At 36.9% G+C, this 72089-nt stretch overlaps 2 protein-coding genes across 2 annotated transcripts; one reads left to right on the top strand and one right to left on the bottom strand.

Moving 5' to 3' along the window:
- The first annotated feature begins 17337 nt into the window (after positions 1-17337).
- Positions 17338-52090, top strand: LOC110173077 (cyclin-dependent kinase-like 5). The gene is given in 20 exon segments (XM_055154765.1): positions 17338-17448; positions 19735-19855; positions 21120-21179; positions 22876-22966; positions 27582-27684; positions 28872-28958; positions 30873-30953; positions 32502-32677; positions 34982-35455; positions 36428-36801; positions 37335-37672; positions 38493-38594; positions 39644-39746; positions 44725-44787; positions 44864-44951; positions 46501-46606; positions 48049-48210; positions 49294-49545; positions 51687-51864; positions 51867-52090. Coding segments are annotated over 20 exon segments (3279 nt in total). The 5' UTR covers positions 17338-17352.
- Positions 52091-58450: 6360 nt separating this feature from the next.
- rs1a (retinoschisin 1a) lies at positions 58451-67592 on the bottom strand. Its single transcript, XM_055154850.1, has 6 exons — positions 67497-67592; positions 67340-67362; positions 66573-66690; positions 60704-60845; positions 59393-59588; positions 58451-58603 (listed from the first exon to the last, which is right to left on the bottom strand). The coding sequence occupies exons 1-6, from the start codon at positions 67546-67548 to the stop codon at positions 58451-58453; spliced, it is 684 nt and encodes a 227-aa protein (XP_055010825.1). The 5' UTR covers positions 67549-67592.
- Between the last annotated feature and the right edge of the window lie 4497 nt (positions 67593-72089).

Genomic DNA, 72089 nt, shown 5'->3' on the forward strand with positions numbered 1-72089 from the left:
AACTCTTTAAGCAGCAAGTGGGCCAAAACAAAATATCGGCCTGTGCTGGAAATTCAGTCAACTGATATATTAGTATATCTCTAATTTTAACCATTCATATTGTGATTTTAATTAGATTGGATTTTTAATTTAAATATTATTCCATAATTTGTTGTTGATAGAAATTGTCTAATTACCTAAAGTCCTTTTTCAATAGTTTCTCTTTCATGCATTCTGGCAGACGACCTTGCCTATAAAACTCTACCTTTTCCTCGCTTTTCTAAACCTACACACCACATTTTTACATATTAAGACCTGGGAGCATACGGCTATTTTCACTTTTCACAGCTTGAATGGAGATAAAAAGAAAGTGATGGCTGAAAAAATACCACGGAGGCTGTGTGTGTAGGGGAGAAGAATAGAGCAGGTCTTGAATGTGGGGACTATGCACTGTTAAATGGGTCACCTCAATAAAAGGAGCAGACAGGAGCTTATCTAGTGCAGGGCCACAACAGACACCAAGGAAAACCAACCACGGGAACGGGCAAGGCTGTACAATGGAGCTATATATAATTCACAATACTGACCCAAAGGCTTGCAAATGTAAGAGTTTTCAAGAACAAACACAATTCTACCTATGTTCAGTACTGAAATATACCAATCTGTTTAAGAAAATAAGATGTAGTAAGCATTGGAATAGACTTTCTACATAGATACCAGACTCATTCTAAATCTCCTTCCAAGGCTGCACAATGTTGCAATCAGATCAGAATTGGATTGGTGCAAAATAGCTAATATGTAAGTAAAAATATTATTATATCATATTAACTTTAATTCACAATTCTATAAGACATTACAGCACAATACAGGCTATTGTATTTTAAGGTGCAGTATTTAACTTTTCTCCATGGTAGTGTTATTCTTGTCTGAAAGAATTCAGCCTATGGCATTAAACTTGTCTAATTGACTGTATTTACTGTATGTATTAGTCGAAGTCACTTCGAAGTGTTGCACCAGCCAAAATATGCGTAATGAAATAACATATATAAGTCGCATCAGACTATATGTTGCACTTTTTGGTGGAGATTTATTTTTATAAAATCAGAGACCAGGAACCGACATCCTGAAATGCAAGTTATAGTAATAACAATCACTGTTGGGCAAGTTACTTTGAAACTGTAATGTGTTATTTATTACCTATTACTGTCATTTCAAAGTAATTTGTTACAATATTACTGCATTTAAAATGTAAGGCATTACATTACTATTGCATTACTTTAAGTTACTCTCACCAAAATAACTTTTGCACTGTATATGGACTGAACCTGGACTAAACCAGGTCTAAACCAGGACTAAACCAGAGCTGAACCAGGACTAAACCAGAAGTGAACTAGGACTAAACCAGAACTGAACTAGGACTAAAACATGACTCACTGTGGGGACGGGCTCGAAGGTGACCGCAGGAGAAAGGAGCGGCTCTGCTCCGCACCTCATGGAGGTAAGAGCGGCTGTCACCCGATCGCTCTTTATAGACACCCTGCTGCTCGGGCTCGCGGCCCTGATTTCAGCAACTATTTGCAGGTACCCGAGCCGGTGCAAGAGTCTGTTACAGCGCGTAACTTCTACCTTCCTTCAGCGTGTCCAGAAGTCCAACTTTTTGGTTTGCATCTTCCTCTGCCTTTTGGGTGCGAGTGCAGGAGCCTTTGTTGGTGCAGAACGTTTCGTCGATGTTGTGGGTTTCGTAGGGGAGAAAACTTGCAGACATACAGCACTTCAGAATCACACTGCTAGAGATTGAACATGTATTTAAATTTGGCAGCTGAACACATTCTGTACTGTACAGGAGACAGGAGTCCCTTGGCCAGTCAGGACGCAGCGGGAGGAACGCAATACGTGTTCATACAATGTAAAAAAAAAGGGCATGCAAAATTGCACAAAAAAAAAAATCTGCGAAACTGCGAAAAGTGAACTGCGATAGAGGGAGGGACGAGTGTAAACCAGGTCTAAACCAGAACTGACCCAGGTCTAAACCAGGTCTAAACAGCGTGGAGTTCTTTGTCAGTCCTTTCGCCCGCGGTCACCTGAAGGTCTACGAGGGCGCATCTCCAGCGTTTCACCGCTGCTGATATCGAGGTGATTTTAGCGAATTTGTATGAAGAAAAACCCACCACTTCAATCCAGGTTAAAAAAACATTGTAACACGCGTTACTCACATTTGTACCGAGTAAAATATTACTATTTTTTCCCCTGTAATACCTTACATTACTGCGTTACAGCAAAAAGTAATGCATTACTGTAATTCGTTACTTTTATAACGCGTTACTCCCAACACTGATAACAATAGAATAAATAACAACAGGTTGTTATCGTAACAAATTACCAAACTCTCCATCTCACTCCAAATAAGTGAATACATTGAAATCTTCATCTTCGGTGTCACTTCTGAGCAACTCCATGACCTCTGGAGGTAAACAGAGCGCCACTTCCTCTTCTGTGTAGCTGTCGTCAGACTCGGCATCAGTTCCAGTTAGAATTATTCCGGCCTTTCTGAATCCTGAGAGGATGGTTGCAGTTGTCACTGAAGTCCATGCTTTGTCAGTTCATCCAATGACTTCCAGGAAAGTTGCATGGCTTTTGGCATTTGAGTTCAGTTTTCTCAGTTGTCTCAGTTGTTTAAATTTTCAATTTTCAATGGTACAAAGTAATGGTAAGATCAACAGCAGCTCTTTCTGCAGGAGACATGCGCAGTAGAGCCAAATGACAGTGGTAACGGAGTAACATTAGTAGCAGATACTGACACACAAGCCTAGAGCCTCTTGTGGCTGTCATTGTGAAATTTTTAATATATAAGTCACACTGGAGTATAAATTGCAGGACCACCCAAACCATGAAGAAGTGCAACTTATAGTCTGAAAAATAGGGCACTTCTTGTTTTGAATGGGCTCACCTCTTCACATATCTGATATGTAACTCCCCTTCTTTTCTCCATGGAGATATGTTTAATATTAATAATAATAATATAATATTTAATATGTTTAATGCCGTAATGATTTTAGGCAAAGCAACATCATCTCCAGTTGCACAGAGCAGCTGCCCAGAATCCTGTTTGTTTGGAATAATCTTCAAAAATCCAGATAATAACTATTGATTTATCTTGAAATTCCAAAAACTTGCTAATCAGGACTAGATTCAGATCAGTAGGTTTGGTCATACTGATAAATATTTCACTATGCAAAACTTGATAGCACAAAATCTTCCTTTCCGTAATCCACATTTTGGTTCCCACTACTTGGCAACTGCTCACTACTCATATTCTCTCTAAACCAGTCTAAACAGAGCTACACTCTCCCATGTCTCCTGTGCTCTGGTTTTCCTTATGACTAGTCTGTGTCCCTATATGTCCCACACACTGCACAGCTCATGTCTTTGATGGTGAATTTAATTAGCCTAAAGCTGTGTGCCAGTGCGGTGCTGTGTTCTTGTTGTCTTTTTGTATGTGGGTGTGTGCACGGAGGCTTAAGTGTTAGCTTGTATTTTTGCACAGCGACAATAGCACAACCTACACGCTAGCCAGAGTCTCCCGGCGCTGTACTGTGCCTTTTCTTTACATGTAATTTGCCGCACTTAGAATACAATTAATCAGTGCAGATCTGCTTCCTGTAAAAGTTATGCTCACAGTTCTTTACAGTTGTAGTTTCAGTGCCAACTCACCGTGAGCAATGTAAACTATCTTTTTATCTGTGCTTTCTGTGTCTCTAACTTGTTGTGAAGTTGTTGAAATGTTAACAGCATAATTATTGGAATGTACCTTGAAAATTATCAATACAGTGAGTTCACTGAGAGTTTCTTGGAAAGCATTTTTCTTGAACTTGACTTTTTTTTTACTTTTTTCTATAACATTTTTTCATTTTCTGTTAAAATACCAAAGAGACCTCACTGTAGTCCTTATTGACTTGTATAGTTTTGTGATGAATGGTTTCAGAGAAAAGAGATTCTCTGTGTTTTGACATCATCCTCTTTTATTTTAAGTTATTTTGAAGGTTTTAACCTGGTTAAAAAAAAAAAAAAGTTCTGCTCTGGATGTAACATTTGATTTATAATTTGAAGTTAATTTAATTAGAAGAGCAAAACCTGAAGTGACACAATATGGTATGTTATTAGGTTCTTTTTTCAAGAGTTTGTTTTCATACCTGACAATTTCAACTGCTCACACTTATACAGGTTTTGGCGCTGTCTACCTACCAGTGGAGGGCCATCTGCAGTCCGACTTCCTCAAGACAGTATCCCAGGTGTGTGAGAATAAAAAAGACCCCTCTTCCCGGTTTATAGTCCTGTGGGCACATTTCCGTATTTCAATTGCCTCTTTAATCAAGCGACAGTGTTTATTTTCCTCTGTCCCGATGATGTTTGCTCCGTCCCAGTCCATAATGTGGTTTTCTCTTTCACAGTGGTCAGAGATGGCCGATTTGAGTTGTTCCTGTTTTGCTTTGTGTGTTGTTGCTCATGTGCACACCTTCAATGTTTCCTTCTCGCATTCTGTTCTGTGTTCCTTTTTTCGTCTATTGAACCCCTTCTTCCCTGTTTCCCGGATGTATGTTTTATAACATGACGTGCAGGGTATTTTGTATATGACATTACATTTATGCTCCGGTTTTATTTTGTCTTTTGGGTGACTTTGGGAAATGTGCCCACGGGACTTTAAACCGGGATGAGGGGGCTTTTTTACTCTTACACACCTGGGATACTGTCCTGAGAAAGTCGGACTGCAGATGGCGCTGTCATTCTGCCTCCACTGGTAGGAAGACGGCTCCAAAACCCGAATAAATGAGCTGACCGGACACATCACAGCAACATCACATGACCACTCTGAGGAAGAGCGCTAGTGAGCAGTCGAAACTGTCAGGTATGAAAACAAACTCTTGGTCTGAAAAAAGAACCTAAAAACATAAATTATCGAAAGACCAAATGAATCTGATAGGACTATGACACAATATGGTATTCTTATGATGTTGAGCATAAACATGAGAAAAATAAATCATAACGAAAGAAGCGGTACAAGAAACACACGTTAAAATCTTTCATTATTGTGAACATAAAGCTTTTGTCACTTGTAGACTTACTCAGATTGGAATGAGTAACAAAATGTTTACTCAAGTAAGAGGCCTGTTAGATTGTAAATACATTACTCAAGTAGGAGCAAAAACTGGCATCGACTCAGAAAAGTATAATTTTATGTGAGTAAACGTAACTGAGTACTGCCCTCCCCTGATTATAAGTGATCCTTGAAGTGCTTGAACTTGTTCTTGATTAGTGCCCGCTGCTCCCGTCTGCGCCCATAACAGTTGTAATATTCTATAATTAAACATAACAAGGCAAAATGTCAAGTTATATCTGCTCCTCTCTCTTTCATTAACAGAGCAGTGGCAAAACGACAGCTATTTATAGACTTGCTGACTTTGCACATGAATCAGAGGAGGTCAGACTCAAAGGAATTCTGGCAACATCATCACAGACCGAAACGAAAGTCAAAATCTGTCCTGGCTTTTAAGTTATTATTTGTCAGATACACAGTACAAGAAATGGCTCCGATTTATTGCATCTTTGCACAGGATTAAGTAGGCCTGTCACAATAACACAGTTTGAAGCACAGTGCATTGCCGAAGTAAATACAAACGATAAATGATAATATTGAAACAAATTTATGCTTTTGACACAAAACCCAAGAGCAGATTTAAACCACAAAAATATTCAAAATGTTTAATATTGTTTAAAAGCACATGCTGCAATAAATAAACAGCAGAATAAAATACTTTAGTACTTAGTTTGCATCTGTAATTAGTCATAGAGTTTACGAATTCAACATTTTACAGATAAAATTTTAACATATAGCTAAAATATTAAGGATGTAATGATATCCAAATGTCACGGTACGATATTATCACGATATGCATCACACAATGTGATATTTATTGCGATATTTTGAAGAGGCTTATATAATTGTAGATGGGACACTTTTTTGCTTTTAAAATACCTTGACAAGATTTTGGTGTGAATTATTTCTGTCATAATACCAAGAATTCAAGGAAAAAATGTTAACCTTTAAGTTGTCTGCACTGAAATTAATCATGGGATATGTAGTCTCTGATGTTTATAAGCTGTTGCAACTATAAAAGCATGCATTTAAGCAAAGGAACTTGTGGTTTGGTTTCAGTTTGTCCACATAAGGTTTCGGTTTGGTTATTGTTACATCCTTACATATATAATAAAAAAATTTCCAGCACTGCAAAGAAAAGAAAAAGTCTTCACGATAACCCCCCAAAATACTGTTCCAGCTTTCTTATATAGAATAAGTTGATAAAGTATTTATCATGACAGGCCGAGGATTAAGTGTGTCTAAAACTACAGACTTTAACTTACATCTTGTTTTTCTTGCTTGAAAATACCCCCCAAAACTTGCTTTCTTACTATAAATGGGCTCAGCACTCCACATATCTGACCTTCTTGTTTCTGTGGAGATAAATATGATTTAGATAGTGGCATACTGTAGAGCAAAGCAGAGCAAAGCAACATCATCTGCATGGTGACAAGGAGGTGGAAAACCCTTCTCCAAAAAAGTAACACAGGACACTTTTAAGAAGCCAGTTTGTTTGGAATATTTTTCAAAACTCCAGATAACAACTACTGATTTATCTTGAAAGCTCTGTTCAAACAGTGAGAGATACGGGACTAGATCCATACCATATACAACTACAACAACTCACCCTTATGTAACAGATAACCCTGTGTCCTGTCAATCATTATTTCATCTTTGCACTGCCTCTCCTCATGATCTTTTGTACACAGCTGAGATATATTTGTATTACTATATTACTACAGTTATATTTTTTCACTTTTACTTGAACATTTGTAAAGAAAAAAAAAAAGTAATATATTAATATTAATAATGTATATTTGTTACTGGACCAGCACTGATATGTAAATGAGCTGTGAATAGACGTGTGAATGATCCACATTTATGCATATAATTAATTACCGCGGTGCACACGTTTTTACGGCTAAAGGCTAATAGCGATAGTTTCTTTACTAGCTAGGAGTTATGGGTCGGTCACGATCAAAGCGGCTCTTAGAGCCGGCTCTTTGAAGCGAACAACAGGAGCCTGCTTCTTATTGGGAGCCGTGTTTTCTCTTTTTCTCACTTTTTCTCTTCATGCCACATGTAGACCCGTAGTTTGACAGCAGCAGCGGCTGAAAACGAAACTTTCAGAAATCTGCGTGTGCATAGGATAAAAAAAAGTGCATATTTGGCTGCAGTTCAGCATAAAATGAATAAACCAGGACTAATCTTGAGCTCGAGTGAAGGAGAGAGATAGAAACCGAGTCTCGACACTCAGTCCTGGTTCAGTTCTTGTTTAGTCCTGTTTTACACATGGTTTAAATCTGTTTTAGTCATTTTTCAGTCCTGGTTCAGTTCTGGTTTAGTCCTGCTTGCAACAAAACAATCTCATGAGTCACTTGGGAGCCGAAAGAGCCAGCTGCTTTAGTGAGCCGAGCCAAAAGAGCCAGTTCTCCAAAAAAAAAAAAAAAAAAGAACTGGAATACCCATCACTAGTAGCTAGAATGTGATGCAAAAATGCCATTAGGCCAATCTACTGTATGTAAATATGATGTAAAGAGTCAAAATAACAATAAATGTTGCCTAAATAAACCCAATTTAGAATCACTAGAGCCAAACCTAAGTTTTTTAATCAATTCAAGATTTACTGTGAATTTTTACATCACTAAATATATCGGCGTTTATATCGGCTATCGGCAGCTCCAACTCCCATTATATCGGTTTCATATCGGCCACAACAAAATCCATATCGGTCGGGCTCTAATACAAATAAAGTTGGATTAGATTGGATTTATATAATTATGCCTATTGACACCACTCTCTTGTTATTTTTTCCTTTGTTATTTTTCATGTACACATTTATATTTTTATTTCTTGTGATTTATTTTGGTGTGAGTTACCGTTTCCAAATAATTTCCCTTGTAGATCAATAAAGTTTGTCTTAAGTTTATTTCAGATCAATAGCTTTCACCTAGACGTACATAATATAAATAGTTCATTTTGCAAAACTTTATGTTACAAAATCTTCCTTTCAGAAATCTACATTTGTGTTCCCACTACTCGGCAACCTCTCATTTGTATTAGCCATAGACAGTGATGGGAAAAATACTTAATTTAGTTACAAAGTACTGAATACCTGCTTTAAAATGTAGTTTGTATAGTCCAATACATGTTCCAATCAGAGTACTGTATTCTGAATAGCTAGAATACTTTTACATCGAGTTGCATTAACATACTGTCAAATGCAACTTATGATTAAAAACAGCTTTATGTTTGTTTCACCATTTTATGCATTTATTTCTCACTAATTGGAGAAGGAAAGAGCAGCGTTTCATATTCTTCCCAATAATTACCTGCAGTTTGAAGTCTAAATTACATGATCAAAAACTGTCATGTGTTCCTTTGATTTTAGAACAATAACTGTATAATACTACCAAATGAGAGTATTCAGTTACTTCCCAACACTGGAATAGATTTTGTATCTGTATAGTGTATGTTAAATATAATGTCAAATATCTCTCCTGGCTTGTAAGTCTATTTGACAGATACACAGTGCAAGGAATCGCTCCTATTTCTTGTATCTTTACTCAGGATTAAGTGTGTCTAAAGCTGCAGACTTGTTTGATTTTATCGTGTCTCAGAAATCTCAGAACACCAAGTCGGTTTTGTCTCTAAGAAGCACTCACTCTGATTGGCTCACATTGTCTGCCATGTAAACAAATGGACAATGGACAATAGAGACATATGTGAGTGATGTAATGCTACGGGACAGTGGAGTCTGGAGTCAAATCTACTGATGTAAGATATTACTCACAACCTAAATCTTAATTAAAGAAAAGTTAATGTTCAATCTCTGTATCCACATATTTTTGAGGGTCGATTGTATAATATATATCGCAACATATTGGATAAAAACTTGAGTTGGTGCAATTTCTAAACCGAAAGCTGCAGTTCTTTTATGTCTTATGTAACTGTTTGCTTTTGTATACAAATTTTAACTTTCTATTCTGGTTTCTAAACCCCTTTAAAAGCCCCCTATGGACAGCTGTTGAAAATTTGCACTTGTGCCGATGCAATTACTATGTCCATATTAAATAAATAAAATGTAAATAATAGAAAGTCCTGTGCAAATAACAAAATATAACATCTTTTTAGACATTTTGTACCTGTAGTTGAGACTCTCTATAAACATGTTTTGAAATGCATGTGAGTCTTGTATTAGTTCAGATCATATTTTAGTGTTTTCTCAAATGTTAATGTTCTTTGACTTGTGAGCAATGTATATTCTTAACAGAATCCTACTTTATAAACACTGTTGGGCAAGTTACTTTGAAACTGTAATGCATTATTTATTACCTATTACTGTCATTTCAAAGTAATTCGTTACATTACAATATTACTGCATTTAAAATGTAAGGCATTACATTACTATTGCATTACTTTAAGTTACTTTAACCAAAATAACTTTTGCTCTGTATATGGACTGAACCAGGACTAAACCAGGTCTAAACCAGGACTAAACCAGAGCTGAACCAGGACTAAACCAGAGCTGAACCAGGACTAAACCAGAGCTGAACTAGGACTAAAACAGGACTCACTGTAGGGTCGGTCTCGGAGGTGACCGCAGGAGAAAGGAGCGGCTCTGCTCCGCACCTCATGAAGGTAAGAAGGTAAGAGCGGCTGTCACCCGATCGCTCTTTATGGACACCCTGCTGCTCGGGCTTGCGGCCCTGATTTCAACAACTATTTGCAGGTACCCGAGCTGGTGCAAGCGTCTGTTACAGCGCGTAACTTCTACCTTCCTTCAGCGTGTCCAGAAGCCCAACTTTTTGTGTGATGGTTACATCTTCCTCTGCCTTTTGGGTGTGAGCGCAGGAGCATTTGTCGGTGCAGAACGTTTTGTCGACGTTGTGGGTTTCGTCGGGGAGAAAACTTGCAGACATACAGCACTTCAGAATCACACTGCTAGAGATTAAACATGTATTTAAATTTGGCAGCTGAACACATTCTGTACTGTACAGGAGACAGGAGTCCCTTGGCCAGTCAGGACGCAGCGGGAGGAACGCAATACGTGTTCATACAATGTAAAAAAAAAAAAGGGCATGCAAAATTGCACAAAAAAATAAAAATCTGCGAAACAGCGAGACCGCGAAAAATGAACTGCGATAAAGGGAGGGACGAGTGTAAACCAGGTCTAAACCAGAACTGACCCAGGTCTAAACCAGGTCTAAACAGCGTGGAGTTCTTTGTCAGTCCTTTCGCCCGCGGTTACCCGAAGGTCTACGAGGGCGCATCTCCGGCGTTTCACCGCTGCTGATATCGAAGTGATTTTAGCGAATTTGTTTGAAGAAAAACCCACCACTTCAGTCCAGGTAAAAAAAAACATTGTAATGCGTGTTACTCACATTTGTACCGAGTAAAATATTACTATTTTTTCCCCTGTAATGCCTTACATTACTGCGTTACAGCAAAAAGTAATGCATTACTGCAATTCGTTACTTTTATAATGCGTTACTCCCAACACTGTTTATAAATATATTGCAAATCTAATTGCAATTGCAAAACTACAGCTCTGTTGTACAGTGGATATTTGATGCTGTAGTAAACGCAACAAAGTGTAATGTAAGATATTATTTTCAAACTAAATCTTGGACTTAATATCAACAGAAGCTAATATTTATTCAACATTGTCTGCACGTAATATTGTTGTTGACTATAAAGCCAGTAAAATGAATAAAAGACAAAAGGGCACTGACATGAAGTCACTGAAGTCTTGCCATCGTTCATTGAAAATCTGATCACAGACTGGGGTTGTATTGGTGCAGGACACAATAGGAGCATTACAATGTACGATGACGGACATCGGTGATTTCATTCTTATGTGGACAAAACCTCTACAGGACAACACATGTTACAAAAGAATTTGAGTCAGCACTTTTAGCAAATCAAAATGCAGAACTCATATAAAATGTCCTGTAAATAACAAAATATTCTTGCTTTTTTATGGATATAACTGGTTAACCTTGTAATTCAGACCTCTACAAGCATGTTCTAAAATGCTTAAATTTTTTCAGTTTTTGTTCTTGGATGTGTTGAAAATGTAGACTGTAAAGGGGATCCTAGTTTGAAAACAATAATTCAAAATGTAATCACTGTCAGAAGAATTTCCAATTTACCTCACCTTCCTCCGTCGTCATAGCAATAAGCTATTAAAATCTAAATATTATGTCTTTTGAATGGAGAAAGGTCCTCACCGGGTCCACAAAAAGTCATTCAAATCAGGAAGGAATTTTTTGTGTGTCATGGATGAACTACTTTTTGTTAGAGTTTTAAAGGTCCATGATGTAACTTTTCTGGGTCTAACACCTGGTTGTGTCCATGGAGATAAGCTAGGAAGATTGCTTTGGTTGGAATGTGCCACAGTATGGCATTAAACTTGCTTATTATTTAATCATAGGTGTTTTTGTTTGTTTGTTTGTTTTTTACTATAAAACGGTTCCTTGAAAAATGTGCATTCTACTGTAAATAGCCCGCCTTTCCACAAACCAGACCTGTAAATTGGCATGGCGCTTGTTTCCATGGAAATAGATAAGTTTAATATCGTACTGTGAAACATTCCAGGTAAAGCAACAACATCTCTGTCACAGGCCAAACAGAAAGGCAAAGACAAGGTATAAAAGTAAGTTAGTCAAAACAAAGATGTAATTTAACAAAAGCTCAAATTAGGTAAATCATTAACAAAAACCTGGACTCAACTGGGGTAACTTAAATCAAACGGAAAAGAACAAAACTAACCCAACCAGACAAAGAACAGGGGTGTATAAATATATGAGGACCAACTAAAATTGACCACAAGAGGGGAGAACTGCACAAAATAATTAACTAAAACTACTAACTTAATGAAAGTAACAAGAAGGCAAATAAGTATAATACAGAAAATAATAAGTGATAATAAAGTGACCTTAAACAAACTAAACAAAACAAACTTAGTAAAACAAACTAAATAGTATTCCCCCCCTTTGTTCGGTATGGATGATCTCTGCCAAGGTTTGTCCATCTGGTCTTTGTTAAACAACTTCTTGTGAAAAGTGAATATGAAACACAAACTTAATCATCAAAACAGTGAAAATGTCAAATTTGTTAATGAGTTTCCTTTTTCCAAAAAAGGAACAAAACTATAGCTCTGCTACAAAATAATTTAGTAAAATATACCAAAAAATACTCTTGGTGATATATCGATACAGCAGCCCACGATATCGATACTGTATCATCACATTAAATGATGCGATATATCGATATTTCAGTATTTTTGCACACCACTAAGTGTAAATGATAATTCAGACTTATATTAACTAAAATGTGTGCACACAAATTAGAATATAAGTCTAAATGAAGGAATTAAATTAAACTATGTGTGCTGTAATTAACTTAATGTAAATGAAATGAAATAATACTAACACTGGAGTGGTGGCAGAGGTGTCCACCACAATCTCCATGGCAACGGACCCACTCGTCACATTAACAAATTATAGGTGCATGAGCAATATTTTTGTGTTCAGTATTTATTTTACCTGTATTCTTACTATAAGGAACCTTTTCTTGTCCTTTGTAGTTTAAGTGAGTCGGATGATTAACATAATCATGACTCATACTTGGTCCCTTTCTTCTCTGATGTACGGAGTGTTTGATTGTGCTATATATTGTATCAGCGGCATAAAGTGGTCTTATTGTCATGGCACTGTTTTCTGCCACAATCAAACAGAAAACACACACCGATATCTTAACATAGGTGCAAAACAAAAATACAGACATGAAAAAAATATTACAAATGTCCGATGTCCAAAACATTTTTATTTTTAGATTATGTTTTGACAAAAAGCCTTCATCAGATAATTTCTTTCCTTTTTTTCTTGCGTTGGGCCACAGTATCTGAGTGAACTTTTCATTTTTGAAGGTAACAGGCCAAACAACAAAGTGGTTTTAAAAGGTTTTTAATAGATTCCGTTCACATGCCATGATTTCCAATGGAGGGTAGGGCCTGTGTAACTCTATGGGAGTTTTTGAAAGAAATATTGCATTTTATGATCAACAATATTAAAACGTACCATTATTTGTTAGGGAACTTGGTGTATTACTCGACATATGGCACATATACCGACAACTAATCATGTCTTTGGGATTGAATAATGGCACCACAAGAACTACAACAGTAAAACTTTGACGCTATGGAAAAACTTGACACTCAATACCAATTCGGAAAACATTATGACAATTTTTTCTGTAGACAACTGGTGATTTTCAGATTCTAAAATGGGGCGCAAGAGCCAGTTTTTCCTGTTGATTACATTGTACATGAAATATCAGAAAGGTAAATTCCCAAATATGGAACCTCATCATTTTTGACTCAACCCAAGACCATGTTATATTGCAACAAAAATCTGCAGTTGAACAATATTCATTTTAGCTGCCCCCCATTTGTATTAAATAATATTGGCCTATCGAACACTGTGATGTCATCTGAAACCCAGCAAGAGAATGTGATATTTAACATTAAATCATAGTAAAAATGTTTATACTACTACGTGGTTTTATATCTGTGTAATCCCTCAGTAGTCCAGATAGGCTCCATAGTGGTCTATGGGCAATGGGTGTAAACTAGTCTATGTGAATTTGTGTATCATTCATTCATTCGTTTTTCAAAATAAAACCAAAAATAAGAAAATTTTAAAAACAACTATTTTCTTCATTATTTGTCTCCAAAACCAAAATGAAAAAACATAAGGATTGGATTTTGATTTAGTGTTTAAATGAATTTGGAGACAAATAATGAACAAAATTGTAGTTTTTTAATTTCTTATTTTTTATTTTATTTTGAAAAACAAATTAACAAATGATACACGGATTTATGTGCTCTTATACATTTTAATACAGTTCAAGATCATTAATTTCTGTCTTGTAAATATGATTTTTTAGTACCAATACCTGGTCATTTTTGTATCAAGTTTCAGTACAAGTTTTAGTATTGATTAGTATTTGATTTTTTAACTGTTTGTTATTATTCAACTGACCTGGGTGAAAGAACAACTGTGGAAAATACTAAAATACTTGAAGGTGCACTATGTAACTTTTTTGGTTGGGGCTCTGTCACTTGCTCATATTGCTCTGCCTTGAATGTCCCACAGTGTGACATTAAACAGCTCTTCCTTACATTTATTCAGTTACAGGTGGTTTTATGTGGACTGTAACTTGGTCTGGTTTGGTCTCTGAGAAGATATGCTGCAAAAAACAAAATCTAGTCAAAGTTAAGATCACTTGAATTAAGAAAGTTTTATCGTGATTTCAGTCAATTTCACTTGACAAGTAAAATTGTCTGCCAGTGGAATAAGACTTTTTGTACTTAAAATATGAAAATACATCTTACTACATTTAAAATAAGAAAAACAACAACTTTTTGCACTTAAAATAAGAAACACAATTGAATGTTGCTTGAATTAAGAAAAGCACACTTATTCCACTGATAGATAATTTTACTTGTCAAGTTGAATCATACTCAAATGAAGTAAAATGATCTTAATTTAAGTCATTTTTACTTGCCTAGATATAGTTTTTTTCCAATCTAGAACGGTTTAATGCCATACTGTGAAACATTCCAGACAAGGCAATAACATCTCCATCTTTGACGGACACCAGAAAAATTACACAGTGCAGCTTCAAATTCAGTTGTTTATCTCCAAAACAGCGATCGTATGCCCAGAATGTACAAATACCTGGTGTCAAGTCTCAGATCTGATCTACTAGAAGATGCTGAGTATTAATAAACCAAATGAGGGCTGTTATGTTTTTGCTAAAATAACAAAAAACATTATTGGCCTCATTTGTCACACTGCTGTCAGCTGTGTGTTGAGATAAGTGCCTGTTGTGTTGGCTGCCTTCTCATATCTTCTCCTTGTCTCGTCTTCTCAGGAAACCAACGAGCTCGTGGCTATAAAGAAGTTTAAAGACAGTGAGGGTAAGTGAACGCATCACCAAAAGCACAGGTGGTGGAAGTACTTGAAGTGTGCAAGGACTAATACATGGTTAAAATGAATGGAGGGACAGTTACTTTGACTGGACTGGACTGGACCAGATCTAAACCAGGACTAGATTAGAACAGGTCTACATTAGGCTTAAACTGGGCTCAGAGCAGGACCGAACCAAATGTGAGCTCACCCTTCAACAATGATGTTATTTTGTGACTCAGCAAAAACAATTATATGTAAACAAGTTGAATCTTTTATACAGTTTTAAGACCAAAGTAAGAGTTTTAATGAGAGGAGATAAACAAAAATAAAGTAATGGGAGGAATCAAACTTTACAGAGGCTGTTGATTTAATGATATTTGCCATATTTCAAATTAGTTGGGGCCGTTTCCTTTCTTCTATCCATGGGGCTAATTATGGGACAGGTATTTCAAGTTATTATGAGTTTGAATCATTTGAAATATTCACACTACAATGCTTTATGTGGTAAATAAAGTTTTCTGCAAGTTCTGAGAGTTCATACTTCACTATGATTGGTTAATTCCAAGTGTAAAGGCCACCACACCTTACAGGATTTTTCAGTCTTAAATGATTTTTAAACATGCGACAAAAAGTGCACACCACAGACACAAAGAGAATCTTATGAAATTTTAAATCTCTGATCTCAAAGACTTCTGCGGGATATGTCTGCGTACCACTGGCTTTAACACTGTGAGCGCGGTCACATCAGCTCTTTCCTGTCTACAGTAAAACCATTTGCTCTGAGATAGAGGTCTGTGCGGGACAGAATTTTCAGTCCCACTCCCGCCCTCTCCCGCAAAGTATTGTAATTTTCAGTCTTGCTCCCGCCCGGATCTGTCACAGTCGGATGTGTCATCCATCCACGAATCCTGCAAGATGGGGATATTTGCTTTCTTAAGCTCTATCAAACACGGAGAAGAGGAAAGAAATTGTCTAAAATGTGCACGAGACTAGACCACATCCACAAATTTAGGCTCCTTAAAATGTTTTTCTTAATGCCAAATAAAATATTCAGCACAAATGATGTATGATAGACATACATGAATCATTTGTATATTTTACTTTACACTCATATTTAGTTTGCGGGACTGAAGTTTATCATCCCACCTGCACCGCACTGTTTGCGGCGGGTCCTGGGCCTCTCGCAGGAGTGCAGGGCTCTACTTTGACACTCTTAAGTGTGCAAAAAAATTTGAGCACTGCATTTCTAGTTTAGATACAAGACAAAACTGTGTTATTATTATTTGTGAAATGTGTTACAGTACTCCAGATATGTGATTTTTAAAGCATAAAAGATTGGAGATAAAGTCCACAGGAAGTAGAGTCACTATCACTAATCTGCAGCTTCACCTTGATCCGGTGCGGTGTGTGGATGTAAACAGATGTAAACAGACACACGTGAGGAACAACTCTATCCTTTACTTTCAAATAATGCCTCAAACTGGACTAATAGTTCTGTTTTGTGGACTGGATGTCATTATTTGAGGAGGACAATTTCTATGGATAATGTGGATGAGTTGCTGCACCTTAAATATGCCACTTTTTACAAGAGGTGAATGATAAAGTCTTCTCATTTTCACTATATCCTGAGTTTGTATCTTGCTCCTGTTTCCGTCACTCCTCTGCCCCTGACTCTTTGTTTTATTGGCTGTTGTCGTAGCATTGCTGAGGTTTGATGGTTATGATCTGACAGAGCAGATCAGAGTTACACTGACGCCACACATGAGGAGTGCAGCATCTAAAAATTGCACACGAACTCCGGGAGAAGAATTCACAGGCAGAATCAGGCAAATTCTCCTGTAGTGTGTGGGGGCCTTTAGGGAAACGATTCTGTGTTTCAGCGTAGAACTGATTTAAACAGATGAGCACTGGATTATATCACCATGGTATCACCAAAATAGCTAAATCATATCATGGATGAGATCACAACTGTATTTTTTATTACTGTTGCCCAGGCGTAGTTATAATTGTGTTATGTGTAATTATTACTATACAGTCTTACAGATGACACACATTTTATTGCTCTAGATTCCAAGAGTAAGAGAGTCAAAGCACTTCACATGACCCCCCAAAACAACTTAATGACCTGACTTTATCAAACTTCTCCTGTGGTAGAAGCAGATTTGGTGCAGTGGAGCGGTGCCATATTTATCCCTCTCTGTCTGATTAAATGTTACAGAGAATGAAGAGGTCAAGGAGACGACGCTGCGCGAACTCAAGATGCTTCGGACGCTCAGGCAGGAAAACATCGTGGAGCTCAAAGAGGCGTTCAGGAGGAGGGGCAAACTCTATCTGGTCTTTGAGTACGTCGAACGGGTCAGTGCTTTTTATTATTATCTATTTTATCTATAATATCTTATCTTAAAAGTGCACTATGCAACTTTTACGGTGGAAGATCTGCCACCTGCTTAAAGATACTATTATCTAGATTTTTCCACTGCATTAAACAGACTAATCTCCATGGAGACAAGCAGTAACAGGTCAGATCTGTGGAGAGGCTAACCCAGGGGTGGACAAACTTTTTGACTTGTGGGCCACAAAGGGTTTTAAAATTTGACAGAAGGGCCGGACCAGGAGTAGATGGATGGAGTTTTTTGGTAATCCACCTCATAAGAGAAAAAAAATTACATGGGATACGTAGAAAACATATTGAAATATCACATAATTGAAAATCATTACAAAACATTGTAACAAAATATCTGTCTTTCAAGTCCAATGGTATTTACTATTTATTGAAATTAATTTTTAAACACTGAAAATCATCATTATTATTATTCAAGTTCGGTGGGGCAGATTAAAAAGATTAAAGGGCCGCCTATGGCCCCCGGGCCATAGTTTGCCCACCCCTGGGCTAACCCCTTCCAAGTAAGAATGGATGTATTTTTAGCAATAAAAACACATGCTGCTTAGTGAAAAAAAGATTGCTAAGTTTAAAGGAGGGAGGGATTCAAAATTAGGACCACTGCCTAGTAATTAACAGTTCTAAACAAAATAGTATATATTTTAAATGGTGAAAAGTTCTCAAAATGTCACTGATATAAAAAAAGAAGCTGAAACTAAAGAAAGTCTTGAATGTCTATCTCTGTCTCAGTATACCTGCAAAGCATTTAAAATACTAACACTACAACTTATTTTCACCTCATTTTTTTATTTATTTATCTATCTTTTTTTTTATTAATCCATTGCTCTCCCCTGCACCTAAGCTCAGTGCTACAGTAAATGCCACTGCTGTGTGCTATATACAGACTTTCAGTACGACAACTCGGTTAAGCAAAAAACACGTCTCCATGGAAACGTATGAGCAGTGATGTAATGGTATTCCCCACTGTGTTGCCAGGGTTTCCAGCCAACACTTTATTTCTTTGCAACATCTTCTTCCTCCCGCTGCACTACTGTCATTTGGTGTCCTCAGCTTCCTCCCTCCCTACCTCCTTCCCTCTCTCTCATCTTCCCTGTTTCTCTCTATCTCTTATCTTTTTCTCTCTAGGTTATTAAACTACAGCCTGAAGTCAATATTTGTATTTATAGTTTGATGATATTAATATTTTTAACACAATTTATCAAAGATGTACTATGTATTTTTTTCTATGTATGTATGAATAATTATGTACTGTCCAATTTGGAGATTTTATGGTATGGAAATTATCCTGGAGAATTACAAATACAGGTGTTTTATTGCTAACAAAGTCATTGAAGTATATGTTTTGCATTTACCTCACCACAGCTCTGACCTGTAACTTGACCAGGTTGAATCACCTTCCTGTCTCCATAGACCTTTTTCACTATGGCCGGAAGTTCCGCGATGTAGGGTAAACATCACTTGCGTTAATGCTTTTCTATGGCAAAATATCTGTTGGAAATGTCTTGTGTATTTTCCACCAGCTTCATAAATTTGCCCCATCCCCAAATCTTCATCCAACAAGGTCGACATCAAGGTAAGAAAGACGAAAACGTAAAGGCGAATGACGACTAGCACTGGCGAACTACTCCTGAGCAAAACTAACATTATGGTCGTGAATAAAACATAAGTAACTTGTTCACTCAGACTGATTCTGGGATTAAAATTTAAAATCGATTTCATGATGTAGATGTAGATATTTGCATAAACAGAGAGATTTGTGCAGTTATCCAGTTGTGGATAAATTCAGAATATGTCCTTTGTCAATTGAAGATTTAATGTTGGATAGGCAGATTTATGAGGCTGGTGGAAAATACACGAGACATTTCCACAGATATTTTGCCATAGAAAAGCATTAACGTAAGTGACATTTACCCTACATCGCAGCGCTTCCAGCCATTGTGAAAAAGGTCTATGGAGAGATAGGTCATTTCAATGCAGGAACGTGAAACATTTCATGGAGACAAGCAGGTGCAGAGCCTCCAGAAAAATTACATAATTCCCCTTTAATGTATTTATTATGTTAATTCCCCCGCTCTTGTCTTTGGATGGAAAACAATTTTGACTCTTGGTTTTGGCAATTTATCTCTCATCTCTTTCTCACTCACTCACAAGATTATAAAAGAGTGCACATCAAGTATTCTCCAAAAAGTCTGATTACATTTACAAAATATTAAAACTGTCATTTTGTTTTTGTTTATCAGAATATGCTGGAGCTGTTGGAGGAGCTGCCCACCGGAGCCCCCCCTGACAAAGTCCGCAGTTACATTTACCAACTCATCAAAGCCATCAACTGGTGCCACAAGAACGAGATCGTGCACAGAGGTAAGAGCAGATTTTAAACAGCATGTTTTTTTGCTCAAGATTAAAATTGTAATGCATTTGTTTAATTAAGGACAACCTACTCTGCTAGTACATATTAATACCAATACTACATCAATTATTCGACTTGCGTGTCCTGAAATATTCTGCTTTCACCTAACACCTCTCCGCCTACTTCCCTAAACGAATCTGTGTGTGTTTTGTTTTTGTTTTTTTTTAATCTTCAATAAAAACACATAAATTAAAATCCACTTCTTGCTAGGGTGAAATGCAACTCTATTCTGCACCGTAAATAGGACGTTAATGATACCCATTTCAAAGCAATTTTTGACCAATTTTCCAGTTTACAATGACTTAGACTTAGACTTAGACAAACTGTATTGATCTACAAGAGAAATTATTTGGACATGGTAGCTTACTCATCACAATATAATTTAATAACAAAGAATAAAAACTATAAATGGTAATAATAAATTCTAAAAAAAGATAGCAAGAGACAGCTGTCAAATAAGGCATAATTATATAAATGTATATGTACAGGTCAAAATAACATAGAAAAATAAGTAATTAAATATAAAATCTTGTGGGAAGACAGGACATAAGGTTATTTGAGAGAATGTAAAGTGATCATCTATAGTTTTATACTCTTCAGTGTTGGTTAAAGGTCCTATATTACACAAAATTGACTCTTGTGAGCTTTAAGTCATGTTATAATGCTATTATCTCCTCAAAAACAAGAAGTTGTGTTTTGTTTCATGCACACACACTTGAGTAAACCTTTATATTATTATGTTTGCATCGCCAAAGCTCAAAATGCTCTGTTCCTTCTTGTGATTCGTGAAGCTGTAGTTTTCAAGTTACCAGCTACATTTTACTGTTTATTCAGTAAAGGTTGGCAATCCAGGGCTGTCATTATCTAAACGATTTTAGTGACGGTGTATGAAGTTTAAAAACACAGTGGAGCGCTTTCTGTACCACATGACATTAAACAGTGGAAGTGTTTTCCATTTGAGAGAAGAACTCAATTTAAATATGCATGCTAAATTGTGTGTAAAACATGTGTGAATGAAACAAAACACAACTCCGAGTATGTTTTGATGAGAAAACAACATTATAATCTAGATCAGAAAATAGTGTAATATGGGCCCTTTAAAGGTCATACATTAGCAACTTTATCTCCTGATTTTACTTTACAGCTGTTTCTATATTTAGATTATGTCAGCAGATGCTTTTCAATCTCTTAGTGACAAGTTTGTGCCTTCTGCAGATATTAAACCGGAGAATTTGTTGATCAGCTCTGAAGACGTCCTCAAACTCTGTGACTTTGGTGAGTCCTTGGTTCAGTTTTTGTGTGTGTGTGTGTGTTTGCGTGTGTATGTGTGTCTGTGGATGTGTGTGCTGCTGTCATCCTGGTTCGATCCATTGTGTCTTTGTCAAATAAATGTAATTGACTGTTAAATCAAGGTGTTGGTGAAAGAGGGAGGAGAAAGAAGAGAGGAGAGAGAGAAAGAAAGCGAGAGAGAAATGGAGATAGAGAGTTGTTTTGGCAGGGACCCATCAGTTATTACAGAGTGCTGTTTGGATCTATAATATTACATTGTTCTCTCCTTTTGTCTTTCCCCTCTGAGCAAAATAGTGTTACTGCAGTGACTTTGTTTTGTCTTTCCTGATACAACTCTCGCTCTTTCTCTCTCTCTATCCACTCTTCACCAGCTCAGAGATTACTTGTATAATGTATATTTTTCTGTATTTTTCTGCAATCAATAATTTGGATTGATTAGGGAGTGACTGAAAATAGCATTTGTTTTCTTAAAGCACAACAAAGCTGATCCAATTGTTTTAACTTTGCATAATATTTGTTTATCCTTCAGGTAACTATGAACATAACTGTGTAAATTAAGCTTTAGTCATCATTGCCAGTAATCTTACTGCAATTTTACTAACCCAGTTCATTTTTTTTAAATTGCCATATCAAACACTTGCACATTTTATTAAAAGTATAATATTCCTACAGCCTTGAAATTGCTGCGCTGAAGTGGTTATGCTTATAAAAACTGCTAGAATGCAATGAATTAACTTCTGTTCTAATGATATGTACCCCTCAAAACCTGGAGCTTTAAACCTATCATGGCAAAAGTGTCACAATTTATGACAAATATATGACAGTGGGGCGCCAGTGGCAAAAACTGTTGTTGTGTCCTTAGGCAAGACACTTCACCCACATTGCCTAGTATGAAAGTGGTGTGTGCATGAGTGATGGTGGTGGTTGGAGGGGCCGATGACGCCGATTGGCATGACAGCCGCGCTTCCGTCAGTATGCCCCAGGGCAGCTGTGTTTACAATAGTAGCTTATCATCACCGGGTATGAAGAAAAAGAATAATGAGTCTATAAAATGCTCTGTAAAGCGTCTTTGTGACATATGTCTGTGAAAAGCACTATATAAATAAAGACTTACTTACTTACTTACAGATTACATACTGTAAGTCTATACTTCCTCTGCAGGTACATACACAATAATAATGATTTCAATTATGAACCAAATATTCATAATTTTTACCCTAATCAAACAGTATTTTATTGGTTTATCCCTGTTCTTACCTCTTGTCAAATGCATCCACACTGTATTCTTTCTTCCATATTTCTCAGGCCATACAGTTGGATGGGTCCATGTTCAAAAATCACACTTTAATTAGGTTTGCATATTTGGCTGCTGTGTTGGAGCTTGTGACTCAGGCGGGGTGAGACTTGTTTGTTATTCACTGTTGGAGCTTTGGCTTTCTGTTTATTGTGATTTTTATGTTAAAAATGGACCGGGGCTGCACCAGTTACCCAGCCAGCCCCACTTAACTCATTACTGTGACCACGTTGTCATACGAGCTGTCCAAACAAGCCTACTGTTGGTTACACAGCCGCTCAGCTAATTAAAGACATGTTTTTTTACTGTGGAAAAGCTGCTAATTGGGCCGTATCAGATCAGTAGAAATTAATAAGCAAGTATTTATAATTGGTTATCATTTTGTAGGTTTTGCTCGTAATCTCTCAGAAGGAACTGATGCCAACTACACAGAGTACGTGGCTACAAGATGGTACCGCTCACCAGAACTGCTGCTGGGGTAAGTCTATATTTTATGAATGGGGGAATGTAAGCCTGGCCAAGAATGGAGAGTTCATTTCTTGTGGATGAATAAAAATGGGTGCACATCAGATCACATTACTACACATTGCAGAGCATATTTTTATTACTTTGTTTCTATATTTTATTTTTTCTTGTGCATATTACATTTATTATTATCATTTATAGTTTTTCTCTTTGTTATTATAATATATTATGATGTGTGAGCTACTATGACCAAATAATTTCCCTTGTGGACTAGTAACGTTCATCTAGTTTAGTTTATTTGTTTATTTATCATGTACAATGCACATAAAAACATTGATCTACACAAAGAAGTCATATGTTTGTGCTATATTGTGTTATAGCAAAATTGGTCATTTCCACCTTCAGTCCCTGGACAGGTTGATGTCATAAATAAAATATAATGTATATTGATGCAATCATTCATCCAGTCAATCAATAAGTAAAACTAGTCCCATTCAGTCTCAGTTACCACATCCATACACTATTTACAGTTCTTATTGCTGCATTGATACAGGGCAGATTAATGTGTACAGGTTTGTTTGGTTAAAAGCCATTGTTTCCAGGCGTGCAAACATTTCATAATTTGTACTTAAATTAAATTAATAAATTAAATTTGTACCTAAATAATTTCATGTGGGAGGGTGCTCCAGAGGCTTATGGTCCAGTAGGAGAATGATGATTGACCAAATAGGTTCTACATCTTGAAACACTACACTATACACTACCTGTCTAAATCTAAGTTCATCTAAGTCTAACCCTAGAATACTAATGTGTGAGTCTCCTTGAGTTCAGATGTGTCAGATTATACAGGTGGATTAGCCAATCAGGGACATGCATGGTCTGTCTGTACAGTGTTTCCTGCAGCACTTTGTAGTTAAAGTGGCCAACTTGACAACAAGTGGCCCCCGCCTTGACTACATCCCTCCAAACCACATCTCACATTCTCACAAAACTACAGTCTTTGCACGGAATCTCCGCACACCTCTCTCACACTTTTTTGGCAACACTGCCTTGCCTAACAAATTTTCTGTGGGAAACACTGCTGTACCAAAACAAATATGGCGCTTACTATAGACTATATATATAAATGGAAATAGCTAACCTGCTAGGCTACTAAATTCCAAATAGAAAGTGAGGACGGGTGCATTTCTGGCTCCATCGACTCCAATTTACTTTGCGTTGAAACAACATCCACCCTCTCTATGTAACTGCTACTGTCAGGTTTATCATTTTGATCTTAAAATGCTCGCTTTACATGATCCTACTGTTTTTATTTCACAGATTTGTTCATAAATAAATTCCTATTCCTAATAAGGATCTTTCCTCCAAATTCACCTCTATAACTGCTTGCCCCATGAGCTTAATTTGACTGTAGGTCAACGTTATGTTTGACGTCACACTCTCTTATTCCACTTCTTTAAACAGTTTATGCTTTTTACAAGAAAAAAATTAAGGGGAAAAATATCACAGATCACAAAAGACTGAAAAACATCACAAATTTCTGCAAAATCACTGAGCGAAGCACTAAACTGATAGGTGACCAACAAGCTCTATTGTTTCTCATGCGTCACTGAAATAAACAAATCTGAAACATGTTTGGTTTTGGCTGGAGATGCGACAAAGGGAGTGGGATTCAGACTGATATCCATTTATATAAAAAATACATTTGGGTTTGTGGTGTAAGTGCTGTTGTTCAGAAAAGTGCAGATTATAGCCATGAAAAAGAACACCAAGATATGATTACAAAAAAGTCTTCTCTTAAGTTTGATCTATTTTCAAAATACAAAGTCCTTTATTAGTGGCTTGGCCTTTATTAAATTATATATATGGCTGCTCCGATTTATAGGCAGTGTTGGGGAGTAACAGATTGTACCGGAGTTACGTAATCAGAGTACAAATTATGAGTAACTGTATTCAGTTACAGTTACTGTTTCAGTGAGAGGTAATTGGATTACAGTTACTTTGTTGAAATAAATGGATTATAGTGTGGTGTTTTCCTGTTTTCACATTTTGGGCTATATCCCACCTTTTTTTTTTTCCTTTTGTTTTTCCTTTTTTTTTTCGGTAATTCCACTCATTGCTGGAAACTAAACCAGGTCTAAACCAGGTCTAAACCAGGACTAAAACCAGGATTAAAACCAGGATTAAAACCAGGACTAAAACCAGGACTAAACTAGATCTAAACCCAGACTAAAACAGGTCTAAACCAGGACTTAAACCAGGATTAAACTAGATCTAAACCAGGTCTAAACTAGGTCTAAACCAAGACTAAAACAGGACTAAAACAGGACTAAACCTGGACTAAACCCGGACTAAACCAGGACTAAAACAGGATTTAACAGGACTAAATCATGCTGCGCGGACGTGTCTCCTCGTCTTCTATCAATAATATTTTTAATACGGTTGAGTAAAGTCTGGGCTTTTTATTTTCTTTTATCAGACAAAGCATCTTATATTATGATATCGTAGTCTTTGCTTCTCTACAGCAAATCAAGTAATCCAAAGTATTCAGATTACGTTACTCACTTTAAGTAATTTAATGGATTACATTACAAACTACATTTTGGTGCATGTAATCTGTAATCTGTAGGGGAATACATTTCAAAAGTAACCTTCCCAACACTGTTTATAGGGCATTTCAAATAATATTAATAAATGAATTAAGTAAAATGTATTTAAAATTAAAGGTACATTGTGTAACATTTCTACTAGGGTGGGGGTCTGTCATATGCTCTATGTGTGCATTTAGTTAATTTTGTGTGTTATCATTGCTCAAAAAGCCCTTGACAAAACATACGTACTATAATTTTCAGATTTAATTCATCTTGTCTCCATGGAGATACATAAGTTTAATGCCATTCTGTGGAACATTGCAGACAAAGTAATAACATCTCCAAGCAGTTTGTGTACTCTCCACCAGAGAAGTTATGCTGTGCCGTAACATTTTAATATGTGAGATTCTCAGTCTTGCATTTTATTTGTTCCACTTTTTGTCTGTATACTTAACTCTTACTGTAGCATACACTTACGTACTCGTGTTCTTGCCTTTCTTTTCCCCTCTGTTGCATGGAGTGTTTGTCCGTTGATTCTTGGCCGCAGGATCGGCACTAGCCTCTGCGCTGAAGCTGTAGCCTGATTTAGTAATGCCTTGGAACATTTATCGAGACGTTTGTTTGAATGCCGCCCACTCGCTCCTCTCCCTCTCTCCCTCTCTCTCTCTGCCATGATGGAGCCAGATCTTTCACACGTTCACCCCAGCTACACATTATAGACCAGTGACCGCAGCACTCACACAGCCTATACAGTGTGAACTAGTTACTGGGCTGATTCTTTTGTCGACTCAAGGTTCTGAGTCTTATATGGGCTAAAAATTTTGTATTTCCCAACCTTTTACACCACAGCAGGTATTAGCCATCTTTAACAGGAGTATTCCACATTTAAAAAGCCAGCATGTCACTTTTAGCCAAAAAATACACTAAAATAAAAGCATGGATTTTTCATTTTGGATGTTTTTATTGCACTGAAAAAAATACAAAAACCTTCTTACTGTGAGTGACTTTGCATCTCCATAAGGACGACTCTGACTTGGCCTGGTTGTCTCCATGGAAATGTCATTCCTTTGGCTATAATCTTCTACTGCAGGGGTCCCCAACGCCCGGCCTGAAGACCAGCACCGAGCTGTGGGCCGTTTAGTACCGGGCTGCGAAAGCTTGAACCCCCCCCCCTTCAATGCACCCATATGCCACGTCTCTAAACCACACTCTAAAACCAGGACTAAACCAGAATTAAAACCAGAACTTAACCAGAACTAAAACGAGGTCTAAACCAGGTATAAACCAGGTATAAACCAGGTCTAAAACCAGGTCTAAACCAGGTCCAAAACCAGGACTAAACTAGGACTAAAACAGGATTTAACCAGGACTAAATCAGGTCTTAACCAGGTCTAAACCAGGTCTAAACCAGGTCTAAACCAGGACTAAACCAGGTCTAACCTAGGACTAAACCAGGTCTAAACCAGGTCTAAACCAGGACTAAACCAGGACTAAACCAGGTCTAAAAAAGGTCTAAACCAGGTCTAAACCAGATCTAAACCAGGACTAATCCAGGTTTAAACCAGGTCTAAACCAGGACAAAACCAGGACAAAAACAGGATTTAACCAGGACAAAGCCATGCCGTGTGGACCACACACTGCTCCTCCTCACACTTTGCTTCTTCTATGCGCCCCCCACCCGGTCCGCAAAATATTGTCAGACATAAAACCGCAAAAAAGGTTGGGGACCACTGTTCAACTGTATGTAACTCTCTGTAACTCTCTTATCTCCATGGGGAATGTTCCAGAGTATGGCTTTAACTTTGTATTCATATGGAATCATACAGGTGAAGTGCCATCTCCAGAAAGTTACACAATGTTGGTTTGAATTAGGGTTTTATTATGTTATGGGCCCAGCTAATGTTTGCATCTGGTTTTGTGCATCAAACATTTTTACATTTGTGTGTTTAGAGAAAGTTAACTGCTGTGAGGTTGACATTTCACCATTGATTAAAATGACTGGTAAATTGGTAATTCCTGTCTTGTTGCTTGTCTCAGGGCTCCCTACGGAAAGGCCGTGGACATGTGGTCTGTGGGATGTATCCTGGGAGAACTGAGTGATGGCCAGCCTCTGTTCCCCGGAGAGAGCGAGATCGATCAGGTGTGTGCGACCAAATACTGGTACAATTAAACTAAAGACACACTGTTTAAAGTTCAATACTGTTTAAACTTCAATACTGCTTAAGCTAATTGTCAAGGGAAGTTGTTTTAGTTTGTTAAAGGAGACTCAGGTTAAGTACAAAAAATAAAAAACAATTCTACAACATCGGTTTCAGAGTAATGAGAATCTCGCAACAATTTAAAACTAAATATTATTTCTTCTGAATGGATTAAAAGTCCTCAAACTGAGCCTGAAATCCATGAGTACGTTTATCACAAAGTTTAAAGGCAAGATTATGTGAAAGGAAAGTCTGAACATTTAAAACAACTTCAATTGGTAAATGAAACAAGCACAAAAAAATAGAAAAAATATTGTACACATATCCATGGGTTTCAGAATTATGAAAAATTAGGACAGCTGCCAAAGAACATTAACAATTTAAACCTAAATATTATATCTTTCTTATGTGAAGTCTTCAAAATGTTGCATATAATGAGAAGCTATGAATGAAACCTATGAATACATTTAATTTTTCTGAGTACTAAAGTGAAACAACTGCACAGGTTTCAAACTGCATTACTTTATCCTGTATATATTTCCATCTGACATATTTAGTTTAGTTTATGTTAATTAATCGTATGAGTGACACATTGAATTTCAGGACAAAAACAATTTATTAACTTTTTACTTTACCCTACTTTACTTTTTACTTTACTTTATTATTTTTTTGTTTTCAAAGAATTTCTCAATCTCTATTAATGAACATTGAAACATTTAAAGATCCTATATTATACAAAATTGACTCTCGTGAGGTTTAAGTCATGATATAATGCTTCTACGTCAACAAAAACATACCTGGAGTTGTGTTTGAGTAATCTTTTTATTAGTCTGTCTACATCTTCAAAACTCAAAATAATGCCCTGCTTCACCTTATGATGTCGTCTTGTGGTAGTTTTCAGGTTAACAGCTCCTTTTACCTAGAAAGAGTAGAAAGTAGAGAATATAGGACGTTTAACATTTAAAAAAAAAAAAAAGTCCTTTCATTCCTTTATTTCTGCACATCGCTTATAGAAATCTTGTATCAAATGACTCTATTGAAGCTCGGTCTCTGGTCCATTTGATGTACCATTTTCTGTACATTTATGAGGTCTGCTTTGTGCACTAATTGCGTGTAATTTTGCCAACAGCTCTTCACCATTCAGAAGGTCCTGGGTCCACTTCCTGCAGAACAAATGAAGCTTTTCTACAACAACCCTCGATTCCACGGCATCAGGGTAATTTTATCTCCATTACCTCACTATGAAGGACTCATGATGTCATTGCATTTGAAAGCTCCTATAGAGAGAGGATGAGATGAAGGCCCGCTCTTATCTGCATGAAACAAATTAAAGGGCTCATTTTATGCTATTTTCTGATCTGTTATAATGTTGTTTCCTCATCAAAAACCTGGAATTGTGTTTTGTTTCATTCACTAACCCTACATATTTAGGCTGAGTTCTTCTCTCAAACAGAAAACACTTTGTTCCACCTTATGTCATGTGGTAATAAAGAAAGCAGAGGTCTGCGTGGGACAGAATTTTCAGTCCTGCTCCTGCCCGCACCCTTATTGTGCAGTCCCACTCCTGCCAGTGCCCGCAAAGAATTGTAATTTTCATTCCTGCTCCCGCCAGCATCTGCGATATTTTGCCACGCTCCCACCCATAAATCCCGCAGGATGGGGACGTTCGCTTTCTTAAGATCTATCAAACACGGAGAAGCGTTATGGAATTGTCTAAAATGTGCACAAGATTAGACCACGTCCGCAAATTCAGGTTGCATAAAATGTTTTTATTGATGCCAAATAAAATATCCAGCACAAATTGTGTAGAATAGTCATACATGAATCATTTGTATATTTTACTTTACACTCATGTTTTGCTCCTACATTGTCCAGTCCTGCTCCTGCACATGCCCGCAATGAGCTTTCAAAATGTGTCCCACGCCGCAATCTTTTACATCAAGTCTCTCGTTGGGGGACCCACAGGCCTCCTGCAGGGCTCTAACAGAAAGTGCTTTACTGTGTTTTTAAACTCCATACACCTTCAGTAGAATCATTTGGATGATTTCAACCCTGGAATGGCCAATCTCTACTGAACTAAAGGTAAAAAGTAGATGTTAACTTGAAAACTCTTCATGACATCACAAGGTGGAACAGAGCATTTTGAGCTTTGGAGAGGAACACAGTCTGTTAAAAGAGGATTAGTCAAACTTGTGTGAATGTAACAAAACGCAATCCCGGGTATGTTTTTGATGACAACATTCTAGGAGTCAATTTTGCCTAATACAGGACCTTTAAATGTATAATTTGTTTCCGTAGTTTTTTTTTTTTTTTGTTTTGTTTTTTTGGTTTTTTGACGCTCTCAGTCTCCTGTCCCTTTGCTCCACATGCTAAGTCACCCCCCCTACAGAGTGCTACCACAACAGCTTGACAAGACATAAAAATACTGTAATTAGCTGTAGACAGTGTGCAGCGGTTTATTTAGTCACAAAGTGTTTCTTTTACAATATACTCTCTGGGGAAAAACACAAAATGTTCTATTACTAATTACTAATCAGGTACCCCAGTATTTGTAAAAATAATTTATTGTGATTTCACTGACAAATGATTGCGATTCATGTTTTAATTATAGGATTCTGTTCAAAGTATTGACAAAAAGAGTGAAATATGACCTGGCACACTCATACATGAATCACATTTCAGAACATTTGTACAGATCTAAACTGACAGAATATTATACTGTTTATGGAGGAAATTATGGTTCTTCAAAAACTGCAACCTTTGTGATTTGCTCTTTGCGTTCATTTTAAATTGAGATTTTGATTCAGTAGTGATTAATCTTGCAGCCGTATGCCTCAGAATTGCAACATAGATGTAACATAATAAAATAATTACAGTGAAAATGGCCACTACTATCCATCCCCAGCACTTAGTCCTCCTCTTTCGTCTCCAGTGGCAGCTTTCCCAGTGCCAAATAGCCGGGTATGACTCATGAGAAAGATAGGTGGTTGGTGTTGGGTTTAGCAGCTACAGAAAATACCCAGAAGGCTTAGCGGCGTGGTGCGTGAAAGAATGTTTGAACCAATGAATCTGCTGTGAAATTATCCTAAATTTTTGTGTTTTTTTTTTCTGTTTCTGTATTTCATGCCAGTTTCCTTCAGTAACTCATCCACAGACTTTGGAGAGGAGGTACCAGGGAATCATGAGTGGTCTGATGTTGGATTTGATGAAGGTAAAAGCAACAGACATTACAAATATGCAGTTTATGTGAAATAAGCTTTATAAAATTATTTACAGCAGTGGTTGCAACCATTTTTTTCTCTTTATTTATGTATTTATTTATCTTAGTTTCCTCTTTTGTTGTTTTGCATTACATAATTTAGTCTTGAAGTCAACTGTCCATAATAATTATTAGATCTTTCATTTTAGATTAGTTATAATTACATATGTTTATGTTTATTTGTATGTGTATTTGTTTACAATGTTTTTTACTTCTATGTGCAAAATAAATATAATTTAATCTAAGGATATTTTCACTTTATCTCAGATACAACTGCTCTCTAGAAATTATATGCATCAGCTCATCATGCTAGATCTTATCATTTATGTTTTAAGCCGACTCTTTACCATTATGTGTTGACACCTTCAACATTACCAAATATCACCCAAGACAATATTTGGCTTTCTGGGTACAAACAGATCTAAACTCAGATTATAATCAGGTCTATGTTCAGTTGAAAATGAGTCTAGACCAGGACTAAAGTGAGACTAAATTATGAAGGAAGTATTTCTAAATAATATTATCCCAAAGGAGGACAAAATATAGATAGATTTGTCTCTTAAAAAAATATCCATAATTTCCAGAAGTACCACCAGATGCCGCTAGCTTGATTCCACTTCATGGAAACAATCTGACCTTGCAACATTAGGATTCATTCGCTCGACGTAGGCGGGTACTTTTTTCATTTAACCAACCACTGCTGTTTGGTCGTGACATATGTAATGCACCAAATCCCGTAGGAAGAAGGGCTATAATGTCTTTCCCCTTGATCAAATTCACCAAACATTCTCTATAAATCCTCGATCTCAGGAATTGTTGCCAACACAGAATGTACGGCTTTGTCTACATCCATCTCGACCGCTTTGTTTTGCTGTTGTGCTGAGTTTGACGTCATGGCTTCATAGCTCTTCGCTGATTGGCCGGTGCGCAGTCTACAATGTCCGGTGGGCAAACCGTCTAGTGTATTCTGATTTCTGACCTAGTCTCTGGAGAGAAATGAAATTGAGTGGAGACACGAAGTGGCGTCAGCCTGGCTAAGATGCAGCACCACAGATTGACAAACTCTGTTCTTAGATTTAGATTTATTGAAGATTAACTTGGTACAAAACAGCTTTACATGCTTATCTTGAAATGTGCCAATCATAACATCAGAAACAAGTTCAAACATTGCCAAACTAAGCTAACATTATAAATATACAAAATCTAAACAAGATTCAAGTAAACTGATCCATTCCACTTTATTTGTAGAGCACATTTCTTAAACAGACCGTTTCCAAAGTGCTGCACAAATTCAAAGTAACAACAATAATTATATGATATTAAAAAATAAATGCTCAGATTTAAATAAAACCATAAAATAACAATAAATAAATAAAGTCAATACAACAAGTTTTAAATAAATAAAAGACACAGAGGACTATACACAACTTAAAAAGCCAGAGAATAAAAGTGGGTCTTAAGACTTATTAAACCTCTTTGTGATTGTGTTCTGTCCCTCAGAACCTGCTGCTATTGAACCCAACCGAGCGTTACCTGACAGACCAGAGCCTGAACCACCCTGTGTTCCAGCCTCTGAGGCAGGTGGAGCGAGAGAGACCACCCCCCGCCTCCCCAAACCCCCCACGCTCCTCGAAGAGAAAAACCCACCACCACGGGGAGAACACTGTCCCAACCAGGTCGGACTATCCTCACATCATCTTTGCACTGTTTCCTTATGACCTCCTTTACCTGTACATATACATTTACATAATTATGCCTTATCTGACACCAGTCTCTTGCTATTTTTACTACTTAATTAGAATTCATTATTACCATTTATATTGTTGCACTTTGTTATTATAATATATTGTGATGTTTGAGCTACTATGTACAAGTAATTTCTCAGTAAATTCCCCTTTGGGGCAAGTTTTTCCTGTTAATTACATTGTACTTTGCCATGAAATAGTCAGAAATGTTGAACCTGATTATTTACTTTAGTGATTAGATCAAGAACTCACTTAAAACTACATAAGATACATAAACCTTTATTTGTTCAATAAGTGGGAAATTCTAACGCTACAAACACTATTATGTAAATTGTAGAATGAGTTCCTATGGATGTATTTACAGTGTTGATACTTTGCAGTAACATCGTGCAGAGGTGGGGGGGTCTGCATTTATACATATGCGAAATGTTTAGCAGTTACCATGGTGACACAATGCACACATTCACTTTAACACTGACAAAAAGTTTTTAGATAGTGTGAAAACGCAAGAAAAAATACAAAATGGATTTATACAATACATTTTCAAGAGCTGTGCTCATCAGTCTCTAGGCTGTGGGTATGGTGTGTTACAGAGAGATTTAATATAATGTATTTTCCTTCTGTCTTCCTTGCTAACATAGACCAACATGGCAGGACAGTGTTCAACTCGTCTTTATTCTGCAATTTGTTCACACTCTCTCTCTCTCTCGTGCACAATGCGCTCCACCGAAACAACAATAGAACCAACACTATTCTGCAGAACGCAACATAATATAATAATATGAATTGTTAATAAAAGAAATGCAAACTTAAATTAATTATTCAAAATAATATACAAAATCCAAAAATAAAATAATACGTGTCAAATAAATCAAAGGTTACAATTGTTTGATTTTCAACAATCCAATCGACCTTTATTTGTATAGCACATTTTATAAACAAGACAAGTTTCCAAAGTGCTTCACATAGCAGTGTAAAACGTTTTACTTAAAAAAAAAAAAAAAAAAAATCTGCTGAATTATGTTTCAACCACGAGGAAACTAATAGAATCAATAAATAAAATCAATCAACAAAAATAATCAAATCAATACATAAAAGCAGTACTAAAAAAATAAAAACAAAAAGCTGAGTGTGACTACCTAAAAAACTGTTGGGTAATGCTGCGTAACTAGTTTATGACCGTAATGTTATTAGAGAGTTTAACTGCACAAAATGAGCTACCTGTTGTAGTTTCAATTTAGCTGGGTCAGTTCTTTCAGGTGAAACTGTGAAAAAAAAAAAAAAAAAAAGATCAGCTTAAGGGCTAACTTGAGTACTAGATCTTCAGATGCAGTGCTTCCAGTTCAGATTCATACCCCCAGGGAATGTTCAGGACATCAGAAGCAAAGTATCAATATAGACAAGAATAAACACCAGATAAAAGTCTAATAATACCTTGGATACTGCTTTATATTGCAACGTTCATTCACTCCTAGTTCCTAAATTACACTGTTAAAAAAGCTCCTGCAACCACAAGTCCCCTGGGGTCTCCTGACAGAATCATTTATATATATATATATATATATATATATATATATATATATATATAGATTCTACTGGGCCTGTTCTAGTCCTTATTTTACCTTTTCTCAAAATGGGATAACTTCATTTTAGTTCAGTCCACTCAGCTAAAGGCAAGGCAAGTTTATGTTGTATAGCACCATTTGTACATAAAGTAATTCAAAGTGCTTTACAGAATAAGAAATAGATTAAAATCACAATACAAACAAATCAAAACATAAATAATCATCATAAAATTAAAAAGAGAGAGACACATTTAAGAGAAGGATGTGGAATGAAAAATGAAAACTAAAGCTGAAGGTGCATTGTGTAATTTTTCAGTGAACTGTCCATCACCTGCTTGTCTCTAATGAGATTTTGTTGCTATAATCTGGAAAATTTTTAAATATTGTAACAGATAAGAAGGTGAAAATATGTTTGTGACGGTCTTTTGGATTATGGTAATGTCTTACTCTGGAACATTCCAGTCAAAGCAATACCATGTCGCAATATCGGTCCCCCCACCCAACCAGTAAAGTTACAGTTATAGTGCACTTTTATGTCATAATGCAGACCAGTTCTAGCCCTCAGTTTAGTCCCAGTCCTGATTCATTTGTGTTTTACTATAGTCATTATTTAAAACAAGTGGTACTTCTAAAGCCAAATGTATTCTGCTGTATTTTTATGTCCCATTAGGAGCCACAGTAAGAGCACCTCTCATCGCCGCTCCAACAGCAAAGAGTGTTCCAGCCTGCCTCGTCACGGCGACCTCCATCACCTCGGCAACGACAACTTCCTCAACGGCAACAAGGGGGCGCCGACGAGCCTGAGCCCCACCCTGCACCCCAAAACCCAGTACCTGTCCCAAACTCTGAACCGCACGGCCTCCTCCAGCAAAGACCTGATCAATAACAATATACTGCCACACCTGCTCAGCCCCAAAGACAAGACTAAAGAGTTTGACTTCAACTTGGGACCGTCACCGAAACTCTCCGATCCGGGACATGCAGCGAAGTACGGACACGCGAAAACTGGGTCATCGCGGGTCCAGCAGCAGCAGCCCCAGCCCCAGCCTCAGCAGCAGGCGGGGAGGCACACGTTTCTGGAGGGGAAAACCAACACACTCCAGTCTGCTCCAGATAAACACGGCCGACATGGACACACTCAGAGGTGGGCAGTTAGATACTTGAATAAACTGTAGTAGTAGGAGTAGAAGTAGTAGTAGTAGTAGTAGTAGTAGTAGTAGTAGTAGTAGTAGTAGTAGTAGTAGTAGTAGTAGCGGAGTCCTGCACGGGTCCATTTTTGGAGACCCGCAGCCGCCCGCACTCGCACAGTACAGCACCACACCTGCCGAACCTGTGATTTTATCAAAGTTAAACCCGCACCCTCCTGAACCCATTAACATTCCACCTGTTACCCCCCCATGCCCGTGATAAATCATACACAGATTAAAAGCATTCTAACTGAAGCATCCATCAGAATTTGAATTGAAAAGTTACGACTTACAATCACGAAATGAAACGCCACACACGCCATGGACTGAACCAAGACTAAACCAGGTCTAATCTTGGACTAACCCAGGACTGTTTCCAGGACTGAACCAGGAGGACAAAACCAGGGCTAAATCAGGACTAAACCAGGACTAAACCAGAACTGAACTAGGATTCACTATCGGGACGGCTCGGAGGTGTGACTGCATGGACCATTGGGTGGCTGCAGGCGAAAAGAGCAACGTAGAGCTCCGTGCCCTGTGGAGCTAACTGTCTCCCAATTGCGCTTTGCGGACACTTTGCTCCATGAGCTTGGCATTCTCCCTCTCTCTTAAGTCCAAGATTAATTCTGGTGTAGTCTTGATATAGTCTTGACCTGCCCGTGTGTAATTACTACCCACCCGCATACTCCCATTTCAGCAACTATTTGCCTGTACCCGTCAGGTACCCGCAGGTACTCAACTCGGTGCAGGACTCTGGCTGCTATTAGTCTCCTCATTTTGGTCATAAAATGTTTGTATTAAGGCAACATGGTAATATAAAAGAAAGCACTATTATTTAATGTTGAAAATCACATTTTTTAAAATATTTTTTATATATATGTATATCAATATGAAGTAATTTTCTGGCTCTTTACCCTCTGTGGTCACAGTATGGCAGACTCTGCTCACGGCTCCATGTCGTCCTCCTCCAAAAGCTCCGCCTCCTACCTGAGCCTGTCCAAGAGCCACAGTGCCCTGAGCGATGCCAAGTCTGTGGGTAACCTTAGCGACACACGCCTGCACCCCGATGACCCGAACGCCAACGCACCCGCCGTGGGACCTGGCGCCCGCTTCTTCCCCACCAGCTGTTTGGACCTGAACACTCAGACGGGACCTCAGGGACCGCCCGGGAGCCCCTCCAATCGTCATAGCGACCGCTCCGGCCACAGCCCCGCCTCTCGCAGTGGAGGGAACATGCGCATGGAGAGCAGCACCCTGGACTCCTCCTCAAGACACAAATCCAGACACAAATCACTGGTGCCAGGTGAGGGAGACTAGATACAAATCATATCTATTGAAAAAAAAAATGGATTAGAGGCTTTTTTTTGTACCATGATACAGATAAAATTATATTACTTTTATTACTGTAACTGTATTTGTAGTGTGTTACTCCCAAAACTAAGTGTACCCTTTTAACATAAACCTTGGGGGAAAAAAATGTTTAATCAAAAGATGCAGGCATAAGTTATTTGATAAAGGGACATGCTACTTTAATTTCCCAATGACAAGATAATCATATTCAGAATTGTCTTTTTTGCCTGAGAGGGAAAATTGTCTTTGGCTGGAGTACAAACAGCTGCAGATACAACATAAACATAAAGTCACACATCATGATTACACAACACGGACACTGACAGACACGCTTTATATAACACTACTGCTATTTTAGTTTGTTAATCAGCGTTATGTCTGGCGAGTTTAAAATGGAAAGGGCATTTGGCAAAAGCAGAAATTAGTTCACATCCACACGATTATGTACCATGCACTTCTTGATCTCTTTTCCGTTTGCCTCTTTAGAACCAGGTGCAGAGCTGCTGGACCCTGGAGGACCTGGCATCTCCTCCACCCACACCCTCCCATCACCCCACGAGTCATACCACTATGGTCTGGGCTACACATCACCCTTCTCCTCTCAGCAGCGTCCCCAGAGGCACTCCATGTACGTGCGGAGGGAGCGGCACAGGCCCCATGGCACAGAGGGGGCACCGGCGCCTGGCCTGCCCGTCCCAGGTCAGGCCATCCCCACACGGGCCAGCAGCCTCCAGCTTCTCTCCCCTCAGCTCCAGCATCGCACCACCCTCACGGGGCACTCGGTCAGCTCATCCAGGGAGGACTGTACCGATACTATGACCAAAGTTAGTATCCTTTTCCTCTTAACTGCCCATGGACCGAACAGTCTGTTTTATGTTTTACACTTGTATTTGAGCGTGTACTGTGAGTGTGTGATCAGCGCCACTGTTAAGAGCACCAATAGCACTAAAGCTTATTGAACCAGTGGACCGTTGAGACTTGGCAATGGTGCAAGTTTCAGTACTAATCCTAGGTAGGTTTTTCAGTGCAATAAAAACATCCAAAAGGGAAAAAATACTGATACTGGTATCGAATTCTGCGTTGATCCAGGATCAGATATTGTTTTCATTATATCGATTTAACCGATCCTGGTTGGGGCGTAAAATGGATGTAATGAGAGTTTTTACAGACTGGTGTAGGCCCAGGATGTCTCATAATGTTTGAACTTTAACTCATACAAAGCTTTTGAGCCATAGTTTTGATATCAGAGCTGAAAAAGCTGGATCAGTGCATCCATGGAAAAAAACATGTTCTTAATGTAGTCTATTTTTTGACTCAGTGGGGCTTTAATTAGGTGTATTTTGAAATAAGACTAGTGTGTAAACACGTGCCTGGTTGATATAAAAAATTAAAAAAAAATCAGTATCACTATCCAATGAAGAACAAAAGGGAAGAGACAACAAACTATAGCAATAGTGTATCTGTGTGGTCCAGAAATTCATCTCTAATCTTAAATATGAAACAGTTGACCGTAATACTCTGTCTGATGTATTTGTACACACATTTTGCTGCAGCTAAAGCTTGTGTCTAGTTTCTGTGCGTCATCCTCACACTCGCTGCTGCCCCCTGTCTGCTTTGACCTGCATCTGTGCGCCTCTTTGACAGAGCGAGCAGTCTCCTAAAGACATGAGCCACCCCTGTCCTCCCATCAAAGAGTCTACGCGGGACAACACCGCCGCTTTTCACTCACAGCGAGCTAAAAATGAGGTCCGAACAACAACTGTCATTCAGTCAATATAATCTTGATTCAGATAGGCAGTTTGGATGCAAAGTTTCTTAAGGGTTATTCCCATTTACATTTTAAAGGTCCTATATTACGCAAACTCTGTGACTCTTTTGAGTTTTAAGCAATTTTATAATGTTTTTACCTCTTCAAAAACATACCTGGAGTTGTGTTTAGTTTTATTCACATATATTTGAGTAGTTCTGCTTTATTAGTCTGTCTACAGCTCCAAAGTTCAAAATTCTCTGTTACACTTTGTGATGTCATGAAGTGGTAGTTTTCAACAGCTATGTTTTACCTTTTGTTCAGTAGAGATTGGCAGTTCCAGGGCTGAAATCATACAAATTATTCTAGTGAAGGTGTAGAAGAGTTTAAAAACACAGTGGAGCATCATAACATCACAAGGTGAAACAGAGTTTTCTGTTTGAGAGAAGAATTCAGCCTAAATATGCAGGATTTGTGTTTATTAGAAGCATTTGAATAAAACAATACACAACACCAGATATGTTTTTAATGAGGAAATAGCAGAAAATAGCGTAATATGGGTCCTTTAAGTTCAAGCTTTTCTCTGTAATTATCCATCCAGCAGTTAAAAAAAAACTACAACCAAGAAAACTTATTTATGTTTTGACTCATACATTAATCGTTTATTTAATATGAGCTCATTAAATAAAGCAGAAAAGATAGGAGATGTTTTTGATACAAAGTAGTTCAGAGGTTGTTTAAAATCCAGTGATTATTTTAGTTTATTTTTATAGTATATTATATTATATTATATTTAGTTTAGTTTAGTTTTATTTTACATTTTATTTCCTTTACGATGCAAAAAGGCTCTCTATATATTTTTCTGTTCAAAAGCTTCCTTGCATGTTGTTGCTGATATATATGTGGCACATTGAAGAGCTTAACAATGTCTTATATTGTGCAGGCAGCTCGCTATAACCTAATAATAATCTAACTGTTTTATATCAATATTATTAATTGATTATGTATTGATATGAAGTTTCTCCTCACTTGTTGGGTCCCATAGCAGGTCAGTATGTACCACGACCCTCACGGCGAAGACGGAGTGGCCAAAGAAAATCGAATGATCTTCACTGAGTCCATGCCTCGCAGAGTCGGCAGCTTCTACAGAGGTTTGTAAACTATAAACTAAAACAAAACTCACATTCACATTCATTCACATTATTAAAGGTCCCATATTACACAAATTAATAATTCAGGATTATTCAAGCATGTGAACGAAACAAAACACAACTAGAGGCAAGTTTCAATGGAGGTAACCAAATTATAACATGGCTAAAACCTCACAGGAGTCAAGTTTGCATAATATAGGACCTTAATAATAAGTTTTGTTTATATAGTGGTTGTCTAAACACTCAAATATGCTGAAAATGCTCAAATAATAAAACAAAGCAAGCTAACAGAAAAAGCATTACAGTTATAAAGATGAATCAACCAAATTATAACAGAAAACACTTTATAATAACCACACTTTTAATACCCTTAAGCATGAACAAAGACTTAATTAATAATTATACAAAAGACAAATTAGTAAAGAAGATTCAGGCTTGCCATCCCTACAGCCTACAAAGTTCAGAGAAGAACTCCAAATGCTGTATTAAAGTAACACCACATACAGTAACTTCCTGGTGGCATGTCACTTGTAGGATTCCGTGGAAACATAAAATCTAAAACACAAAACACCTCCAGGCAAAATAAGAGTCGAGTTTGTGGAGATGCAAGCCTACTCACAGTAAGGACATATGGTCATATTTTTATATAGCACTTTTCTAATTTTAAGACACTCAAAGTGCTTTACATCAAGAAACCACTCACCCATTTACGCACACATTCACACATCAGTGCACATAGACACTCGGGGCGAGATGGGTTAAGTGCTTTGCCTAAGGACACAACGACAGCATTCACTCTACCAACTAGGGCTGAAAAATTTTAAGAAAAAAATAATTGCGATTTTTCTGGTGATTTTGATTTCATCCACATTTTTTTCAAATCAACTTTTAGTACTCTTGAACATTTTCAAACATCACAGAAACTTATATCATACCAGAATCCTACGCTGATGAATTTGATGCTGGACCATAAAGCCAGGTTTACGGTCCAGCATCAAATCATCTACCTCACGATGCAGAGAGTCTGCGTTGACGTGAACCCCCTACACACCATCTGCGTCAACCGATGTGCACCTCCGAAATTTTCTAATTACACGCCAAAACGACGTAGACAGCAGGGGGAAGTGGCGCAGACAATAAGGGCTGCGATTGGTCCTCTCTACCACCGCTCTACATACATTTCCTGTATTCCATTCCCTGTACTCCGCTTTCCTTTCTTTCAATATACATTGAGTAAAAATGCGTTTAATGCAGTTTTGCGCACATTTGTTTATGTTTTACAGAAACTAAACTTAAAACCACATGGCTAATTTGCATAAACTATAAGCTCTGAAAAAAACAGCTCGCTGCTTGTACCCTGATGCGTCATCTTCTGTTGGACTAAAGGGCATGACTCAGAGGAATATGAGTGTTCTTTCTGTGACAGAGGATGTGCTGATGATGGTGAGTCTGTTCTGTGCTTCTATCGTGTTGGAGATGGTTCAAACTTTACTCGAACACCAGGTTTCAAAACCTTGCCTCCTTGTGTTGGGGTATTGAATTACTTCATTGTGCATAGACCTCGATGCAGATCCATAAATCCATATATTGGGCTTTAGGAGCACTGCAAAAAAATTTGGCTTTGACACTCCCAAAATTGTGTTGTCTGAAATTGTGATTTTCGATCCAAAATGATAGATCGTTCAGCCTTACTATCAACTGAGCTACTGTCACCTCAACAATAATTTAATTTGAATCTATTTTTTGCCTCAAAGTTACATGGATCACTAATGCCATTGTAGCTTGTGCTGAAATCAGTGGTGAAACTGGGTTGTTTCAAGATTGGCAATTTTGATCCCATTTGAGCTATATTCTTTCAGCTTTTTTTAAATTTGTTTTCAATACCCACTCATTCCCTCTCCTTTGTTTGAAGTGTGCTCTTGGCTCACAGTGGGTCAGACGGATCGCGCGCTCTTGAGTCCACTTAGAAAAATACTAAATAAACTGGCCTTTTGTTACATGATTTGTGCCATAGTGTTCAACAGCTCTGCATGTCATTTGCAGTGTTCTTTGAAAATGTAATGACAGTAATTTCTGAATTTTCTTTTGTTGATTGTAAAAAGAAAATTGCTTCTCTTGTTCACCAACATAAAAGTAGAAGTTAAAGCCACCGATTTATTCACAAATGTTATAATGATAGATTTACAAGAATTCAACCAGTGCATTTTGCTAACAATGAAACAATATTGCTGAACCTTTTTGGTGGGTTAATCCTTATTTGGCTCATGATTTTTTTTCTCATGTAACCCTAAATTGTGTATATAAATGGACATAGCTAACCTGCAATCTACTGCGTTCCATGCTCAGTTCCGGCTCCATCAACCCTGCCTCTAATGCATTGAAAAACTGTCGCCCCTCTTACTGTAACTGCTGCTGTCAGGCTCCTCATTTTGCTATTTTGTCTGTAAATTACTTCCTATTCCTAATCTGGAACTTGGCTCCAAATTTGCTCCATAACTGCAAGCCTCAGTGAGCTTCATTTGACTGGAGCTGGAGCACTTCACACTCTCTTAGTCCACTTCTTTATGCAGTCTGTACATGTAACACTAGACCACCTTGGCAGTTCTTGATCTCGTCTGATTTCGGAAGTAAGGCACGATTGGACCTGGTTAGTACTGGGATGGGAGACCTCTGGGAATACGAGGTGCTGACTTTGAATAATCCGTTCCATTATTCAAATACAAAATTTGTCTTTCCCTAGTACTGATATATTGTAAAAGTAGCTCTTAGGGTCAAAATGAGATTGCTATGAGCTGCCTGCATATAATTATAATGCAGTTTTATCGTCTGCAAACTAGGAAGTAAGGCTGGTGTGCTGTTAGCATACTAGTTGTCATTAATATTACACTGATGGAAGAACTTCACTTTGGCCTCCTAAAGGAGTCGTTAAAAGCTCTTATAAACATTGTGGTGAAAAATTAGGATGCCAGACTGTGTCATGAAATGTGACTAATACTAAATCTTTGGACCTTTGTTAAGCCATAGTATGTCACTTTTTAGTCAAATTAAAGGATATTGTTTCATTTGTTTAAAAAAAACAAAACAAAAAAAACACTGAAAAACATGCGTCCTTACTTTGAGCGGCCTTGGATCTCACCACAGACTGTATAAAGAAGTGGACAAATGGAGCGTGACGTCAACCACAGCGGGTTAATATGAACAATTTAAGACCAAAATGACAAGGTTCAGTGCTGCAGTTACAGAGAGAGAGGTGACCATTTTTTCCACATGCTCACTTCTTATTAGGAACACAGCAGCTCCCAGGTTAGCTAAATCTAATCTCTGATCTCCACAAACTTGACTCTTATTTGGCCTTAATATGGTTTAGATTTTCTGTTTTTCCATGGAATCATGCAAGTGGTGCACCACCTCCAGAAAGTTACATACTGTATCTTTAAAATAAAATAGTTGTGTTTTTAAAAATCAAGTAAAGCACTTTTAAAGGTCCTATATTACACAAAATTAACTCTTGTGAATTTTAAGCCGTGTTTGAAAGTTGTTTCCTCATCAAAAACCTACTTGGATTTGTCTTTTGTTTCATTGACACAGTCCTATATTTTTTGCATGTCTACATCTCCAAAACTCAAATTGCTCTGTTCCACCTTGTGATGTCATGTAGTGGTAGTTTTCAAGTTAACAGCTCCTTTTAACTTATGTTCAGTAGACATTGGTAATTTCAGGGCTGAAATGATACTTGTCCATACTTGGCTCAGTATATTTCCCACAATGCACTTCACATCGCACACCTGCTGTCGTTTCCTCAGTGCCCTCAAAGAATGACCGTGTGCACACGAAGCAAAGTCGCGCGGTCAGACACATACAGCACGCGTGGAAATCAATACACTGAATGATCTAATGGTTTTATTTGTAACTTCCACAATGCAGCGCATTTCTCATAAAACCTATTATACCTACGGAGACTGTTTTTAGCAAACGTGTAGAATATACTTTGTTTCAATGCTTCCATTTCCTCACAATTAATTACTAAATCCATTTCTATTAAATATGAGGAGAAGGCTTTTTAGTAGACCAGACACTTTGAAAAAAGCTGAATAGAGTCTTAATTTGAACAGTGAATGAATTAAATAGCCTAAAGCTGAATATTTTCATTATTCAGCTATATTTTTGTGAGGATCATTTATTTCTTTATTTTAATTTTGTTTAAATTACTTACGAATTGTTAAAATATTATTATTACTCGCTTAAGAATAATAGACCTAATTGTCACATTTTGTAACATTCAGCTACATGGCCCCATTCAGAATGCTATATTTTGAATACTTACTCTTTATTCCTTTTATAAAAAAAAAATAAAAAAAATTTGAATATGTTACCTTCCAATACTGCACCTAATAGACAATGAATGCAAAGTATATTGGGCTTATTTTCTTGCACAAGTTCTTAGTGTAAGAAAGGGAAAGAGTCATAAGCCTTTGACCAGAATAAACAGAACTGATGATAGCTCAAACATTTACAGGGCTGATGGGTAAGGCTAACAAGGATATATAGTTGATAAGAGTAATGCTTTATTTATTAGTGTCAAATTTACTACCATTTATTACAGCGAGCACCCACATGCCCTTTATTTTCTGTGATATCATCGAGTATGCCTGTCCCAGAAGTTGAGAGAGCTGAGTGTGTGCTCGTGAACTCCTCAAGTGTATTCTTTGAGTCTGCACCCACAAGTCTGTACCCGGTAGTACAAGAGTATGGAGTCTGCATATTGAGGATTGAGAAACAGACAGATGCTTTCTGTTTGAGAGAAGCACAGCCTAAACATGAAGGGTTTGTGTGTTAAACATGTGAATGAAACAAAACTCATATGTCTGTGATGAAGAAACAACATTATAACGTAGATCAGAAAATAGTGTAACAAGGGCCCTTTGGTGTGGTCTTTACTTATTTATTTAACCTGCATTTGTTGCTTGTGTCTCCTCAGTGCCCTCACCCAGGCCGGATAACTCGTCTTCGTTCCATGATGGTGGGTCAGCCAAGGGGTCCTGTGGTCCCTGGGATGCCCGGTGTGCCTGGAGTGCCCGGTGCCACTGTGGTGCAGAGTGTGACTGTGGTACCTGGAGTGCCTGGAGTAGGGGTCGTGCCCGGAGACCCCAACCATCCACCCGTCTCCATGGGCAACCACTCCAAGAGACAGACCGCTTTTGAATGGTGAGTGTTCAGCTTTAAAGATCTTATATTATGAATTTACTCTTGTGAGATTTAAGTCATGCTTTATGATGTTGTTATCTCCTCAAAAACATATCTGCTGGAGTTGTTTTTTGTTTTATTCGCACATGTTTGAGTAACTAACCGTTTATTATTAGTCGGTCTACATCTCCAAAGCTCAAAATGCTCTTTTCCACCTTGTAATGTCATGAAGCAGTAGTTTTGAAGTTAACAGCTATATTTAACTTTTTGTTCAGTAGAGATTGGCAATTCCAGTTAAGTATCCACATGATTTTAGTGAAGGTGTATGTAGTGTTTTCTGTTTGAGAGAAGAGCTACAAGAACTGAATATGCATGGGTTTGTGTGTTAAACGTGTGAATGAAACAAAACACAAGTTCAGTTGTGTTTGTGATACAGCAGTATGTAACAGCATTATAACATAGATCAGAATATAATGTAATATGGATCCTTTAAACACAATTATTTTTATTATTTAAGGTCACAAATGAGTATGCTACAGTTAGTGAACTTCAACTCTGTTGAACTTAAGTTCAACAGAGTCTCTAAGTCACAAATTATTAAATCGCAGGTCCTTTTATTAGTAAAATCTTGTAGAATTATATAAGCCTTTTCATTGCAGCTGTCACAACACAGGAAAATGTCACTACACAGGAGTATAATTAAAGCTATTTAAAGCTGAGACATGTGCACTGATAGACTATAGCTGAAAGTAAAGTAAATATACTGTGAATTTATAGAGCTAATGTGTTTTAGGGACAATTTATTTATGTTTAGGATTCTGTGATAAGTTCAGTTTTTAAACATACCGAGAAACAATAACATTTGAGAGACTGAAAGATTGAAATATGAACAAGAATCGTCTTTTCACATAATAAGGCTTTTTGGTTTGCACAGGAAATGATGGTACTTCAACTGGTGATTTGATAATGGCTTTCATTTAAACTGCAGTTTTGCAGCCGTACTCAAATGACAAAATCAGATCTCTCAAATCCATTTGTGGTATACACCGTCTTACATTTAAATGTCTGAAAATTTTAAAACTAAATTTGAAACTGGCCAAGACATAAACAATACAAAGAAGGTAAACAAATCAATTTTGTCATAATTTTGTCTTTTTTTTTTTTTTTTTTTTTTTAAGAATAACAGAATGTCCCTAGAGGGCTACTATATTTGGTCATATTCAATAACAAGGAAGTGATGTGCAAAACTGTACACTGCAATTTTTTTTTCTTTCTTTTTACCTTTATTTAACCAGGAAGTCCCATTGAGATTCAGAAACTCCTTTTAAACAGAGACCTGGTTAAGGGAGCAGCCAACACAAAACTGAATCTTTTATTAGATTAATATTAACAAAAATTTGCTGTCAGGGCTAACAGCTATTCATTGAATTTCAGCTTTTTTTCCCCATTCAAAAATTGTCAATTGCTATGGGAACAGCCAATCATCATTTCTCCTCATTCTGAATCCCATGTATTCACTTCTGCGAGTACTGCTACATCATATTAATGTAGTTTCTGTATTTGTGTTCAGGCCTGGAGCAGAGGTGATGGTCATAAACCCCCCAGAGCCCACCAAAGAGAAGGAAAAACAAGGATTTTTCAGAGCCATCAAGAAGAAAAAGAAGAAAACTCAGATGGTAAGAGCCTGTTCTTTATATAACTCAGATCTCTCTCTCTCACTGTCAGGTTATTTTTAAAAATCTGAAACATTTAAAAAGGTTTCAGCATTTAAGCAGAACATTTTATTTTTTTACACACTTTTAAAGAGAGAGTATGTACCTTTCTGGATGTGGAAAGTCAGCCTTTTGATTCCATGGAAAGAGAAAGTTAAACCATACTCTGGAGCCTTCTCAGTGGAGGTAGATATGTTTTATACTGTGGAATATTATAGCCAAAGGGACAACATTTCCATGGAAACAAGCAGGAGGAGTGTGGAGATGCAAAACCGCTAAAGACACATTTCTTTTTATGTTTTTCAATGCAATATACACATCCATAATGAAAAAACTTACATACTGTAGCTTTAAAGGTTTATTTTACTAAGGTTGACAGTAACTAATTTGATAGAGCGTTACCCAATGACCAAAAGGTTGCAGTTTTATTCGAGATTCCTCCTCTCCATACTGTCTTTTTGTCCTTGGGCAAGACACTTCCCTCTCTTTGCCTCTGGAGTTTGAGTGCTCTGAATGTGTGTGAATGGATGAGTGCGTACGGTGGCCACCTGGCTGTTCCTCTTTTGGTTTCCCTGCACAGCGTTTTTAGACCCCTGTACCTCGTCCTACTTAAATAATGCCCTACTTTTTCACTGGTGCCACAAGAATCGTATAGAGATTTACATAGACTAACATTATTTTTGTACCGCCCTTTTCGTTGTAACGTTAGGGTCTATTGCAATACATCTTGTTTTGTTATATCAAATATCTCCACCGATATTAAAAGTTTTGGTGGAGCTGATATCGGCTATCAGGAGTTTAGCCAATATCCCATTTTGGTCAATAAACTGGTGTAACAAGACGATTTATGACACAATGTTGGTCCAAATCATCTCATAATGTTAAACTTTATATATTTATTTATATTTTTACAATGCTGGATTTTATTTTTTATTTTTTTTTACCTTATGCTGTTTGTGATTAAAGGAGATAAATTCCATATTCAGTCTTTGGTATTGGTTGATATCGAGTATCAGCAGATACTTAAAGCCAAAGTATCATCATGCAGTACTATCCTAAATTCTTTAAAACATATTTTAAACACATGTATTATTATTTATTTATTTTTTATTTATTTATTTTTTTTTTTTTATAAATTGCCACTTGATATGAACATTTCTGTGACTGTGGTCTGTGTTTACGTCTTTAATTATCTATGCAAAAATGTTAACCACCCAGTAAATCATTATTTTATTTTGCCAGATTAGTTGTTCTTCACGCATACTTGATTTTTTAGTACTCTTTCACATATGATGCGGCTTAAGTCATGGTATTTGTCTTTGCCCTTGTACTGCTAACATGCTTATGTACAGGCTCAGATAGACCTGAATAGAGCTATTTACATGAATACATTTTCTGCTCCACAGAACGACATGGAGGACTCCAGGAACCCGAGCATCAAGAAAAGCCTCTTCCCCCTCTTCAGCTCCAAGAACAGCCTGAAGCACAATGTTGCCGTAAAAGTCCTGCCTGTCGTGGGCTCGCCTATGGTACAACAGCAGCCCGCGCCGCCCTATCCCACGTCGCCAGTAATCTACCACACACTAACCAGCATGCATCACAGAGTCTGAATGCAAAAGAAAAAAGAGAATTACAACACTATTAGAATGGGAGCGTCAGTGTTAATGTATTCAAAGGCCCCGCTCTGGCCTCTGAAAGTTTTGAAAAGTGCTTATAAACTCATCTCTGTGAATACAATAATTAGGATGCTCAAACTGCATAAGGTCAGTGAGGAATAACTTTGGGCCACTGCAAACCGTTTAAAATGAACTAGTTTCATTTATCAAGTTTAAAAATCAGGTACAGTGCTTTAAATGCCTTTCATTTTCCATCTAGATTTTCAATTCAAACTAAACTGTTGTTAAAAAAGTCCAAAGAAAGTAAGAAATGATCTGAAATGATGAAGGCTATTTGCTAAAAACATAATGTGAGATTTAAAAAGATTTGAACATCTGCCACCTGGGTGTGCAATGCATTTTATTCATCATAATACAATTATACACAAATTTGTTTTCTTTTTATGAAAGACTGGAAGAGTGTTGTAACTCTCAAGGCTCTGGATTCTCATCGTAATCTTATTTTAAAATCCTTTCTAGCAATGCCAGTCTGTGATTTTAAAATAAGAGCTATGTGACTGACTTTTTTCTTTTTTAATGTCATGATGAACACCTATGCAATGCATGTTCATGGCATGGTTTTCATTATAACATTGTATAACAGCTTCAGATTTTTCCAGTTAAGGTTTTTTTAGTTATGTTTTTAAATTAAACTGGGTGCTCTAATGCCTCTATAATATTAATATAACTAAAAATGTAATTCTAACAGACAAAACAAAGAAGAGTTTGATGGAACAGTGACCATCCCTTCTTATGTTTTTCTTCTCTCTAAGAAATGCATGAAGATCTGACTGAAGTTTAAAGCTGCACTGTTTCTGGTAGATTGTCCATCACCTGCTTGACTCTATGGATGTTAATGCAAGCAAGCAAGTGACCTTCCCCACCAGAAAAGTTGCATAGTGTACCTGAAGCAACAAAAACAATGATAAGTTATGTGTGTGTGTGTGTGTGTTTAGGACAGTTTATGTAAAGTTGTATATTATTTTTGCCCCACAGGTCCCTGGTAACGGACAGGAGCACCTGTCACTACAGAGGAGCTCCAAGTCTTCGTCTCATCACAGCAGCCGCCGGAAAAACCGCGAGCGATCGAGAGACAGAGACAGAGAGAGAGAGCAGAGCCGTGATCGAGACCGGGACAGAGAGAGAGAAAGAGAGAGGGAGAGAGAGAGGGAGAGAGACAGAGGGAGGGAGAGAGAGCGGGACAGAGTGGAGTGGCCCCCAGAGAAACCAGTGGATTCACATTCACAGGTACATGGTCACTCGGCATATCATATTATTTTGTTATAATACATTTGTACAGCTTTTGGAAATCAGTATTTTTAATTGAGCACATACACTCAAAATTACACACTCCTATATTAGACAAATTTGAGTCTTATGAGCTTTGAGCCATGTTATTACCATGTTGTTACCTCCTCAAAAACAGACCTGAAGTTGTGTTTTGTTTAATTCACATGTTTGAGTAACCCTTTATTATTAGTCTGCCTACATCTTCAAAGCTCAAAATGTTCAGTTCCACCTTGTAATGTTATGGACAGTTTTCAACTTCACAGCTACCTTTTAGATTTTGTTCAGTAGAGATTGACAATTCCAGGGCTGAAATTGTCCAAATGATTCTAGTGAAGGTGTATGGAGTTTAAAAACACAGTGGAGCACTTCCTGTTTTACCACATGACATCACAAGGTGAAGTGTTTTCTGTTTTGAGAGAAAAACTAAATATGCAGATTTTGTGTGTTAAAAGTGTGTGAATTAAACAAAAACACAACTCAAGGTATGTTTTTGGTGAGGAAATATTATAACATAGATCAGGAAAAGCTAAATATGGGTCCTTTAAAACCCTGTTTGGATCAAATGCTGTCTGAATCTGTCATCGTGTCTCTATAAGAAGCTTAACTAACCCTGCCTATGTACAAATGTTGTGTGTGAGAGAGAGTGTTGGTGGTCAGAAGGGCCGATGGTGCAGATTGGCAGCCTTCAGTCTGTCTATTCCAGGACAGCTATGTTTAGAAATATCTTCCAGTGCTATCGCTCCCACTACGCACATAAACATGCAGAGTGTAGGGCATCAAGTGCTCCGAGGGGCATCACATTGTGAAACGAGTTAATAATAGTAATGATAATAGAAATATCACAACATCATCAAAAGTCTCACAATAACATCGTGGGCCATCACAATGTATTGAATTACTCTCTTTGGTTGCATTAGTGATAGTGCAACAATAGGTCAGAATAGAGGGAACTACATAGACCATGATCCTTTGCTCCATTTCGTTGCAGACTATATGAAAAAAATAACTATTAAGTTCTTTTAAAAGGCTTATCAAGGCATTTTAAAAGGAAAAAGTAGTATATTCACAATTTTGTTTATCTCTATCTCAATAAATACAGTACATTTGGTTATTGTTACATCCCTATTAATAATATAATTTAATCTAAAATGCACCAGAAAATACATATGAAAATACATGATTGTTTTGTCCAAGCCAGGTAAAAAAAAAATCACGTGATCATTTTCCTCATGTGTGTAAAATCTTTTGGCAATTTATCGTGTGGAATCTGGTGACACAAGATCTTGTTCCATCTTTGCGTATTATACAAGCTCAGTTTAGACAAGATGTTACTGTTCTCATGATTTTTAATGATACTTAAATATGTGCCAAAAACAAATTTTTAAGTACAGTATATTGCTGAAGTAAATATGTTGACCAGACATGTCAAACTCAAATTTGGCCCGTGATATAATTATATTTGACCCGCAAAATCATATCAAATATGTATTAGAGCTGACGCGCCGGCTACAGATAGGCTATAGAGATATTATTTATTTAAAATATTGTTATTATTTTATATTATGCTTGTTCTGAATTCAATGTTTAAGGAAAACTATTATTAAACATTTATTTTAACAAGAAAAAGTTTAACATTACATATCTCGAAAGAAGAGAAAACATGCAGATGTTGCTGAAATTTTTCAATAAATATTTAGTTTGACCCACGACTTAGACTCAGTTTTTAATTTCAGCCCTTTGTGAATTTGAGCTTGACACCCCTGATATAGACGATAAAAAATAATATTGAAACTACCCTATGCCACTGACACAATAAGCAGATTTAAACCACAAAAACTATTCTAAATCTACAATAACAAACCACAGGCTGCAATAAATAAACAGAAGAATGAAAGACTTTAGTAGTAGACTTAGTTTGCATCTGTAATGAGTCATAGAAAAATCTTTAAATCTTGAATCTTATCATCTAGTTAGAAAATAACCACAAATTTCCCAGCAGTGCAAAAAAAAAAATGTACACATTATAAATACTGACCCTAAAAAACTATTGTTCGATATACTGATTATTGTGACACTTCTTCTTTTCTTCTTCCCTCCAGAGCCAACCGCTGAAGTCTCTCCGTCGTCTGCTCCACCTCTCCCCCTCCTCCTCGAACCAGGGACCCCCTCCGCCCCCTCCCCAAGACCTACGCTTCCAAGCCCCCCTGCCCAACCCGCCTCCGCCCTCTTCCAAACCAGGATACCCCGAAGCACGCGCCCACGGGGAGAGCAGGGCACACAGGGGGCGAGCAGCTCCACCCAGCCCAAGAGCCGTAAACCCAGCTACCCTCTGCCGGGACAGATCGAGTCCAGTTGGCACGTATCAGCGCTACAGCGGGCAGAGGGGGCACAGTTTACCCCCGAACAGCTGGGCATCAAACCGGGGCAGAATGGACCCACTTTTACCCGCGCCTCTCGCCCCAGAATGCCCAACCTCAACGACTTAAAGGAAACGGCACTGTAAAACTAATACATGAATAACAAATGTATGACAATACAGTTTACATGAAGCGCTGGGGTAACTTTGTGTCTGTGAAATAGTCAAGTTCAACTCCAGTGAGACCTGCGCCAGTGTCTTTACAGGACCAGACAGTAGAGGGCGCCCTGTTCCATGCGGGTACAGTAGTTACAAGGAGAGAGGAATGGTTGAAGACTCCACTGTGGGGCAGATCTGGTCCAAAAAAAAAACACACTGTACAACTTCCAGTCTTATTTTGTTGAGAGTTACATTTATGAAATTACCAAAACATAGGATATGATGAATGAAAATTAGTTTAAAGGCACACTATGTAACTTTTTCACGGGTCTGGCATCTACTTGTTTCCATAGAGATGCTGTTACTTTGCCTGGAATGTTTTACATTAATTACAAAACACATTTATTCAATTACATGACTTTTTATTGGCCAAAAATAGCTTGAAGTGTCTCCACAGATTGACCTGTAACTTAGACATAGATCAAACTAACTCTGTGTAAATGCCGGGGAAAACAGTAAAATCTCCATGGATATAGCAGGTGCATACACTCCACTATAAAAGTTACACAGTGCAACTTTAAAAATAAAATATCACATTTGAGAAGATGAAAAGATGGTTTCAGTTTCATTGACCATCAGACCTAAACTAAAATAATACTAAAGGTGCACTATGTAACTTCTAAGGTAGAGGGCTGGCTACTTGCTTGTCTCCATGGAGATTTTTTTTGCATGGAATGTTTCACAGTATGGCATTAAACTTTTCTGCCTTGCATGTATTCAATTACAGGTGTTTTAAAGCTCAAAAATACCTTGAAAAACATGGATTCTCACTAGGTGCAGACTTGCTTCTACATAGATTTTACCAGTAACCTTACCATTGTGATAAGTTTATTTCCACACTGTATAACATTCAAGACAAAGCAATTACATCTCCATGGAGACAAGCAAGTAGCAGACCCTCTACCAGAAAAGTTACACACTGCACCTTTAAACAATGGATATTTAAGAAGAAGAATACAGTGTTACATGCAGATCTGTACTGCACCAGAGTGGAGCCAGAATCACATCATTTTTGTCTTTTCATTGATGTTTTTTTTGCAGTGAACAAACTTTCAAATGAGACACTGCCCTCCCGGACTCTCTACCGCCATCTCCTGCTGACTGGACTGTACTACAAGAGACTGCCAATGAACTTTTTCAAACTCTATTTGATAAGAACAAAAAAACTTTATATAAATATTATTTATTGAATATTTATTTGTTTTAAATTAAATTAAATTCAAGGATATAAGCTATAAAGACACAGTATGTAGGATATATGGGAATAAGTAAAAGTAATATAGAATAAATGTGTAATTGCAAGAGCTTTAGTTTCCACTCAAAGAAATAGATAGATATTTATGTGTTGATAAATACAATATGTCTGAAGGAATATTTAACAAGTGAATGTGGTTTGGTTCACTTTAATATGTTGTTCACAAATGTCACTTTATAACAGTTTACTTTTTATTTATTTTCACTAAAACTGGGATGAAATGAAGCGCACTATGTTGACCACCAGATCCTTTTACTTAAATACTGTTTACATTTCAGTGTTTGGCTGTGACCATGGCAACACACTTCAGTGCTTTACGTCTTTAGATTTACCAGGGAACAGTATCACAAAGCTGCTGCCAATGTTAAGGCTCATTTATGCTCATTGGACACACATACAGATACACATAGAGGCTTCTGTGCATTTATACAGAACATCTGAGCAAAGGAATTGTACAAAAGCTGACCACTGGGGGCAGTAGTGAACACAGCTCTAAAGTGGAAGCTAAACTTAAATAAATAAATAAATGAGAGAAGGACCAGCTGCAAAACAAATAATTGCTTCCCTTACCTCATTTTTCTCAACTCGGTTGCTGCGCGTCCAACAAAAGTGGAGCATATTTTTTTTATTTCCTTTGGGATAAATAAAGTATCTATCGATCTAAATGAGCCTTACTTTTTGAATTACAGTAAACTTGACCATTATCGAAAGGCATTTGTTTGTTACTGTTAAGAAAGGTATATTACGGTAGATTCTGATTACATGTCAATTGAAGAAATCATAGTACACTCCAAAATAAATGTTTACCTTATTTTTCCATTATTTTGTATTGATCTAAAGCAATTTACATTTTTAAAAAGTTAAATAGTCATCTTTTTTGTGTGTACAGATCATGACTGTCTAAATGTAGGGGTCAGTAAAGGGACAAACATTTCTGTAACACACTCCGAGGGCTGCTGTTTTGTTTACATATCACATATATTGTACTCTATATGTGCCCAAGTTACTATTTATCATTTTCTGGTTTAAAGCAGCTTTGTGAAACTTTTCCCCAACATCATTGTCAGCTTCAGACTGACATTTCATATAGCCTTAACCGCCTTGTTCATAAAATGACTGGAGCCTATTGAAAGTATATGAGCCTTTTGACCTACTGTAATGTTAAACAAGCACGACTCAGTATTTTAAACATACCTCTCATACTACCTTCATAATGTGTGTTACAGCTTTCCTTTTGGTAACTGTTTTGAGCATAAAATCTCACAGTGTTTAATATATACTCTAATAATTTATCAGGACGTTAAAACACAACCTATTTTTATTCGTCAAAGAAAAGAGGCTGGCCTTGAATCGAACTAAACTAAGCTCTCGTTCAGTGTTGTTAATGTAGGCCATATAGACCCCAGAAAAAATGTTACTGCTATAGTAATAACTAATGTAGACTCAGAATAAAGAATAATCTTGTGAAATATAGATCTTAAGTGAGTGCTCTATTTTAGGAAGAAAGACTTACATGTTTGAAATACCATGAGCCAACCCATCGTGATACTCAAGGCTACATACTGCACTGTGAGATTATAAAACCATTTCGTACAGTTTGGATAAGCACTCCACGGGTTGGCCTAAATACAGTATTGGTACTTTGCTGTAACATCAAGCTGGGGGCGTTCTAAATGTATGTGTATGGTGAAATGTTCAGAAGTTATCATGGTGATGTAACGCTTTGCACACATTAGTGATTAAATACTAAAAATGTCTTAAGAGAATTTGAAAACTCAAGAACATGTTTTCAGGAGCAGGGGCGGTGCTACCATTAGGCAAAAGTAGGCAGCCAACTAGGGCCCCTGAACCTGGAGGGGCCCCCAACCAATTGCCCTCAGTGCCACTAATGATCGAGGCTTCCGAGCAATTTGATTATCTCTCAATATGTCGTTAAATGAGAGTCAAAGCATTCAGTCAAAGCATGTCAAAGCATTCACCCCGTTCACGTTAGAATAGTCAGCTTGACCCTGATTTTAACGTAATCATAGCATAATCATAATCATACGTAATGGATGTAAACAAAAATGTAATTGTACTAGCAAAAAATAAAACTACTTTCAGCTCTGGTTATCTAGTAGGCTACCGAACTAATACGACAAGTTTCTAATCCATCCTAATTCAAATAAAGATGTGTGTACCTCATGAACAATGAGGAAGGACAGACAATACATATTAAAGAAATCAAAAAAAAAAAAAAAAAATGCATTATAGAGAGGGCCCCAAACTCAAGTTCACCTAGGGCCCCCAAATTGCTAACTCCACCACTGTTCCGGTGGCTGTAGTCCAGGGGGTCTCCAACCTTTTTCCTCCGGTGAGCTACTTTTACAAAATGAAAATGCCAAAGAGCTCCTCATTTTAGCTGTCACAAGAAATTGGATAAGATGAGGCACAGCTAGATGTTTATATGTTTACGTGCACAACATTAGTCATCAACATGATACATTTACAATCGTGACAGCCTTTTAATCAGTCCAATTTTAGTTATTCAGCACAACAAGTGTAATTCAGAAATCCTTTGGTGAGCTACTCTGACGGGGGTGGAGAGCTACTGGTATCTCCCAAGCTACAGGTTGGAGACCCCTGCTGTAGTCAATACAAGTGTTCATTGTCCTGTTTAGGTGTTTGATTTTCAACAAAAAAGTGAGTGTGACTAAACTGAAAAACTGTTAATTTTGATAACGCTAGCTTTCTTATGACTGTTATTTGAGAGAGATTTGTTTGACAGTGCAAATCAGCTCATCTGTTGTATTTCAATTTAAACTTAGTTCTTTCTGGTCAGATTGTGTTTCAACAAACCTCAGATTAAAATTGAACAAAACTTCAAACACAGCAGTGCCTCTAGTTACCTTCACACCCCCAGGAAATGTTGATGATGTCAGCTGCAAAGTATCAATACAGGTCTTGCATTGTTTATATGGGCCCAAAAAAAATAGCGGACTGCCACTGGGCTAATTAGAGACCTTTGACTACGCTGTTCCTGAACATGTTGCCAAAAGGAGAACTGCAAAAATATGATTGTTTACATTAAAACTTTTACGTTTACGAGGTTTTTGTAAAGCCATTTTATACATAAACATGTGTTTTTGTGTGTGTGTTTTTACATTGCAGTCATGATCAGGGATGACCTTACTCTACCTTCACGAAAGCATTATGGGTATATTTAGAAAAAATGTTGGACAAAATATTCAAATAATGTGAGATTTGTTGAATTTTAATGTACGTGAGCACTTCCACATGTTACAAGTGTTTCCAGATGAGCCAAATAGTGTGGAATTTCTAGTTTAAGACAGTGATAAATGAACTATGTATGATGTTCCACTATTTTTATTTCTAAATACAAAGTTTAAAAAGATTATCATATAGAATTATAATAGTTTAATTATGTTGTGAAATTACAGTATTAAGTTGTATTTTTGTACCACGTTTGGTCTGCCACAAATAATGCCATCAAAGTACACAGTATATGCTTCTACATAAATACAAGGACATAAATAAGAGGTAAATGATAAAAAACAAATATGGTGTATATATATTTTTTCTAATAATAAGAGTATGACCTATTATTGCCTATGTTATTTTTGCGTTAAAAGTGCACTGTATGTCATTTTTTTGGTTGGGGCGGTCCATCACCTACTTGTTTCTATGGATATGTCATTACTGCACGTGAAATATTCCATAGTATGACATTAACTAGCTCTAACTGAAATTTATTACACTACAGGTTGTCAAAAATACCTTAAAAAAAACACGCATTCTGACTGTGACGGGGTCGCCTCTCCACAGATCTGACCTCTAACTTGGTCAGGTTTGATAAAAAGGTTTTGAAGCATTTGACGGACCTCGCCACCTCCAAAAAAGTTACGCAATGCACCTTTAAAGCACGTACTACCCCCTTAAAGTGCCCTTCAGTGTGTTCTAAACTGTTAACATCTAAAATACCTGATTGTATAAATAAATAATGGTTACTAATGCCTTGCAGACCAGGGGCTTCAAACTTCAACTCATTTTCATGTTTTTTGTTGCTATGGTTTTCATGTTTTGCCATTTATTACAGGGTGTAAATAGAAAAACATTGTATCTACACAGACTTTAAAATTATAGGGTCTCGTAATAAAATCCAACTGGACATTTTTGAACGACTCTTTGTTTCTTGAATTGAAATGTGAAATAAACCAAACACACATTTGTTGGAGACAGGACAGGGTTTTTTTTAGGGTTTTTTACGACAAATGGACATTTTAGATACACAAACATGCACTCCCAAAGCATGATGGGAAAATGAGGGGAAAAATACAGTACTTATAATCATAGTCACCGGGAAATCACGTACATTTTTCTGAATTTGCACTTTATGTGAGTTTATATTTGTAGCAGAAGTAGGAAGCCGTGCGACAAGTATCCATGGGGGATGAAAAATTAGCATAGTTGCCATAGTGATTCGTTTCAAACAAATGATCATATCTTTTGAATAGTCCTCAAAATGGTGCCTATAAACAAGAACCCACGAAAAGGGTCAAATGCAGTTTAGATACTTAGCACTAGTGCTTGTTCTAGTAATGGTTGTGGACTCTGTGAGGATAACTTTGCTTTGAAGAAACACTTGAAACTGTTTTGGCTGTGTTTGCTAATGCGTTCATTGTGTCACCATGGTAACTGATGAAGAAGACCCCCAGCACGATGTCACTGCAAAGTATCAATACAAAACATTTATTAAGGTAAAAGCAAGAAAGCATGACAAAGATATTCTGTATTTTCTCAAAGAGCTTGGTTTAAACCCTCTTAGAAAAGCTCTTTGTTTTGAAATTATTGCTTTGAATTCATTTTGTTGCAAATTACCCGGTGTATTCAGTTTGTCACTATTCAGATCAAACAAACCAAATGAAAGCAAAGACGAATGTAAAACAGAAGTGTGTGTTGGGCGGCAGTTTGGACACATGTAAAATTCATGAAGATCAACAATGAGCTCCTGGACAATGGAGAGAGTGAGAGGTTCAGGAGCATTTGCTCATGCACAGGAGCAGCTCCAGACGAAGGGCAATGCGAGTGTGCCAGCCCAGGGGCAGGATGCGGATGTAGCGCGCCACGATGGGCGGGCGCAGCAGGTTCTGGACTGAAGCCGAGCGGTCGGAGTTTCCATAGAAAACCTGAGGAGAGAGAAAAGATATGAAGTGAAAATATATAAAATAATACAGAGACTATTGTACTGCTGGGTTTAAAATGACATCACAAAATAAAAAGCTCGTAGTGTTTAAAAGGGGCATAAGTGGAAATTTTGGTTTATGGTAGTGAGATAATGGGCCAGAACATTACACATTTTTTTGCTTTCACAATTTCTAGAATTTTATATTTTAATTTAAATATAATTTTATATATGATTCAAGGGTATTTCTTTTAAAAATACATAACAATAAACAGAGAATACTGCATCCTGCCCCTCATCTAGAGTTCAGAAAAAGAAACAATATTATGGTAACCAACTAATTATTTTCTTATACTTTTTTCCCAAATTATATTTTCAGTAAAACAGTGGTGATTCTATTTTATATGGTTAGAGGGTTAGATAAAGTAGCAATAACTGCAAATGTTCCACAGCATGACATTAAACATATCTATATCCATGGAAACAAGCAGGTGATTCCAATAAGCCAAGTTACAGGTCAGATCTGTCGTGAGGCAAGCCCATTCACAGTTTGAGTAATAAACTGTGAATAAATGCTCCTTGATTAACTGCAAGAGAGATATGTTTATTGCAAAACTGTGAAATATTCTGTGCTGAGTAATTCCCATGGGAACAAGCACAGTCAGGAAAGTTATATGGTGTTTAAGAATTACAAAATACTGGCCAATTTTAGCACAAGCAAAGCATAAAATTCTGTAATGGATCATGGAGACTTTTCACATTTGCACATCATATCAAATACTGATTGACTGACCCTGTTGTTGCCGGTCTGGTCCTTGTAGTAGATCCAGTTGAGTTTCTCGTCGGAGCGATACTGGACGCTGTATTTAGTGACCCACTCGTCCGCGTCACACCTGCCCTGGGTCAGAATACCAGAGACCACCTTCACCTCCCTCAGGTCGATCTGCAGCCATTGGTTATTGTCCTGGTACTTGGACAGCCATGCACAGCTGGGACAGAACACAAAACACTGTCATTGTACACGACATTGTACAATTGTGTACGATAGTTCTAATTTAGATCTAGTTTATCACTGGTTTAAAGTGGAACTAAACACTAAACAAGTCAACTTTTTTGCTACTAAACTGTGTATATGGTGTTTGAATAGCATTGTCTACAGTTCCTAGTGTTTTTTTAGTTATAGTTATAGTGCAAACTAGGTAAATTTGCAGGTTTCTGGTCAAAAATGTGTATACAGTATGTTCTGGCTCTAGTGCCCACTACAATTTCAAGTATTTGTTATTATTTGTTGATATCAAGTGCCTCTGCCCTGATTACAGACAAACAGGGACAGAGTTTGAAGGGTGGCTATCTGGAGTGGATACCGCCACCTGCCTCACACCCACACACACACACACACACTCTTTTCTTTAGTTGGCAAACATTGTCTAGCTCAGGGATCTCCAACCTGTTGCTTGGAGGCTACCAGCAACTCTCCACCTCCTTCCAAATAGCTCGCCAAGGGATTTCTGAATTACACGTATTGTGCTTAACGACTGAAACTTGACGAATTAAATGTCTTTTACCATTGTACATGTATCATTTTGATGTCTATCTTTGTGCACTAATAAATGGATAAAGGTTTATGTTTTATCAGCATCTCATCTAAGGCTTGCCATGGCTTTTATATATTGTCAATTTCTTATGACCACTAAAACTAGTATCTCTCTCTGGTATTTTCGTTTTGTAAAAGTAGCTCATCGGAGGAAAAAGGTTAGAGATCCCTGGTTGTGGCTGAGTTTATGTGTTTAGTACCACTTTAAACCAGTTTAGATTTGGTGTTACTTGGAAGGCCAAACATATTCTTGCAGGTGGTTCATGGTGTGAAACTTTTAAGAACCATTGCTCTAGTGATACAAATGCTGTATTTCAAATATCCAGCTTTTGTTCAGGGGTCACTACAGCAATTATCTCCCGCATGAACTGACTTGGAGCATTAAATTCAATTAGTTTATTTTATTATACAATATACAGTAACACATTAAACAGCCCTGTTCAGTAAATGGGACACCCTGAAGCAGTCCTTATCTTATATTGCAGTAGAATTTGGTTGTTTGTGACATACCCAAATCCCTGGCTGTTAAGGCGAGCCTTGTTGGGGAGCCATGAGGAGAACCAGCCGGTGTACTGCTCCTGGTTTGAACATGAGATCTGCTCGGCACTCACTGATCCAGCTTCCAACCCCAGCGGCCTGTGGTACGGACACTCTAAACACAGAAAATCAACACACTCAAATGAAAACCCAAACCATCTCACCATCTAATCCTCTTTTTAATATTTCCTCTTCCTCTTAAAGCCTCTCGTAGTGGCCTAAATCAATGAGGTTCAATGAGGCAGGCACAGCACAGATGGTCATGTACTAGTCCAAACAGCTTAAGCTCTGATTTTTCCATGTCTTTTTCATAATTCTCCATTGGAAATCACAGAGGGTTTTGTGGCAACGTAATGACCCTCTCTACAATTATTTAATCATATATAAAGGACACGTAACACAAATAATGTAATATCTTACTTAAGTGTCCCACTCCAATCCTCTCATATTCTAGGACATTGAGTTGCTGTTTTGAATTTAATGTGGTCTATAAATAAAAATGGCTTGCCTGGAAAATTTTGGTAATAACTAGTAAGGTAGTACAAGAATCACATGAATAATGCCATCACCTTTTGAAAATTGGAAAATGTGGTTTAACTTTGTGCCAGTTTTTGTTTCATGTGGAGAGGCCCAGTAATTTCAGAGATATTAACCATAAACAAACAAAAAAATATATTATTTTGACAGTTATAAGGCAAATTCTACCAAAATATTCTGATCTAAACTACTCTTTCCTTCTCACAACTTTAAAGAAAGAAGTTACTGCTTTATAAAAAAAAATAAAGCATATAAAAGTTAAAGGTGCATTGTATAACTTTTCTTGTGGAGGGTCCGTCAAATGCTTTTCTCCATGGACATTTATTAAATTACAGGTAGTTTTATAGCTCAAAAATACCTAGAAAAACACATTCTGACTGAGAGCGTGGTTGTCTCTCGACAGATCTGACCTGTAAATTAGTCTGGTTGGTCCATGAAGATAGAAAGTTTTAATAATATACTGTGAAACATTTCAGACAAAGCAATAACATCTCCACAGAGAAAAGCATTCGACGCACTCTCCACCAGAAAACATACACAAAGCACCTTTAAAATACACTTAGCAAACTGGTTTCAATAGATGTTTTCCAGATAATTGAAATGTCTGTAATTATCCAGCCAGTATCGTGTATTTCTGTTGTAATTCAGAAGCAGTGCATTGAAACTGCTCTTTTGTTTACTACTGGTGTAATCCTCTCTGGCTCTAGGTCAGCTCCTCTAATCCGGAGTTACTCATGTGTGTGAGTCAGATAAGGATTGAGGCTACAACAGGGTCCCAGCGCTCGGAGAAACCAGATGTACTTCTGGAGAGCATTTTATAAGTGAAAGGGCCCATATTACACAATTTTTTTATCTATGTTATAATGTTGGATATCCTGCATATTTAGACTGAGTTGTTCCACCTTGTGACATCATGTGGTAATACAGGATGTATTCCGCTGTGCTTTTTAACTCCACACACCTTCACTAGAATCATTTTGATGATTTCAGACGTGGAATTGCAGATCTCTACTGAAAAGTAAAGGCTGTTAACTTGAAAACTACCACTTCAGGGCATCACAAGTTGGAAGTTAGAGTACAAAGTGTGAAACAAAACATGACTCTGGGTATGTTTTAGAAGCCGGAAGCTCAGAGGGGACAGGCCTTTTCTGTAACTATTTATAAATCAACGCAGTTGATCACTTTGCCCTTTCACACAGTTTGAGATATTGAGATTTTATAAGATTCTGTTTTTATTAGATTCTGTTTTTATTCATGTTCTTTTATTGTTTCTATTGTTTTTCTCTATGTTCTGTAGCAGTGTGGTCACCCTGTGTTGTTTTTTAAAGTGTGTTATAAATAAAGTTGCAGGTGCAGTACTCCAAACAACTGCAACTCACCCTTATGTAACAGATAATGCCTCATTTTTTGCTGTTTCTCATTACCTTCCTCTTGTATATAGCCAAGATATATTTACTGTATTTCTCAATGTTTATTTTCTAGTACATACGCAATAATTATGCCTTATTTGACACCAACCTCTTGCTATTTTTGCTACTTAGTTTGGATTATTACCATTGATATTTCCTCTCTTTGTTATTATATTTTACTGTGATCTGTGAGCTACTGTGTCCACATAATTTCCCTTGTGGATCAATAAAGTTTGTCTAAATCTAAGATTAACATTACACAGAATAACGGACAGCAATCAAACACATAGATTCCCATGGGTTTTGCATTTTCTCCCTGTGCCAAAAATCCTAATCACGGTTATTTGGTACATAGCTGAAAACACATTTTTGAAATTTAATAGAGTAGGGCTGTAGTTGTTAAGATGATTTATCGATCAATGGCGTCTTACTCAACCAAAATGTGTATAAATCAACTAATACTATTATTTAGATTAGACAGATTAGAAGGTATTTATATAAGAAAAGGCAGGTTTAAATAATAATGGTTAGTAAGTTTCGTTTACATTGCTGCCTAGTACTTAAATTATTATTATTTTTTTGTTGTTGTTGCATGATCCCCCAAGAACTGGAGAGTGCAGTTTGGGTCAGATACAGAGCTGTAAATAAATAATAATAAATGTGAGAATTCGTTAGTCCACAAAGAGAGAAATAATTGCAATAACAAACCGACTCAAACAGTGCATGATTTTTTATTCTGTGTTAGTTATTTTAAGTTCATGCTTTGCTTTTGCCAGTTTCTGTATTTATGTTGAAATGATATTAAACTCATGGAGGACTTCATGACTTCTGTTGGCCCTCTTCTGAAGTTCACGTTGTATAAATTACCGTTTTTCCATCTTCTTCAGTCAAAGCAGCAGCTCAGAACTGTGATTATCTGTCAGTTGTAGACGAGGATTTGAAAACCCCTGGGCCTCCTGTGGTCCTCCATTCTGACACACTGCTCATCTTTACAATGACTGGAAACCTACACTGTACTGTATTATCTGAGTGATGAGTAATTCAGTTATTTTCAAACTACCGGGAAAATATGTTTCTCTCTTTCTCTGAACATCCAAATAAGATTGTCTTTTAAATACAATATATAGTCCTACTGGAGCTTGTGATGTGAATTATTTTATGAGGTGGCTTTACCTAGAATGTTCCACTGTACAGATTAAACTTGTTCATCACAAGGGAGACAAGCAAGCAACAGCCCTGTGCTACATTACAGGTCAGATCTATGGAAAGTCGCCCTATTCACAGAAGGAATTATTGTATTTTTGAGCCACAGAAAGACCCGTAAGGAATAAATGCTATGGATATGTTTAACGGCTGCATTTGTGGATATGCAGTGCCTTCAGTAACCTTTTGTAAGCACTTGTTTCTAATTGTTGCAAATTTTTTGCTATCGTCAAATAAGTAATCTCAACTAGTTTACCATCTACTTGAAGGCAAAAGCACACACAAAACTTTTTTTTAATATACATCTATATAAATTCAGGCGTTAAGAGGTTAAAGTCATACCATGGAACACCTCAGGCAAAGCAATAACATGGAGTTGCGTTTGCGTAGTGCACCTTTAATGAATGAATATAAGTGTGAATGGTGGTTTATAGCACTGTCTAAATGCTGAGGTGTATCCTACCAAAGGCCCAGAGTGGCACAGAGTCGAAATTATGCCATAACTGAAATTACAGCTTTATACATTATTATATGATTTATAACCTAGATGTCCACTGTTTAAAGCTCAGTTATATTTTTGTTGCAGTAATCCAGTATCCACATTACATACAAAAGACTACATACAAATAAATGTAAACAAAACTGTAATTTCTTAAGATTTTCTGATCCAAAGGTTTTATTGGACATGACAGTATATGAGAAAATGTAATTTATTTTACGTGCGCAGTGACAGGTAGGCAAAAAGTCAGTCGGGCTGCTTGTTTATGTTGACAGTTGCATTGTGTATGTCTGTAATGAAGTAGGTTTTGCATTTAATTGTTTTAACATGACTTCATCATCTTACTCTAAGTCACTGAATGTTGAGGATCAAAAACTTTACTTTGAAAAGTTAAAACTCGCCGATAACCGTTGACGATGTTGATGTTCATGTCATGTTTTCTCGTATGAAACTAGTTTTATTCACTGATGTTAAGAGTGGGGTGACCAATTTTATACTCACCAATAGTAGAAAGGGGAATATGTTGTGAAGTGTTTTTGTCTAAATACAGAAAACAGTGCTTTAAAATTGCTGGAAATATACTGATTCACAAGTGCATGGAGAATGGACGGTGTGTCTAGTCTAGCTTTTAACTCAAGTTGATTTTCTATAGTTTTATATTTATGTTTTAAAAATTATTTTATTGTGTTGTGTTTTTATCATATTTTTTATTGTATATTCTCATATTTCATCTATACTGTTGCACACTTTCTGTCAGTACTGTCTGTTTTTAAATGTGCTATAAAGATCAACCTTGACCTTGACTTTGACCTAATAATATTTTTAATTACATGCTTTTTTTCCCCTCACAATCTTATTATCATCAAACACCACAACCCGTGTGTGTCCCATTTTTAAATTTTGAAAATCCAGTCATCCTAGTGAAGAGATTTAGAATTTTTTGTCCCTTTTAAATTATAGGAGGAGAAAGTGAAGGTCAAGTCCATTCCAATTTGTACCTGGATCAATCCTGAGTCTTAGTCTTTTTGTTTGTTTATATTTGTTTGTTTCTTTGTTTCTTTTTTTTAGATAATGTTTGTATTTTTTATTGTAAAATCCTTGTTTGTGTCCTTGAACTGTGCTGGCCATCTGGGTCACCGTCTGAGAGATTTTCACTGGAGCGTGCTCTGTCCTGTCTGCGCTGCCAACACCACACTCATGCAGTTCTGCCATTTGGTTTGGTCTTACATCAAAAAATAATCTGCTAACATTTTAATTAATCCAAATTTCGCTCAGTAAAAGCATGTGTTCCTTGAATAAGGTTGCACAAGGTCAAAATATATAGACTATAATAAACAACTATGGTATGAGCTATTTTGAAGCACAGACACCAAAATATTTCTTTTACCTTACTTTTTATGCAACAGCTAGACTTATACATTGACTTAGACAAACGTTATTGATCCACTAGGGAAATTATTTGGATACAGTAGCTCACAAATAACAATATAATATAAAAACAAAAAGCAAAAATATAAATGATTATAATAAATTCAAGCAAAATAGTAAGAAACTGTGGTCAAATAAGGCATAATTATATAAATGTATCAGTAAAAATATAGAAATTACTATGTACAATGTACAATGCATGTACAATTATAAATATCATTATATATATATATATATATATATATATATATATATATATATATATATATATATATATATATATATATATATATATATATATATATATATATTGCAGTCTATGTCTATGTGAGAAACAATTCCTTCATTCATTTCAGATACAAGTACCTCCGCAGGCTGTTACTGTGTTTGTATTCAGTTTTTACTTGACTTACTTTCATTTTTATATACAAAAAAAAACATGTTAAGCTATAATGATCTTGTACAATTTAAGTTGTAGCTCAATACAAATGTAAAAAGTATCTATAATTTTAAACCTATGATAACCTTGCAGTATATTGCTCTTGTCTATGATTACAAGAGGACGGGCTGCTAACTTAAACATCTATGTTTTGTTTAATTATTTTGTGTCTTCTTTTTACTTGGATGTGGTATTCACAATTATAAACTCACCTGCATAAATACTATTATAAAATCATTCTGCATTGTGTTCTTAGAGCAAACAGCCCGTTCCTTTTGTCCTTCCCTTGTCACGTTGACCTTCGTTGATAGATGATATAATTAGTACCTGGCATGCAGTCCAGCCCTCGCACCATCGCCGAGCTAAAGGAGGAACCATCAGTGGGACCCTCTCCATCACAGTCACATTTACAGGATCGGCTGGTCCAAGACTCAGACAGGCCTGTCTACAACAACAAAGGACAAAAATGACAATATCCATCAAGGTAGCTGTTCTGTATTTGAAACAGTACATTCATGTTATTGTATTATTTTAGTTTGTGTGTTACTAATAATAGTTTTTTGTCCATTCAATCATTCATTTTCCTCTCATTTTTGGTCATTGTAAAGCTATATATGAAAGCACTGAAGATTTATTGTAATGAAATCAAAATCACAATTCTATTGTTTGAAATGACCAAATCTCAAACACTGAAATTATTTAGGTAAAATATTGTCCTGTTTATGTGTGAAACTGCTATCCCCTGTATCTAAGATCTCTACAAACCAGTTCAGAAAGGCGTGTGTTATTTAAATTTTCTTGGAAATGTGGATGTTTTAACCCAGAAAATGAAATTGATCTAGATCTTGATTTTAAAAATGAATACGTAATCACAATCCTTGTATTTGTCATCGATAATTTCAATAGGATATTTCATTCTTTTTATAGGCAGTCTAAGAGTAGATACAAAATAATCGTACAAACTGAACAAAGCTAATGTCCTGCACATCGTTACTATCTATTTACAATTAAAACTCAACATATTTTAAATTAAATGAAGGCTTTTATCATTATGAAACAAGTCTTTATGTTAATTGAAATCGTGCTGTCCATACCTCTTGAGCTTGGATGTTGACCACTGTCCAGATTGTATTCAGTTAGTGAGAAAAAAAACAACAACAAAGAGACAATGCATGTTAGAACAACCTAAAATCAGTAGAAAAATGATGTGTATATTATGTGTTTCAATGTAAATAGGATCTTAAATCTTACCATTTACAGAGAGTAGAATCACCAAGAGAAGATGCTGCAGATGGAGAGCCATCTTGAAAACCAAACCAGAAGCAAACCAGCCTAGAGGAACTGAGAGGAACCAACCAAGGCAGCCGTGATAGAGGGACTGGATTAGAATAATCCATAGGACGCTAATGGTTTTACCTAATGCTAGCCTTATCTAGCAAAGCCCCTCCTACAGCTGTTCCTCTACCAACCACTACCACGCAATGCCAGGCTTCAAAAAGGCTCCAAGAAATATATGATCAAGGGCAGAGGCTAAATACTGTACTTATGAAGGGAATATATAGAGAATCCTTAGTATGGAGGTCTGCACATCTCAAGGGTTTAAGGTAGAAGATAAAACGTATGACCTTTTAATGCTACTTTAATTATCATATTTAATGCACAATATGATTTGAATTACTGATATATAGGCTTGCCTGTAAATGAGCATGGGTCTCATCATCAAAAACATAAAGCAGCTCCTTGTGATGTCATGATTAAATGGTAATTCAGGAAATGCTCCTCTGTGCTCATCCATACTGGCTTTTAAAAAACCAAGCACTGCACCAATTTATTTTATTATTTTATAACTGGCAAAAGACACACAGATCATCACTCCAGTACTGCAGCCCCTACACTGGCTCAGTTTAGAGCTCAGTTCAATATATTTTTGTTTGTCTTTGAAGCGTTAAATGTCCTGTCACCTGTGTATTTGTCTGAGCTGCGTCTGTGTACGATCCTGTCAGGTCCTGTGACCAGTTGTTTTTAAACTGTCCACGCTCCAGACTGACTACACACAGCTGATGTATCATATCCATAACCAGACACGAATGAACTCAGAGGTCAGCAATTTTGCCATTTCTTTAACATATTTGTACAGAGGCAGCCCCGCTCAGTAATGCACATTTTTCAAGGTATTTTTGAGTAATATTCACAACTGTAATGAAATAAATGCTACAGGTTTGAATCTAAGACCAGGGGGACAGGCCATTTGCGGTCACTGGTCTCAAACTATAGAATAGCCTCACTTTGAGCATTTGATCTGCCTCAAACATTGAAAATTTTAAGTCTTTACTGTGCTTACCTTTCTGAGACTGTTGTATTTATTGCATTTCATTACTGTTATTTTGCTTTTTAGTCATTTTAAATTTGTACAGCACTTGGGGTAGTTTGTATTTTAACAAAAACAACAAAATTCTCACCACCATTTCAAAAAAAAAAAAAAATTCACATGATAAATATTGAGGCCCAAAACATATTTATCATGACCAGCCAAACCTAGTAAAATTTTTAGCTTCTTATCATTAGACTAATAAAAAGAGTTAGCAACAACTTAATTTTGGCAAGATTATCAGTGCTGACCTTGAAGGATACAATAAAAACTAATTATACAGTCGCATTTGTTGCAGTAAACATACTGTTTTGTCAGATGCCTTCTTTTAATATTATAATTTGATCTTTTATTTCAAACTTGGTGACTTCAGAGCACAGAGGCACAGGCAGAGCAATAAAATCAAGTAACAAAACAAAATGAACAAAAGCAATCGTTTTGACCAATCTCAAATAGTTTCTGTATCTTCTGAGGAAAATATTCTTGCCCAGAGAAGACTTTTGTGTTCACTGTGAACAAAGCAGGTCCTTGAGGGTGAAAGCAATTAATCCTAACTAGACAAAGCTGAGGCCAATTTGTGCCCATTAAAACCCGCTTTAGTCCCTCTTGGTCTCGGTCTGGTGTCTCCTGTGACTGTGTGAGGATTGCACTGAAACATTTTAGTACATTACTGAAAATGAAGGCTCCAGTTCGAGTATCTCGCAGAGGTCAACAGCTGCAGAGTAAGAAAAGAGGACAGAACTTCGCTGCCTTCATGTTTAAAGCTCATAAAGAGGTTAGAAATATGAGAAAAGGCTTTTACAAATTGGCCTTGCAGATTCTTTTTTTCTCACTGTGAAAACCATAAGGGTGCACTGTGTAACTTTTCTGGTGGAGGGTCTGTCAAACACTTTTCTCCATGGAGATGTTATTGCTTTGTCTGGAATGTTTTAAACATCACAAACATCAGATCTGTAAAGAGGCAACCCCGCTCAGTCAGAATGCTTGTTTTTCTAGGTATATTTGAGCTATTAAAACCACCTTTTTGTTGAATAAATGGTAAGGTAGAACGGTTTAATGTCATACTTTGGGACAATCTAGGCAGGGCAATGACATATCCATAGAAACAAGCAGGTGATGAACCCTCAACCAGAAGTGTTACACAATGCACCTTTCATTTGAGGCTGGTAAGTGTAATTTTGCAGCTTGATAAATTACAAATGGCTGACATTCATTGGACATCTATTGGAAATCTAAATTTACCTTAAAACTCCTTCTAATTGACACGTTAAAGCTTTTATTCCTCTTGGGCCAGTCCATTATTCTGGACGAAGGAAGAAATATTTTTAGACTTGGTCAGCTGATCTAGAGGAAATTAAGCCATTTGGAAGCCACTGAGACACAAGTCAAAAGAGTGGAGGAGGTTTAAGGGCCCAGAACACACCAGCTAATATTCATAACACCTTTCTAATAACTAACTAAATCATCTTTGTGGATCGGGGTTTGACCTAAGCACTAATGAGTCTGGGTGATATTGAGTCTTATCTTTAAAACTTTAATTAAACTTTTGCATTTACCCAAGTACAGGTGTTGTGTTTTTGTTACTATTTTTATTTATTTATTCCCCCCCCTCCAATACAAATGTGCTTGTCTTGTGAACGGGGTTGCCTCTCCACAGATCTGACTCAATGGGTGTGTCATGTCACTTGCTTGTCTCCATGGAGTTTAATGGCACAGCAATAACTTCTACATGGAGTTGAGCAGGTTTTTGCCTTCCAGAAAAGTCACAAAGGGAATGAGATGCATTATTGATACTGAGGAAAATTCAATGCACCTTTTCTAACACAATTTAATGATTTGTTTGGCCTTGGATTTCAGATCTAACACCTAATTTCTTCCACAGGTGGGTGCAGGCGGTACAAGAACTTCAGATTTCTTTCAGAGGAGGTCCCGGGGGGGTGTACCCAGACCCGTCCTGCTCCGTCTGATCAGCTCTGAGGCGTCAAGACTGTCCAAAAACAACCGACTCAAAGTGGTCACGCTGCACGAAGTCCGGGAGGCGATCAAACTCATGAGACACAGGACCAGAGCCAGACCTGCTGCCTGAAATATGGACACAAAACATTTTAAACAATATATTTTTAAACATTTTCATTTAATAAACCTTTCAGTGATTGTAAATATTAGTCTTGTTCTCTGTAGATGATCATGGGGAAATTTGTGGTCCACAGTGGACAGTTGGGTGTGTTTGGTGTCATCTAGTGGTGTTAAAGAATATTGCAATTTCAACACTGCAACTTTTTTGTTTTTTGTATAGCATTTTAAAAGGAAACTGGACCAAGGAAGAACCCATATAGCATAGCCTTTTTGACAAAAGAATTCAGTGTTGCTGCTTTAACTCATTTAATAGGCTATAGGAATAAATGTGCTCATAAATAAAATTACTGCATGCTCAAAATACACAAAATATTCAAGGGCCCATATTACTCAGTTTTCTGATCTGTTATGTTTCCTCTTCAAAAGCATACCTGAAGTTGTTTTGTTTCATTCACACGTTTAACACACAAATTCCGCATATTTAGTCTCAAACAAAAAACACTCCACCTTGTGATGTCATGTGGTAATACAGGAAGTGCTCCACTGTGTTTTTAAACTCCACAAACATTCACTAGAAACATTTTGATCATTACAACCATGGAAATGTCAATATCTATGTGCTACTAGTGGTAACTCTGTTGTTCCTATGTGCAGGACAACTCTTGGTCAGTCGTGTTTTTCTGCTAAATTGGAACTGTTTACTAGCTGATTTAAAATTTTAAACCAATAACAAATTTTTTTTAAAGTAATCAAAAATGCATCATTGAAGATCTACTGTATATGTTATTGGGTTATTTTTTCATACCTGACAAAAGATCTGAAAAAAGAACCTAATAACAAAAAATATCAGAAGACCAAATGCACCTATTGGACGATGTACTGTATATATTTTATCTGTATGTAACTTATGTGTCGTGTTGTGTCTTGTCTGTTTATGCATGTAGTTTATATATATTTTTTTTTATATGGACAGGTGTTGAAAACTGGCACTTGTGCTAAATAAAACGCTCAAAGCAATGCATCTGGCTTGTCTCATGCGATTGTGATGTACCTAATAAACATACATTTAAATAATATATAAAATCAAATACTAAAGGTAAAAGGTTGCCCAGCTGTTGGAGTGAAATCTATACTAGGCCTACTTCATGACATCACAAGGTGGAACAGAGCATTTTGAACTTGTGAGATGTAGACAGACTAATAAAGTCTTACTCAAACATTTGTGAATTAAATAAAATGCAACTCTGGGAATGTTTTTGAGGAGGTAACAACAGTATAACATGGCGTAAAGCTAACTCAGTCGTGCGTAATATAGACCCTTTAACTTTCATATTAACTGGATGTAACCTAATTTTTTTATATATATATATTTTTTTTTATTTCCCTTTAAAAGCGAATGG

Source organism: Boleophthalmus pectinirostris, unplaced genomic scaffold (genome assembly GCF_026225935.1).
Source record: "Boleophthalmus pectinirostris isolate CB_2022bp ecotype Guang Dong unplaced genomic scaffold, ASM2622593v1 HiC_scaffold_19, whole genome shotgun sequence".
In the NCBI taxonomy this organism is placed as follows: Eukaryota; Metazoa; Chordata; class Actinopteri; order Gobiiformes; family Gobiidae; genus Boleophthalmus; species Boleophthalmus pectinirostris.

Bases quoted from the DNA above. Each gene is read 5' to 3' on its own strand.
- rs1a (XM_055154850.1), bottom strand. From the start codon at position 67,548: ATGGCTCTCCATCTGCAGCATCTTCTCTTGGTGATTCTACTCTCTGTA. The intron at 67,363-67,496 runs GTAAGATTTAAG...CAATCTGGACAG, and splicing joins GATTCTACTCTCTGTAAATG to TGGTCAACATCCAAGCTCAA. The intron at 59,589-60,703 runs GTATGTCACAAA...GTTCTGTCCCAG, and splicing joins CTTAACAGCCAGGGATTTGG to CTGTGCATGGCTGTCCAAGT.